Consider the following 72,089-nt stretch of genomic DNA (forward strand, 5'->3'; position numbering starts at 1 on the left):
TCATTGAAAGAGGTTAATAAAAAAAGGGGTGGGCTGCCATTTTCTTTGTCCCCTCTTTTCTCCTGTTTATTAAGTATGTAGGGAGGTTAGCCTTTCTGTATTTGGCTTCTCTTTCTTTCTTTAGTTAGTTCTTAAGGCGAGCTAGTTGGAGTTTGGTTTATTATTTTGGCCTGGGCCCACCCTGAAGCCTTTGCTGCCCACCGGTTAAGTTGTTTTGTTTATTTCATTTACTGATTCATAAATGTTTTTGTTGAAAACCGCCAACTGCCGTGAGAAATTAATGAGGGTTGGGAGTGGGGGAAGGTGTCCCACACGTTGCGTCTCGGTCCCCCTCGACGGGACGTAAAACAGAGTTTTCACCGTGACAGCAGGTTGAGCTCCTACCGTTTTACAAGTGACGTCGTCACGTTAGCCTGTCCCATCCCTGCTAAATTCTTTAAAGAACTACCGTTAGTAAACTTTTAAATTATAATACACTCTACCCTAATTGTAATTTCCTGCCCGTGGTTCTATATTGCAACAGTTGACGGCTCATATCAGCAGATAAGCAGCAACAATCTGGGCATTGCGGGTGATTCCTAAATATGTCATTTCTTATTAATTAGCCCATAAGTGTTGTACACCAGTGTGACACCAAATGCTTGTTGCTGACAGCAGTGAAGAAATGACACTCTAGTGGTTCTGCACATTAGTATAAATAGAGTGATTCTCTATCATTACATGACAGGACGGCGGCACTCTGACAGATTCCATGAACCTGGAGACTGATGATCCAGACTCCGGTCCAGATGAGCCAAGAGGCCACAGTGGAAACGGGTCAGAACATGGACTGGCTGCTGAAAGGATCCAGGTAGGTGGCGCTGTCATCCCAAGTTGTGTGGTGTGGAGGATCAGGGCCAAAGTTCCAGATGCTCACAGATGTGACTGTGGATTCAGGAGGAGTGTTTGAAGGCTGGACTCCCAACAGTGATTGGCTGCTGAGGACCTCTCAATCACAATCAGGTTTTTTAGTGGCTGTGAGATTGAAAGTGAGATTGCATTGTCCAGGTAGGAGGACAGCAGTCAGCCATGTTTCACCTCCAGTCAACACGCAGTGGTTCACATGAAGGTCCAAGAGGCCTACAGACCTACACTGAGTCTGGAAGTGGCAGATCATTGTCTTTGTTGTGTTGTTTGGTCATTGTGATCCAATGTAATGTGAGAGAAGGACGAGTGCAGTTATATTGGAGTGAGTTATTTAGAGTGTAATAGAAGTTATAATGCAGGGTCTGTTTTTATGAAATGTTCTATCACCTGGCATCCATCCATACATCCATCCATCCATCTTCTACTGCCGTATCTGGAGTCAGGTCTCGGGGGCAGCAGCCTCAGCAGAGACCTCCAGACTTCCCTGGACCCAGTCACCTCCTCCAGCTCCTCCAGTGGGACCCCAAGGCTTCCCAGTCCAGCCCAGAGACCTGGTCCCTCCAGCAGGGTCTCCTCCTGGTGGGACATGCCTGGAACACCTCCCCAGGGAGGCGTCCCAAACAAGACCCCGAGATGCTGGAACTCCTCCCCCTGAGGCAGGGCCTCCCCACCGAACCAGAGAGGACAAACCACCTCATATCCAGCATTGATTTATCTGTTGGTGATTAATTATAATGTATCATTTATTTTATTTAAATTATATTTGAACTGAATTGGATTTGTTTGTAAAAGTGAGATTTATTTTCATTGATTCATGTGGTTTATGTTGAGACCTAGTGGAGAAGTGGGTATGGCCTACAGAAGGTTTGAGTACACAAGTTATTCAGATATGGAGAATCCCCATGGTAGGACTTCAGGAGATATATAACCAAAGTGTTAAAGCAGCAGAAATGAAACGTCAGTTGAGGTCAAGGTCACACAGGTCAGAGGTTGTGATGGCTTTTATTGTCAGAATATTGAATCATTGAAATATAATGTTTGAGCTTGTAACAAAGTTAGGATGATATAACATAATCACATAAAATAAATGATCTGGTTTCCTTCTGATTCATTGACGTCCTTCTGAAATCTCCACACAAACATCTGGCAAGCATCAAAACCATGAATTATTTTGAGGGAAACTTCTTTTGTCTTACTTATGATTCAATAATGATTTGAGTTCCCATCACAGGTGTTGTGAATCACTTTATCTTTTCCACATGATTTCCTCATTTAAGATCATGAAGCAGAAATAAAGTCTCTTGAAAAGTATTTTTCACCTCCAAAATGAAGATGTTATAGAAGTCTGAAGTGAGAGCAGAGCAGTGTGTTGTTGATGTGTGGAACCTTCATGCTGAGATGTTCCAGCCGTGGATGATGAGAGCAGAAGCAGTGGTTGTGTTGCTGCTGCCTTCACTGAGCAGCTGCTCCAAGTCCTGCTTCTTCCACTGAGGATTCAGCTCCACCAGTGGCTTCTGGGACGTCTCTCCCAGTAACCACAGCAGCTTGTAGGGAGAAGCAGTCCGCCAGCCACCAGGCTGCAATGGGGTTAAAGGTCGTGACACGCCCACACAGCGTTGGCACGTGCAGCTTGCTGTTTGGCTCCACTGGTTGTAGTTCTGTCAGCCACCACTAGATGGAGCGCTCCTCTTCACTCTCCTCATCCTCACCACCACCTGCAAAGATAAGAAGAGACAGCAGGAGTCAGGACTCACGGTCCTTGAACGCATCATCACAGAGACGTTGACTGTTGATGGAGATGATGGAGTGACTGGTGAGAAGAAGCAGACTCTCAGTCACATGTCAAGTGTGGAACATGTGAAGGTCATGTGACCATGGAGTGTTGGACTGATACTGAGGCCTGATGAAGATGAACTGATCAATAATTGAGTGGTGAACTGAGAGAAGAAGCAGTTTGGCATACAGATGTTGGATGAATGAGGAGCAGCTGGACGTCACCATCCTCCTCTCACACTGTGACTGGGAACACTGGACCTCTGCTGTGGGATCAACTGGCTTTGGTGCTGGAACCATCATCCAATGGTTCCAAACCAGTACTGACCTCACACTCTCCAGTTGATGGTCACTGCTGTAGACAAGATCCATCAGTGGCTCCTTCACTGATGACTCCTTCAGGGGGTTCATATTCAGGTCCAGCTCTCTGAGGTGGGAGGGGTTGGACTTCAGAGCTGAGAGCAGCCAATCACAGCTGAGCTCTGACAAATTGCAGCCCCACAACCTGAACAGAGAATAAATGATGGAGTTTATAAAGATAGAGAGTTTTTCCTGGGTGTCATCACTCTGAAAATCAAAGTGAAATGTCCACTTCAGCATCTGCAATCTGCAAGCTGACCACTAGATGGGAGGATTTTACCCACTGTACCTTCAAGCACAGTTTCATTCATTACTATCACAAACCAGTGTCTGCAAATTGAATTTCCAACAGCAGTAAAGTGAAAATCATGACGACAACAACAAGAGTGATAGAAGTTGTAGAGTGAAGAGGGTGAACTGACCTCAGAGTCTCCAGTTTACAGTCTGGACTCTGCAGAAAACCACTCAGCTCCTTAACTGATGAATCCTGAAGATAGTTCTCAGCCAGGTCCAGCTCTCTGAGGTGGGAGGGGTTGGACTTCAGAGCTGAGAGCAGCCAACCACAGCTGATCTATGACAACCTGCACCTCTCCAACCTGAATACGGAATAAATGATGGAGAGTGTCATTCACAGTTAGGTGTGTGCGCGCGCGTGTGTGTGTGTGTGCGTGCGTGCGTATGTGCGCATATATGTGTGTGTGTGTGTGTGTGTGTGTGTGTGTGTGTAATTTAAAACCAGTTTTACACATTTCTAATGGAATCAAAGTGAATTCCAACAAACTCAATCCAAAGTCATGACAACAATAACTGCAGCAGTTGTAGAGTGAAGAGGGTGAACTGACCTCAGAGCCTCCAGTTTACAGTCTGGACTCTGCAGAAAACCACTCAGCACCTTCACTGTTGAATCCAGAAGGCAGTTCCAACTCAGCTCCAGGTGTCTGAGTTGGGAGGGGTTGGACTTCAGAGCTGAGAGCAGCCAATCACAGCTGAGCTCTAACAAACTACATCTCCACAACCTGAATAGAGAAGAAATGATGGAGAGTTTTTCCAGGGTGTCATCACTCTGAAAATCAAAGTGAAATGTTGATTTCAGAATCTGACACTAAAGCAATCTGAAATCTGACCACTAGATGGTAGGATTTTACACACTGTACCTTTCCACCCAATTTCATACGCTTCAAACGCAAAGCAGTGACTGCAAACTGAATTTCTAACAGCAGTGAAGTGAAAATCATGACAACAATAACAAGAGTGATAGAAGTTGTAGAGTGAAGAGGGTGGACTGACCTCAGAGTCTCCAGTTTACAGTCTGGACCCTGCAGAAAACCACTCAGCTCCTTCACTGATGAATCCTGCAGTTGGTTCTGACCCAGGTCCAGGTGTCTGAGGTGGGAGAGTCGTTGGACTTCAGAGCTGAGAGCAGCCAATCACAGCTGAGCTCTGACAACCTGCAGCCCTCCAACCTGAATAGAGAAGAAATGATGGAGAGTTTAGAATCAAAGTCAAATGTCGACTTTAGAATCTGACACTCAACAAAGGAGAGAGGGTGAGTGAATGAGCGCTGCAATCTGAAATCTGACCACCAGATGGCAGGATTTTACACTCTGTACCTTTAAACCAGGGGTGCTCACACTTTTTCAACATGCGAGCTACTTTTAAAATGACCAAGTCAAAAAGATCTACCTACTATACAATCGGTGTGTGTGTGTGTGTGTGTGTGTGTGTGTGTGTGTGTGTGTGTGTGTGTGTGGAACGCAGATGTTTTGCTAGCAGCATCTCCCAGGATCTCCGGTGCTTCTGCTGTCCGTGACTTTGAAGCGTATTTTGCGAGCGAGGCGTCAAAACAAAATTCAGCACATCGGACATTATGACCAAGGGCCAATTCCAATTCCTCTCTTAACTCCTCAATCTCAACCCTCGCCCTTAACCCTCAATCTTTGGCCCTCAATCTTGGCCCTCAAAAATAAGTGTAAGGGCTTAGAAATGGGACACCCCTTAAGTGCAGTTACGTCTTCAGACTGTGGGGGGCTGCCTTACGCCAAAGCTAAGTCCAGTCTGTCAAGAAGACGACAACGACGCAGAAGAAGGAGAAGAAGAAAAAGACGATGAAAAAGAAGAAGTCCTCCGTCGCTACACAACGAGGTACACAAGTAACGTGAAGCCGGGACCGCCGGTCCGGCTGACAAACATCGTAAAGTAAAAAAAATAAAAATGTTACGCAACAACGATGTCAATAATCCATAAAAAACTCTTAAACTAAGACAATAAAATGGTTTTGTAATATTTATATCTTTATTAACTAAGAAAATACTTCCATTTGTAGCTCGCTTTTTCGTCGCCATCTTTTTCGAAGATGTCTTGGCGAAAATACACAATGCCTTCTGGGTAGCCCTCACTGCCAAGGGTGGTGCCGGAGAATCTCAATATTGAGGGCGATACAGCCCTTAATCTCCTCCCTCAACTGGACGTTCTTAGAATCGGGACAGCATTTGCACCTAGCAGGGAGCGCGCATTTTTGAGATTGAGGGTTGAGATTGAGGGTTAAGGGAGGAATTGGAATTCACCCCAAGATCAACCACAACCACCGTGTTTTCTAATCATTGACTTCCTGCCTGAACCATTCTACCTGCTGTAAGTGACGAGGACTCCACTCTTAAAGCTCTCTCTCTCTCTCTCTCTCTCTCCCTCTCTCTCTCTCTCTCTCTCCGACCTAATGGGCACCCCTGTTTCAAACCCAGTTTCACTCATTTCAAACACAAACCAGTGACTGCAAACTGAATTTCTAACAGCAGTGAAGTGAAAATCATGACGACAACAACAAGAGTGATAGAAGTTGTAGAGTGAAGAGGGTGAACTGACCTCAGAGTCTCCAGTTTACAGTCTGGACTCTGCAGAAAACCACTCAGCTCCTTCACTGATGAATCCTGCAGTTGGTTCTGACCCAGGTCCAGGTGTCTGAGGTGGGAGTCGTTGGACTTCAGAGCTGAGAGCAGCCAATCACAGCTGAGCTCTGACAACCTGCAGCCCTCCAACCTGAATAGAGAAGAAATGATGGAGAGTTTAGAATCAAAGTCAAATGTCGACTTTAGAATCTGACACTCAACAAAGGAGAGAGGGTGAGTGAATGAGCGCTGCAATCTGAAATCTGACCACCAGATGGCAGGATTTTACACTCTGTACCTTTAAACCAGGGGTGCTCACACTTTTTCAACATGCAAGCTACTTTTAAAATGACCAAGTCAAAAAGATCTACCTACTATACAATCGGTGTGTGTGTGTGTGTGTGTGTGTGTGTGTGTGTGTGTGTGTGGAACGCAGATGTTTTGCTAGCAGCATCTCCCAGGATCTCCGGTGCTTCTGCTGTGCGTGACTTTGAAGCGTATTTTGCGAGTGAGGCGTCTCCGTCAGTTTACGCCAGGATTGCAAGCTCACGTGACAAGCACGGTAGTTTGGCGTGTATTTAAAGAAAACAACAGCCAAACTCTTTTTGCTGTCCCTGTCTGCTCTCTTACAGAATGCAGGTATCTGAAGTATACATTGATTTTAACAATTATTATAGTTTCAGATTTAAAATGAAATCTGCTTTATGTCTCCTTTATTTGATCTGAGCGGTGCAGAAGCCGATTCGTCTCATTTACCTTTGACTGTAAAATCCAGCACATATAAAAACAAAATCCAGCACATCGTACATTATGACCAAGATCACTGAGTTCCTGCCTGAACCATTCTACCTGCTGGAAGTGACGAGGACTCCACACGATTGACCTAATGGACACCCCTGCTTCAAACCCAGTTCCACTCATTTCAAACACAAACCAGTGTCTGCAAATTGAATTTCCAACAGCAGTCAAGTGAAAATCATGACGACAACAACAAGAGTGATAGAAGTTGTAGAATGAAGAGGGTGAACTGACCTCAGAGTCTCCAGTTTACAATCTGGACTCTGCAGAAAACCACTCAGAACCTTCACTAATGAATCCTGCAGCTGGTTCTGACTCAGGTCCAGGTGTCTGAGGTGGGAGGGGTTGGATTTCAGAGCTGAGAGCAGCCAATCACAGCTGAGCTTTGACAACCAGCAGTACTCCAACCTGAATAGAGAAGAAATGATGGAGAGTTTATAACGATGGAATTTTACCAGGGTGTCATCACTCTGAACATCAAAGTGAAACGTCGACTTCAGAATCTGCAACAAAAGCAGTCCACTGTACCCACTGTACCTTCAAGCCCAGTTTAGGGCGTGTTTTCATTGCCTTGCCTCACCACGGTTCGCCTCGGTACGATTGCGTTTTCATTGGCTCTGTGATTACGAGACCGTGGGCGGAGTCGACACGGTAAAGCGGGACAATGTTTTCCCCAGCATCACTTCTGTGCGATACACAACAGCGCAGCGATGGACAAAGTAGAAGTTGTTTCATACCTGCTGCTCGGTCTGTGGTTGCTTTTCTGTTCAAGAAAGAACACTTTCCCTCACTGAAGTCACAGTTGATCATTTATGCAGCAACATTTATAATTTATTGTTTTGTTTTCCATGCGAGCAAATGTGTAGTTCAACCTTCATATTTTCACCAAAAGTAAACACGAGACGAATACAACGGGAAATAGCGTTTATTTAAAAACAAACAAACAACAGACAGTAAACACACCTCCTTATTTGAAATAGCTGCCCTAGCGAGCCAAGGACGACTTTGTTATATGCCGCGGTGTTTGAGGCTTCCTCGCGGCCAAGAGCCACGTCCTCTCGACGAATCAGTATTTCTTCTCTCCTCAAGACTCCTGGGGTTCCCTAGCTTACCGCGCCTCACGCAGGAGCAACTCGATTTATTTTCTTTACCGAGCGCTTCGCCATTTGCCGTTTGTCGTTTTCGCGAATATGGTTGAACACACTCGCGACGTCGAGGGCATTCCCGGTTTGCCTGCCTCTCCCCAAAAGACGAAAGTAAACATGTATTGAAAAAGCTGTTTTCAAAAACTGTATACACATAAATGTATTTGTACAACACCAATAGTAGCTACTTGTATTCACGGTAAAATGTACCTGACACGGAAGTTCTGTGTCAAAGGAGTTGGCGTGGATGTCCGCTCTGACAGGGAACATCGATGCGGACACGGAGCCAATCCAGTGCCCTGCTCGTCGCTACGTCACCACTAAACTCGCTTCGTCTTGCTCGGATCCTGGGGGATTGAGGTACCAAAACAGCGCCCCCTACAACTGTGTAGCGGCCAGTGCAAACACCCTAACACCATACCATGAGGCAATGAAAACACGCCCTTTCATTCATTATCAAAAAAAAAGCTCTGACTGCAAATTGAATTTCCAACAGCAGTGAAGTGAAAATCATGACAACAACAACAAGAGTGATAGAAGTTGTAGAGTGAAGAGGGTGAACTGACCCCAGAGTCTCCAGTTTACAGTCTGGACTCTGCAGAAAACCACTCAGCTCCTTCACTGATGAATCCTTAAGGTGGTTCCAACTCAGGTTCAGCTCTCTGAGGTGGGAGGGGTTGGACTTCAGAGCTGAGAGCAGCCAATCACAGCTGAGCTTTGTCAACCAGCAGTTCTCCAGCCTGAATAAAGAATCAATATTTGATTTCTTCCATGGTGTAAATGTCATATTCAGAGTCATTTCTCCCTGTTGATGATCCAGATGTGCAGCTGTTGGGATCACTGAGTCATTCCCTCAAAGGAGTCATTGTGCCAGTGGGTTGTCAACACAATAACAACAGCAGTGTGTCAGTCTGTGTTCAGCCAATCAGCAGTGAAGATGGAAAATAATCAGTGAGTCCTTTGTGTGCTTGTGGCTGTTTTCAGTCATCAGAGACTTGTTACAAGTCAAACACATTCAAAGGACAAGATGAAGAAATACTGCTGCACTATTAATCTGCCTCTAATATTTCTTCACAGGATCTTCTGCTCAGTCATGTGACCTTTATCACCAATCAACAACTTCCATTGAGCTCCAAAGTGACTGGAGACATTTTCCACACTTTCTTCCACCATCCAAAGTCTTTTCTGGCTGCAGATTGTTGACATGAAAATATCAACAACATCCACTTTGTCTAGATGAGTCTTTAATATCTGCTTCAAAGTCTTCACACTGAGCAGCGTTACACACCAGTTGTCATCTGCTGACACACACTGTCCACCAGTAGAAAGCAGGAACTGACCTGAGAACTTCCAGTCTGCAGTTTGGACTCTGCAGTCCAGCACAGAGCAGCTTCACTCCAGGATCCCTCAGGAAGTTCTCACTCAGGTCCAGCAGTGGGAGGTGGGAGGGGCTGGACTGCAGAGCTGAAGACACCACTGCACACTCAAGCTCTGAGAGTTCACTGGATGAAGGAGAGCAGAGAGAGAAGTTGTGGTCGACATGTGAGATTCTAAAGACAGTGAAAGTGAATCAAGACTCATTAATGTCTGATCATCATCATCATCATCATCATCGTCATCATGTAAACGGAGGGAAGTCCCGCGGTGGTGCAGCATGTGTTTACATCTGTGGTGCGTGGTGCCGGGACACTGCAGTGGTATGCAAACACTGTTCACCACTGGTACAGTTGATGATCATAAAGTGCCGTCCATTCTATCTGCCCTGGCAGTTTACTGCCATTTTGCTAGTTGCAGTTTACATCCCTCCCACCAACAACAGCAGTGAGAGGAACGCTGCACTCAATGAACTGTACCAGGCCATCAGTGATCAACAGACAGCAAACCCAAAAGCTTTACCATCCTCACTGGAGATTTTAGTCATGCTGACTTCAAGACTGTCCTTCCAAAAGTCCACCAGCATGTTGGATTTCCAACAAGGGGGGACAACGCTTTGTATGTGGAGATGTTCCGAGGGAGGAGCAGGGCTCGTGCTCATGTGCGATCAATTCCACGAGGATTGGGACTCTCAAAGGAAATGGGTGTGCGTTTGTGCGTTCGCAACATTTTGAACATCCAGATTTTTTTGTTTCAGGATGAAATCCATGTACGTTTTTGTAAATGAAGCCCCAGGTCCTCAGTGTCTCCACTACAGTGTCCTCAGTGCAGCTTCACACTCCAGTGTGTTCCAGCCACTGAGTGTCAACACGTCCTGTTGTGACTGACAGTGTTGCTCTGATCTGCTGCTTCAACTCAACATGATGCTCAGTTGTGTGTAAAGTCACTGCAGCTTGGAGCTCCACTGGATCAGAGATCCTTCACTGGCGTCTCTTCGGACTCCACTGCATCTCTTTGATCCAACTGCTGTTTTATTGTCTGCTGCCAAATGAAGGAAGGATGTGATGTGTTTGTGTGTTCAATGTGTTGAATGTGTTGATTGACTGTGTAGTTCCACAGTTTTCATTCATGTAGCCGCTCTTTACCTTTGACGCTCAGGTGTCTTCAATGTCCGTCCGTCATACCAGCACCACTACATCATTCATAAATTGATGAGACGTGGGTTCCATTTAACTCGTTTATTTTCCTTCTTGAGTTTTTGGGTCGAGGCAACACAGACAACGTGAGGTCAAAAGAATTTTTGGCTCACCAACCACTCCGGCTTGACCCGCTTTCCATCAAACAAACATTTCGGCCATTTTTTTTTCTCGACCTAAAATAGCTGCGAGTCACCTTTCAAAATAAAATAAGGGCTTCAGCATCAGAATCGGATGGTCTTGGTTCCCTTTCTTGAAGAACTTGGCAGTTGTCAGCCGGAAGGCATCTTGCACTGTACCCCTGACGACGCCATTAACTTCGTCCAGCAGTGCAACGTAGGGCTCTTTCATCAGACGTTGACTGATACATGACTGAACGAATGGCTCGCGGCTTAGCGCATCAGCGACAACGTTCTTAACGCCAGGGACGTTGGAGCCAAAATAGTTATTTTCTTTCCTTATTTCTGATTTATTTGCACTGTGGCTTAATGTGTTAATTATGGACACAAAAGTAATTGTTTTATTTATTTAGTATTTTCTTAGTATTGGTTGCGCTAAGGGCCACGCCCCCACATCACCATAGGCAGGTGACTGCAGCACCTGAACTATATTAGGGTGGTTAACGGGGCCGGCAGGTCTCTTGAGTTGAATGCAGCCAAACAGTTTTAGACCGCTTTTCAAGCACTTTTTGGATTTCTCATTTTTTGACGATTGTTGGATTACTTTGTCGATCTGTGAGTTTGCAAGCAACCTGTGCCGCATTGTCCGCTGTCGCGGTAAGACCGTTTTTGTTTTTTGTTTTTTGTTTTTGGATTGCAAATAAACAATCTGAACAGTGGATCGCCGCATCCTCCAGAATTTTTGTTTATCACAAGCACGCTTGGGCGCGTCGAACTGAAACTCAACAATTCACCAAGAGCAAAGCCCGACATTTCACAGGGAAATAGCCGCGCTTTTATTGTCTAAAACTGGCGCATGACGATCGTTCGAACGCTGTTGTGCAAACAAATGGAACGCACGCAGCGTCAATGAACATTAATCTGTCACGCCCACTCAATGAAGCGTCATTCATTGGGAATGTCGCACTCGCACATCCGAAGGATTGAAGTCTGTAAATGTAACGCCAAAGTTGAATATAAGCAATGGATGAAAACGTCACGTCTAACATTGATCCTGTTGTTCAGCGACAAGCTGGTGATGCTGAAAAGCAAAATGTCGCAATGGAAAATGTGACGGGCCCTGTAAAGGAAAAAAGGGTTATCAAACTAACTGCCAAGGGTTGGGAGATGTTTTTATTCAACACCCAAAAAACAAGAAACTTGAAGTGCAAACAGGCAAAAAAAACAATGGAAATAATGAAAGAGCTCATGCAATCAAATGAAAATGCTAATAAAGTAAAAGGCCATTTGCATGAACTAAACAGACTTTGTGACGAAGCAAATGCATGTCAGAATTCACTTGAAGGTTTGCTACCTGACAATGAATATGCTAAACAAGTGCAGTGGCTTAAATATAAGATTGCTGAATTGAGTGCTTTTGGACAGGATGTGCAAATATGGTTGTGTGAAGTCAAACAGTCAAGTATTGGAGATAGACAGCAGATGACTTCATTCACTATGGTGGATAACGACAAGCAACCAGGTGATGTAAACTGTGATGACATTGGACCAGATGACAGCGTTTCTAATGCCCCAAAATCAAAGGCTACGTCATGGTCAGGTTCATCCGGAACATCATCGCATATTCGTATTCGTGCCGAAAGAGCAGCCATCATGGAGAGAGTTGCGGCCTTGGATAAAAAACACGAGCTTGAAGCGCAACAGGAGCTATTGAAGAGGAGACAGGAACAATTGGAGCTGGAAACTGAACTCGCCGCAGCAAATGCAAAAATCAGTGTGTTGGAGTCTATGCAAGCCAGAGACGGCTCCAAAAAATCTCTTCAATCTGATGGAATGAGCTCGTACTACAGAAAGGGCGCTGCTCAAAATCCACACAAGGAAGTTTCCACTGAAAAGGTACAACATCCACAAGTGGTGAGACCAAAAACTAGAGAAACCTCTGTCAAAGGTTATGACCTGCCGCACACAGTGAAACAAAGCATGCAAACTCACGTGAGCGCTCAGCAGCATGACCACAAATCAACCACCATGCAGAGGTTCAACTCTGCACCAAGGCAAGAGCATACCAGCGTTGACAAGTTAGCGGAAATAATGGAAAAGCAAAACAAAATTACAGAAGCTCTGGTAAAGCAGCACAATATGTCATCATTACCTTCACTTTCCATACCAGTTTTCAAAGGCGAACCATTGGACTATCTGTTTTTCATCAGAGCGTTTGAATATGGAATTGAGAAGAGAACGGACAACAGCAGGGACAGACTTCACTTTTTGGAGCAGTTTACAGCCGGCCAGCCACAGGAGCTTGTGCGCAGCTGCCAGTATATGCCAGCAGACAGAGGATATCTGGAGGCAAAAAGACTGCTGAAAAAACATTTTGGAGATGACTACACAATTGCCACAGCTTACCTGGATAAGGCAATCTGTTGGCCATCTATAAAAGTGGAGGATGTTGAATCTTTGAAGGGCTTCTCATTGTTTTTAAACAGCTGCCTCAACGCAATGAACACAGTGGATTATCTGGAGGAACTGGATCATCCAACGAATATGAAAGCCATCATTTCCAAGCTTCCTTATAAATTGAAAGAAAAATGGAGGTTCAAAGCTTGTGACCTGCAAGAGCAGAGTGGAAGAAGAGCCAGGTTTGCAGATTTGGTGAATTTTGTGGATAATCAAGCTAAAGTCTTATCCCACCCAGTATTCGGCAGCTTAAAAGACGTTGCACCAATTTTAAAAGGAAACTTCCAGGTACCACAGCTGCCAAAAGGCAGCATGGTGAGAAGGAGCAAGAGTGGTTTAGTTACCAGCGTGTCCCCATTGACAAGACCAGCAGGGGGCAGTGTTTCCCATGTCCAATCTATTAAAGATAATAGAAAGCCTTGTTTATTTTGCAGTGGCGCTCATACGCTTGATACCTGCTCTCAATTTTACAGGAAAGCTCACAATGAAAAACTGGATTTTTTGAAAAGGAAAGGAGTGTGCTTTGGATGTTTGGAGTCAGGGCACATGAGCAAAGGATGCTCACAAAGGCTGACATGTCAAGTTTGTTCTCTCAAGCACCCTACTGTTTTGCACATCACCAATAAAGGAGGAGCCAAAACTTATAAAGACCAAGAAAAGTCTGTCACAAGTGGTCTAGTTGAAGTTGACCAAGAAACTGGATCAAGTGATAACAACACTGGAGAAGTGGAACCGGTCTTAGCTATAGTGCCTGTAAAGGCAAGAAACAAGAAGAACAACAAAACAGTCACCACATATGCCTTTTTAGATCCAGGCAGCACTGATTGTTTTTGCAGCTAGGCACTTCTCCAGCAGCTTCAACTCACTGGAAGGACCACAGATATACTTTTACGAACAATGGTTCAAGTTCAAGTTGTCAAGACAGCATCTGTATGTGATCTAGAGATGTGCAGTGTCGACAGTAACGATTACTTTGATCTTCCGACTACATACATGCAAGATGAAATCCCTGTTAAGAAGGAAAATATTCCCACGCATGAGGATCTGAAGCAATGGCCATATCTAAAGGAGGTAAAACTCAATCCAATCAATTCTGATATCGGCTTGCTTATCGGCAGCAACGTTCCAATGGCACTGGAACCTTGGAAGGTAATTAACAGCAGGCAAAATGGACCTTATGCCATTAAGACAGCCTTAGGATGGACTGTAAATGGTCCCTTTCGAAAAACAAGTGTCTCCAAAAATGGTAAACGGGTTGTCATGGCTCACAGGATCTCTGTTGTCAAGCTGGAGAACTTGATACGACAGCAAATCAAGCAAGACTTCCCGGAGCGTGAGAAAGAAGAGCGTCTTGAAATGTCGCAGGAGGATAAATTGTTCATGGAAAGTGTTTCTGCATCCATCAAAATGGTAGATGGACATTACAGCATTGCTTTGCCATTAAAGAAAAAGGACACACAATTTCCAAACAATCGTTGTGTAGCTGAAACAGTGGACTCTGTCAATGAAGAACGCATCAAAAAACTGGAGGAACAAGTTTACCAGCTCATCAAGTTGACCCCTGCTGATAAAACAACCAGTAGCTCCTCTGCTGTCGTGACACAACAAATCTTCAAGAGGGACACGGATCACACGTCAGAGAGCGAGTGTGACAGTGGGAAGGAAAACCGGAGGCGGTCCAAGATCCCCAGACATCGCAACAGCCTTACGAAGAAGGGGCCTGCCAAGGAGATCAGAAGCAGGAAATCAGACAGTGATCCACAGTGTCGCGTCGAGACGAGTTCAGAGGCCACAGTGAGAACCCGGAAAAAAGTAAACATTGCACGCGGCGCGAAAGCAGTCGAGCCAGTGAGAAAGTTCCTGCAAAGAGCCATTGGAGCCTCTGTTGACGTGACAAGTAAACCCAAAGATGAGGCAGAAACCTACAGGACTATCTTGGAAGAGCGTGACCAGGAGAGAGAGCGACGCTGGAAGGCAGAGCAGGCCGTTAGGAAGCTCACAGACGAACTCAAGTGCTGGCAGACCAAGGCCAGCAAAGAAAAAGATCTTCAGAGTTTGGCCCTTCACACCACTGACAGATTGAAAGAACTGTTGCTGAGGGAGCGGTCAGGGCGCTGTGAACTGAAAAATCGTGTTGAGGAGCTGGAGGCGAGGTGTCGATCCCTCACCCAGCAGGTGGAGCAAGCCCGCACCAGCGAAGAGCAACACAAGGCTGCATTGCACAGGCTGGAGGAAAACATCTCCCAGGGGGAGTCACTGAGGGCGCAACAGCAAGCCGAGGAGGAGAAGCGACAGCGGGAGCTGGGGAACAAAGCAGCAGTTCTGAGGAGAGAGCTGGACATCCAGAGAGCAGCGGTGCGCCAGCAGAAAGACAAACTTCAAAAGCTGCACAAGCTCTTGGTTTCCAGGGAACAGGAGCACAGGAAACAACTGGACTTGCGGCTGCAGCCTGATGGGTCAGATTTCCGCCAAGCAGTTGCCAAAGAAGTTGCATTCATGGAGCAGAAACACGGCCAAAGGGAGTCTAAGCTGCAGGAGAAACTGGCAAGAGGGCAAGAAACAGTACGCTGCCCTGGAGGACGAGTTCCGCATGGCGCTCACCATTGAGGCTGCTCGCTTCTCTGAGGTCAAAGACGTTTGTGACCAGATGACCGAGGAGCTTGTGGGTCACAAGGCGGCATTCACTCAGTTCCAGGAGAAGGAGAAGAAATCTGCCTCTCTGGTGCAGCAGCTGACAGCAATGGTCAAAGAACAGAACAGCCGCATCTCTCAGTTGAACAAAGCCAAAAATGACGCTGTGACAGATCTGAAGAGCCGCTTCCGTTCCTTGGAAGAAGAATTGCAGCAGGACAGACGTGCGAGTCTGCAGCTGGAGCTGCTGAAGAAAGAGAAGGCACAACTGATGTCTCAGCTCACAGCCCACGAGTCTGTGATAGACGGCCTCAGGGCAGAGAGGAAGATCTGGGGCCAGGAACTCGCTCATCAAGGAGTGTCCTTGGCTCAGGATCGAGGACGTTTGGAAGCCAGGATAGAGGTGTTGGGTGCTGAGCTGGAGAGTCGGAAGAAGCAGAGTGAGAGGGACGGCGATGCCCTCAAAATTAAAGCCAAAATAGTCGATGACCAGACTGAATCCATCCGCAAACTTAAAGAGGCCTTGCAGGAGCGTGACGACCAGCTACGGAGGATGCGTGAAGAGGCAACGCAGGCCCAGAAGAGGTTCCAGCAGCAGCGGGAGGAGGACCGCGCTCAGCAGGCAGAAGCCAGAGAGCAGTTGGAGCACTTGAGCCTCCGCAAGGAGGAGCTCAAACAGCAGCTGGTGGACAAGGATGTTGAGTTGGAAGAGGCCAAAAGAGTTCACGGTGAGACAATCAAGAAGTGGCAGGAGAAGACAGACTTCTTGACTCAACTGGAGAGCCAGGTGAAGCGCATGAAGGAGAAGTTTGAAGCCAAGGAACTTGTGTTGCTGGAAGAAAGGAATAAAGCAACCGATGCACAAAGGGCTGCAGTAGCGAAGTTGCACAATACTGGACGACTGTTACAGCAAAAGGAGGTGGCGTCAAGTTCAGTACATGGCAGATGTATTTTGGAGAAGATGGATAAAAGAATATCTGCCAGAACTGCAACAAAGACAAAAATGGACAAGGAAGATACGAAACTTCAAAAAAGGAGACATCGTTTTAATTGTGGACGAAATGGCACCAAGAGGATCATGGCTTATGGGCCAAGTGACTCAACCCGTGCCTGATTCCAAGGGAGCCGTAAGACAAGTACAAGTTCGGACCAAGACCAGCACTCTTTGCTGGCCTATCACCAAACTCGTGCTTCTTCTGGAGGCATCAGAAGGAGACTAACGCACATACATGCCCAACACACACGCACACCCTTCCCCACGCACACACACTTCCCTTTCCCACCACACACACCTACAAGCAGCACCTGAAGATTCACTCACACATATGCACACATCTTGGACTCATCAAAACTGTTGCAGATCTTCAAAAGAGACTGAAAAGTTTGCAATATTGTTAAAAAAAGAAAAAAAAAGACGATAATATTGTACAAGATGTGAAAGAACTTTGGCTCCTCTGTTTTGTTTTGATAATTGACATTTGTTTCCTGCATGCCAATTAGGGGCCGGAATGTTGGAGCCAAAATAGTTATTTTCTTTCCTTATTTCTGATTTATTTGCACTGTGGCTTAATGTGTTAATTATGGACACAAAAGTAATTGTTTTATTTATTTAGTATTTTCTTAGTATTGGTTGAGCTAAGGGCCACGCCCCCACATCACCATAGGCAGGTGACTGCAGCACCTGAACTATATTAGGGTGGTTAACGGGGCCGGCAGGTCTCTTGAGTTGAATGCAGCCAAACGGTTTTAGACCGCTTTTAAAGCACTTTTTGGATTTCTCATTTTTTGACAATTGTTGGATTACTTTGTCGATCTGTGAGTTTGCAAGCAACCTGTGCCGCATTGTCCGCTGTCGTGGTAAGACCGTTTTTGTTTTTTGTTTTTTGTTTTTGGATTGCAAATAAACAATCTGAACAGTGGATCGCCGCATCCTCCAGAATTTTTGTTTATCACAAGCACGCTTGGGCGCGTCGAACTGAAACTCAACAATTCACCAAGAGCAAAGCCCGACATTTCACAGGGAAATAGCTGTGCTTTTAAGGGACATACTTCAGATCGAAATCGAATGCGGCAAGCTTAGCAACCCATCTTTGGTCACATGCGTCCAAACATGGCTTTGTTAAGATGTAGGACAATGGGCAATGACAATGACCAAACTTGTCACAAATGGCCCATTTTAACGCCAGGAATTCCAACCTGTGCGCTGGATAGTTAATTTGTGATCGGGACAGTGTCTTGCTGGCGAAAGCGACAGGTCGAGCAACAGTCTCACCTGGTGGCACTTGAGACAGGACTGCGCCAATGCCATCAAACGACGCATCAACAGCGAGAACGAAGGGCTCACTGAAGTTGGGGTGGGATAAGGTGACATTGCAAGCTAATTCATTCTTCAGGGTCTGGAAAGATTCTTTGCATGCAGCAGTGCAGTCGCTCGCCATAAGCGCTGGTGGAGCAGATGATCGCTTTTTCACCTTCCTGCCTCTCATGGCCTTATGCTGCACCTGCCTTCCAGAGAGGAGTCTGAACAAGGGTTTTGCTTTAGCAGAGCAGTCAGCTATGAAGTGCTGATAGTAGAAGATTAGGCCCAGGAAAGAATTAATCTTCCTCCAGGAAGGGCTCACACCATCACTCTCCATCAGGTCAGCCTCTCCCACATCCATGATGGCTTTCATCTTGTCAGGGTCCTTCATCACCCCGTCCCCACAAATGACATGTCCCAGGAACCTTACTGACCTCCGCAAGAGATGACACTTCTTGGGGGCCAGTTTGAGTTTGTGACTTTTCAGACGGGAGAACACCATCTCTAGACGCTCAAGCGCCTGCTGTTCAGTTGGGGCAAAGACCATCAGGTCATCAAGATAGCAGAGCAGACTAGTGAAGATTTCATCCCCGAAGATTGACATCATCATTCGCATGAATGTTGCAGGACTGTTGGACAGACCTTGTGGCATTCTGTTGTACTAGTGGAGGCCAAAAGGTGAAGAGAAAGCTGTGTATTTTTTGTGCTCTTCATGGAGTGGCACATTGTAGAAGCCAGACGTCAAGTCCATGGTGGAGAAGAAGACATTTCCTCCAAGTGCAACCCACCGATCCTGGGGTGCCTTGGGCCAGGCCGTCGAGTCGGACCATGAACAGGACTGTTTGAAGCTGGGGAAGATCTTTGCAGGAGCACCTTCTCCAGCATGTTAATAAGGCGGTTCAGGGCATCAGGGTCAGTGGCCTGTGGCTGCAGTGGGCTCTGTTCTTCAGCAGGTGGTGCAGGTGGCGAGACAGCAGCAAGAGCATTCACTGACACCCTTTCTCTGGAAGTTCTGTTCACTGACATCATTTCAGAATGATATTCGTTCAGAATGTCTTGGACTTCACGAGCAGTCCACTTGTCTATCGTCTTCGACCTGAAGGTCATGGCGAGCTCAGTAGAAGGGCAGTTCTTTATGAACATTCGAGTCACCTCAGTGCTCGGGCTGTCCAGTGACTTTCCTTGCTCCTTCAGATGTTCAATGGCCAAGTCAACAGCGCGGTTCAGTCTAAGCCAGTAGTCAAAGGCATCCTCACCCTTCCCAGGAAGAGTGGTGTAAAAGTCTGCTAATGGGAGTGGTGAACACGGAACAGAATCAAAGTGCTTCCGCAAGAGACCATAAATGGCATCGGGGTTACAGGTGATGTTAATACCACTGTTCCTGGTCCCAAACCTGACAACATCCTTTGCTTTGCCACCAAGATGAACAAGGATCTCCTCCGCTTGTTCCTCAGGTTGCAGATTCCCCCTCTTAATGAAACTCCTCATGAGCTCCTCCCACTCCTGGACAGAAACAGAGTCTGAGTTGTCTCCTCTGAAGCAGGGGGGCTCCTTCAGCTTTCGATGAGGGACATATTGCAAATGGGACACGTCAAAAGCATTTGTGGCAGACACATTTGCATGGCTAGGTCGAGGGGTAGCACTATGTAAAGGGGAACTGGCTAGCATATCAGCATGGGCAGGTGAAGGGGCAGCACTGAGTAAAGGGGTAGTGACAGATGCACTGAGGTGAGAGATAATGTCCTGTGCCACCCGCTGGCTGACCTGTTGAATCAATGCATCACCCATCTGACCTACAATACTAGCAGCAATAACATCAGGGGTAGGTGCAGGGGAACACATGCTGTGCCTGTCCGGGACAGGGGAATGCGTGCCCTGGCTAGCAAGGGCATGAGGGTTTGCATCTGAGTTGGGGGGAGGGATAACACCAGTACTGAGCAAGGGGCGCCCAGGTGTACACTGATTACCCAACACTACACCACCCCCCTGAACAGGACTCTCAAACAGTAAACTTGAAGGATGCATAAAACCCCTCCCTCTGCCAGCACCAAAAGGAGTTACAAAAACATTACCCTGAGGATTACTCATCTTTCCAAAAAGTTAACAAAACACAATACCACAAAACAAAAGGATGAAACCACAAAAGGCCTAGACTGGAAACTGAAAAAAAAAAAAAAAAAAAAAATCAAATAAAAGTACATAAACCCTCTATCTGATGTCTAACACTGCACAAAAGCAACACATCTGACCGACTTCAGTGACCGCAGATGAACAGCAGCAGCAGAACAGTCCCCGGGTCGCTCTGCAGCATCGGTAGCACAACAAAAGAGTCTCGAGTCACGGCACCAATGTGACCTCTCCTATTCTGTCCTGCTTGCTGTATAATGAAGACTTGCAGAAGTCAGGTGTGGAGCAGCAGTTTATTCTCTGAAACAGAATGGGACACAACCATAACTTGCTCCGTGAAACTTGGTCACCTCCTGCTTCATGGGCTTCCTCTGTACTGAAGTAGTGATCGTATAGTTGTTGTTTCTACAATACAAATAATATTAAAAATAAAATACATTTTTCTACAAAATACAAAAAAATGACATTCGCAATTTCAATAATTCGCTCCCTAAAGCTCCATTTTTATACACTGTAACATTCTTCCAGTTACACACACATACCTGAAACAGAATGGGACACAACCATAACTTGCTCCGTGAAACTTGGTCACCTCCTGCAGAGACAACGTGCTCCGTATGAGAGCTGTGTGCTGCTAATAGACATGCTAGCATGCTAATCGTTTTTAATAGCAATAAAAAAAAAAACGAACTTTGCTAAAAAAAAAAAAAAAAAAAAAAAAAAAAAAAATTAAATGAAAGACACCAGCACACATTTAAACACTGAAACACAGTTAGATGAAGCATAGCTCAACTTATTGCATTAATTTCTGTCTCAGCAGGGAGGAGACCGTCTCACCTGCTTCATGGGCTTCCTCTGTACTGAGGATCGCCCAGAATGCAAAGCGCTAACTTCAAAATAAAATACAAAATAAAATAAAAATAAAATATAAAGAGCCATGGCTGTGCCCCAACCAAGTTTGACATGATTGAACACAATTTATTTTGTGTGTGTGTGTGTGTGTGAGAGAGAGAGAGAGTGGATGACGCCTTGCAGGTGCGGTCCTGGATGTCGGCTGCTGATTGGACGCGTCACGGCTGAGAAGGAGGAGCAGTCGAGCCAGCCTGACTGTCATCCCTCCTCCGCTCCCAAATCTGCAGTTAGTCACTTCTGAAATGGTGTTAGAGCACGCAGCCGTAGGTAGTAATGGCCGATGGAGGCTTTGTTGAAGCTTCGACACTTGTTTCAAAAAATGGTTCATTACTCGAGGCTTCAATGACACAGTGCTCGAGGAGGTCATCTAGTGCTCAATAAAATGAAGTGCAATAGAAACGTGTTCATTGTTTCATAGGTTGTTTGGGATTTGATTCGCCATGCATTCTTGTTGGACAACACTACATGGTTGTACGGTTCAATGCTGACACAATAAAATAAAAATGAAAAATAAAGACAATGTCTCTTTTTTGGCGTGACTGATTGTAGTAGACTATAGCTCTTATACTTAGCCTGACAGTTTGTGCAATGAATTATATTATATCCTAAAACAAGACTAAATAGCCCATAGTTTAAAAATATGTTCAATAGTAAGTGTACAGTGGGTCAGATGTCAAATGTGATCTATTTAAAATGTAGAATAGATGAGCTAAATAACACATATATAATACACATTGATGGGAATTGAACCGTCGCCTCAGTCTTGCAAGTCCAAGATTGTCATAATGTACCACAAACCCAAATCACACTCCCTTTTTTCATCGAAGCTGTTTGAGTAGCGTTAGCACACCGTGATTCCTCATCAACTACAGGCCTACACTTCAAATAATTATGAGAAAAACCCAACGTAAAGAGAGCACTTCCATTAGGAAATAGTCAACATGAAATTTCGTCTTCTACTGACACCTGCTGGTCAAATTGAATAGTTGCAAATATTGTGAAGAAGTTGTCATCTAATTCTAATCCTAAACAATATGGCCATTCCAAGTGAAGTATTAAGACAATTAATCAGGTTTGTACTGCTTGATTGAACACATTCATCCCGTTCCAGTGCACTAAAACCCACGTCCCTTCAGGACCGTGTCAGCGAAAACTTCCTTGAGTGACGCTGTTTCCCAGCATGCAATGCGAGCTAGCGATTCACAATACTATTTCATCACAAACATGGATGTAAAAAATAAAAAGGGACGAAAAATGAAACTTCAGGAACACCAACCAATCCATTGCAATACAAGCAGAACTGGGCCGAAGTTTTATATTATGTACACCATAATACAGCCTTCTGGTGGACAAGCCATTTAATCCGTGTCCTCCTATGGCAATTCCGTGGGTGGAAGCTCGTCGTAAAGGTCACGTACTGGTTGCACGTCACTCCACCGATCACCTTGGGGAAGGTCGTTGCCCTTGCAGGGTACCTGATTCAGGTGAGTATATGGAAAATATGGGTCAATGTGGTCAGTCGTAACAAGAGAAGCTTGCTGGCAAAAATAATGCACTACAAGTGGACGTGACACTTTTTTTTTGTTTTGTATGAGCATTTAAAAAAAAAACAACAACATAATAATAATATGGATTTTCACCATGTATGTTTTGGAGTTCATTGAAAGAGGTTAATATATATATATATATATATATATATATATATATATATATATATATATATATATATATATATATATATATACATATATATATATATATATATACATATATATATATATATATATATGTGCGTGTGTGTAACTTTAACTAACTTATCTATTTCTATCCATCTATCAAACTTACTATCTAGGGATCTATCTACTACTAACTCTCAAAAAACTAACGGACAACCAAGAGCAACAAAACCAACCAACTGCAATTCGTATATTTTAGTGTGTGTGTGTGTGTGTGTGGGGGGGGGGGTTAAAATGAGCACAGTGATGGTTCTGCAGCATAAAGTGTATCTTCAGTCGTCGATTGTATGTGTGGGAGTCCCTCAGGTTCAGCCCAGCTGATTTAGTGTGTTCGCTGAGAGGACCCTTGCGTCTGTTAAGGGGTAAGTGGCTTTCCGATGTTAAACGAGTAGAGAATAATGTGTTAGATTACGTAATTTTTTTTCCGTGAACGCTTGCATCGTGCTTGTGAAACTGCTCACCAAACTCTTGTCGCCAGCCAGTCTAAAATGAAGCGGCAGTTTGACAAGAAAGCTGTGGCTCGAGTTTTTGAGACAGGCGTTGTGTGTTGGTATTGTTGCCGTTACCCGGTTCCGGTTTGCAGGCTGGTTTTTCTGGTCCGTATGTCGTGGAGCGCAAACTTTCCGATACAGATTATGTAGTGCACACTCCTGATAGAAAACGATCATCCCGCGTCTGCCACGACAAAATGTTGAAAAGTTACGCCCGGTTCACACAGGACGCGGAAGCGCCGCGAAGCGAAGCGCCCGCGCTGCGAAGCGCCAAACGCTTCCATTCAGCGCCCATGTTAATCAATCAGTGCGTTTACATGCAGAGCTTAATCGGACTAAGCAATCATTCGGTTTTCTCGTCCAATCGGAGTTCTCACCTTGGTCCCCGTATACATGCAGCTGAGAAATTCAAATTATTGACGGGTCCTCCTCCCAACACTAGGGGGTGGAGTGAGTCTTTTCAGCCAGTCAGCTGCTTTCGGTTGACATATTAAATCTATTATGATATGGAACGATAGTTCATAATGTACGTGTTACTTGCTTTGCAGATAAGGTGTACCCTATTTCTTGTGCTCCTGGTTATTTTAAAAGGCAGACAAGAACGTTGTTTGCTGTTGGAGGGCTACAACAACACTTCGATGCTACGCTTTGTGCCGTCGCTACGGACCCCAAACTCTCGTTCTTGTTGGATTCGGGTTCGGAGCAGACTGGTGGGAGAGTTTGTGTACAGGTTTTGCAAAGGAACGGTGTCTTCAGTTATACACACGCTCATTAAAGTGCCGACCGTGGAGGAAGCTGGTGCCGCTGCACGCCGTTTCCAGCAGAATAACAGCGAAATTACCCAAATAAAAACAAATCAGGAAAACATCTCTTTTCTGTGCTTTTATTTACAAAGTTAAAATTCTTCTAATTTACAAAAAATGTGAACGAAAAGGTAGAAATATAAATACGAAGGAATACGTATTTGTTCAGGGGTGCGCAAAGCCGGAGCCCTGCATTTGCTGCGCTACCCTTTTTAAAAAGGTCTCCGTTGCGCGTTATTTTAATATGTCCATCTCTTTTAGAAGAGAAAGCATCGCCCCGGTCTCATCCTCTCTCCAAATGTCAACATTCTTATTCACGTTTGCCAGGTTGTTTCGCGCCGTCTGTTTTGTTAGACGACGTAGTTGTGCGGTCATGAGTCGCGAGAGCGAGGCGTGGCGCATGCGCACTCGCATTGTCCAGTTAATAGTCCGATTAAGGCGTATACATGGCAGAGAAATTTGAATTCCAATCGCATTATCTGGGTGTCTGAATCGGAGTTCTCCGATTCCAATCGGAGTTCTCAAACTCCAATCATAATCGGAGTAAGGTGTTTACATGCACGTGAGTTCTCCGATCATAATCGGACTAAGGCAATAATTCGATTTTCTCTAGTGCCATGTAAACGCACTGAATGTAGTGGTTCAGACCAGACGCGAACAGGCGAACGGCTCGTGCCATTCATTTCAATGGAAGCGGAAGCGCCGCGCCAACGAATTTCGCGAGCGAGGCTCCAACTGGTTCACACCAGACGCGAACAGCTCCGCGACGGTCGACAAGCGCTTCTGCTCTCTTTTTTTCACTCCCACTTTTTCACTTCTTTTTTTTTCTTTAAAAAAAATAAATAAAATAAATCATTTTCGTCATCGCCCCCCCTCGCCCCGTAGCCAGCCCGCTCCATAGCTCACTTTTGTGCGTGTGTGTGTAAATAAATAGAAACACGCACTCAGGTGTCCATCTCAAGACAAAGACCTCTTTCATAATGATCATTGACCGGCATCTCTAGGATCAAACAGACGTATTTTGATCAAGTCTTTCTCTGTGTGTGTGTGTGTGTTTAATCTCTCTCGCACTCTGATACAATGTACTGACAAATATAACATACAAATATGATATATGATCAAATTTGTCATTGGGTTTTTATTTTGAAATTAGTTTATTTTGAAAATTCACCGGATTTTCTCGTTTTTATTGAGCGACTTCCTGTACTATTGACGAGGACCGCTCGCGGCTCGCGCACGAAATAGAGCAGACGCCGAAACAACAAATGCATGCCGCGAGCCGCGCAATCACCACATTGATTAACATCGGCGCCGAATGGAAGCGCTCGGCGGCGCTTCGCTTCCACGTCCAGTGAACTGACGTTAAATGCATGGCGCGATCCGCGAGGGGAGCCGCACGCCTGTTCACGTCTGGTGTGAACTACTACATTGATTAATATGGGCGCCGAATGGAAGAGCTCAGCGCTTCGCGGCGCTTCGTGGCGCTTCCGCGTCCAGTGTGAACCGGGCGTTACGTCGCTTGGAAAAATATGTCGCCTGAGCCTCCGCCCCCTCCATGCCCATTGGCGGAGGGAGGGCTCATTGAAAAAAAGAAATCGGTGTTCCTTCGGCGAGCCTGGGAAACTCTGAAATTATGAATAACTTAAGCTCGTTTTTGTCCCATTTGCCTGCATCAGCCCGTCATGATATTGTTAAATTAATTGAGAGCCACCCACTATTGTTTTCTGACCACCCCCGCCGTACGTCAGTTTTGCACCATGACATAGAAGTAGAGGGACATGCCACAAGTAAGCAGCACGCACACAGAGTCCATGTTGGGAAGTTAAGAAAGAAGCTTTGGCTCTCCTTCTGACAATGCCCATCTTGATGTTAATTTGGGGTCAGGTTTTTACAGACTATAATGCCCTCGTGGTCCTGGATAGGATGCGCAATCAAACCAGCCGTAGATGCGGTGGTCTCTGCTCCTGCAAGACTTCAATCTCCAGATTTGCCACAGGAAGGGGGGTTGATAATGTGTTGGCAGATGCGTTATCACGTGTACATGTGGACTAGCTGCGGAATTCTTATTTCAGGGGAACTGAGGTTTTTCTTGTTTAGTTTTGTTTGTAGGTATGTTAATAGGGTTTAGTTCTTAAGAGAGGGGGTGTTATGACCCACAGGTGGGTCTAGGTGCCTCTATCTAAATAACTATTACCAATTTTAAACGTTTAGTTTTTTACTACTACACAAATGTAAAGTCAAACAACATACGCTTACAGAAACTAACACAACAAAATATGAATTAAAATGTGTGTAAGACAGTCAAATCCACATCCTGAAGTGTTTTCTCTAACAATGGAAGTTCTTCAAAGACAGGGGTTACAACTGTATCAATCTCACCTATTGTAATTAACTTACATGATTTACATGTCGCGGGAAAGGAACCCCCGAGGGCCAAAAGGTATCTCCTTGTGTTTGTTGGATTTGCATTCAGGGACTGTCTCTGCCTTTTGTTTAGAACTTTCCTTTGAAATGTTGTGAGTGTCAGTGCGAGAGGTATGAAGGTCTTGGTGATCTATTGTTGCTGTGGAAAATTACCCCTGATGACCAAAAGGTTCCCGAGTAGGAAGAGTAGATTTGATTTGAATCTTTTAAATATGCATTTTAGCAGTATCTCTGTTCTGGGAGGATATTTAAGGGAAGGAACAAGAATCTGAAGGCGCTTCTTTCTTCTCTCTCCTTTTCTGGGACCCACTCTCTCTCTCCCTCTCTCTTTTTAACTCTCTCTCTCTCTCTCTCTCTCTCTCTCTCTCTCTCTCTCTCTTCTTCTTCTTTTTCTTTGACTTCTTGATTTGTTTTACCATCATTTTTACACAACCGGTCTGTTACATTTTTGCTGCATTTTTACTCTGGACATCGCAATAAACTGGTATGTTATCCATTCCCCTTCAATATTAACTTGTTGAGACTTTTGTTTCTATGTGGAGAGCAATCTGACATCAGATATTGATTTAGTCTTCAGTTATATGGTAAATTCATTTGAGTAATGCTTGTACTCTTTACCTCTGAGTTGAAAAGAAAAGATTGAGTGTCATGTTTTTCTAACTATTGAGTTGGAAGATATAAACCTCTGAACATCTCAACCTAGATGTCTGGGCTGTTCTTCTATGTTAAGAAGGTCACTGAATGCTTTGTCTATATCTGCCATCACTGAACTAAGATAGGGATTAATCAGAATCCCAAAGACCTTAGTTATATGGTAAGTTTCACTGGACATTATTCAAACCCTTAACCTCTGAGTTGGTCAGATAAGATTGAGTATCATGTTCAATAACCTCTGAATACTCCAACCCAGACATCAGGCTATTCTTCCATGTTTAATGAACAAACTGAATAGTTTTGTTAATTTATAGAAGCCATCCCTGAACTGAAGACTAATGTCAGATCACAAGAAGTTTATTATTATTGAGTCTATATTCTTAATTGTTAATCAAGTCTTTCTCTCAATCAATGTATAAAAGTAAAGTTATTATTATCAAATGGAGTCAGATTAAATTAATTATTATGTATTTTACTTTGAAATCCTCACCTTGACACCGGAACGACGGAATACGTATTGGGGAGATATTACTATTTGTGTCTAGATATTTCCTCCCCTACAGTTGTAAAACAAAAAGAAAAAAAAATCAGCATTCAGATAACAGTTTTGTCCTTTAGTGAAGATTGACAATGAGAAAAACCAAGAGCCTCATCTTTGTGCGGCTGATCCTGTTTCTTCTCTCTGTAAATATCTGCCCTGTTTTGGAGAAGATTCTCTCTGAGGGGACTGATGTTGCACAATGCACAGTCTCCATGCCATCACATGTGTAAGGCGTCGGTAAATTGAAGCCTGCAGTTTGCAGTTGCAGCTGTTGCACGACAAAACGGGTCAACCAACCCGACAATCGACCCGGGTGATAATCGGCTCCGATCGGCTTGCGATGGAATTGGGACACCCGGGACAACACCACCTTGTTTTTTTACCTGCCGCACGGAATGACGTTGAGCGTAACGTATGCTAAATCATAATATCGCGCCAGTCAAGGGCATATCGCGGGCCTGTCCCGCTCACCAGATATCCAAGAAGGTTGGTGAGGGCTGAGCGGGCAAAACCTTTGGTGACTAAGTACCGAAGGGGTGAATTTTTTCTCTACCTTTTTGCGCCTGAGTAAAAAAAGGGGGCACAGGGACGCCTGTGCAGCTACAAGTAATAAGTCTAGACAGGGATGGGGAAGAACCAGAGCAAAGTGGCTGCTGCAGTTCCCCAGGGGGGACAAATTGTGGACGACATGCGGAAAAAATATGGTCCAGATTGTCTTGATATGTTGGATGTTTGGGTTGAAAAGTATGGTTTCCCAGAGGGAGGATCACTGAGTATGGAGGAATTGAGAAACCTCCGGGATAAACTGAATATAGCCGAGGGAAAGGTTACAAAAAAGAAAAACCCAAACCGGTGGGAGATTCAAATCATCAAAGATCATGAAAGGTGTTTTTCATTCTGGAAACCTGAAGCAGAGGTCAGGGACAGGAAACAAGTAAAGAAACGTGTGAACAGCGCTGGGCGCTGGAGCACAGGGGTGACAGAGATAACGGCAGAGGGTGCACACGCTCACACACACTCCCCAGAGGAGGGAGAAAAGGAGCCACTCACACACGAGCATTCAAATGCACCAAATCGTCTGTATCCTTCTCTTACAGGCCTGAGGGACCCTCTCCTGGACATGCCTGTCTTCCCTCCTCCCGCCTGCCCTCATCCAACGCTACCACCGTACAACCCTGCGCACTCCAGCACCGACGCCGCAGCGTCGCCACGTTCATCAGGACTGCCGTCAACCAAACGGCCAGCCTCATCACTGCTTTCAGACAAGGGCTGCTCCCCCAGATCGCCAAAGCAGTTAACAGAAGCTGCTGCGTGGGGATTGAAGATGCCCGGCTGACAGAGGTCCGACGTCATGCAGTGCACGCTGAGAGGCTTCTGCAGGAGGCCAGCGATGCAGAGGACAAGAAGATAAAGCGTGCCTCCCTCACCATGATGAAGCACCTCAGTGACACGGAGAGACGGCCCTACAGGAACAACGACAACCGACGAAGGGCGACTAGCGGAGACAGAGGCGAAAAGGGGGCGTGCCACATCTGCGGCCGAATGGGTCACTGGGCCAGAGAATGCCCTGACAAAGGAAGACACCGCGGGCAGAACCATGCCCACCGCAGCCAAGAGAGTGATCGCGAGGACCGGAAAAGAGGATCCAGAGGGGACCAGGACGTGTTTATGTAGCATAATTGTGGCAAAGCACTGTTCCTGCTTTTGTTGTGGTTTGTGGCGTGTGTGAGAGTGATCAGTGAGCAGGGTGCAGTTACCCACTTCTACCAGTGGAGGTCGTGTTCGCCCCGGGGAATAAGAGATGAGAGAGGTCTCTCAAGTGGCTCGTGAGACCTTTGTGGAGCGAACCGTCGTAGCGGACGTTAACGTGTGTTATCTGTTGTGCTTCCACAGGTGAGAAGGGGAAAGGGTTGAAAATAAGAGCAAATGTATGTGTGGCTGTTTCGTAATTGAAGTCTGAGATCGAGGGTATGTGAGTTAAATTTACGTTTTGAATGTATCGTCTCTGAGTGATTACCTAGCGAAGAGGAAACAACGGCTAGCCCGTTGCTAGGTTACCAGGAGGCGGGGTTGACGCTCGGTTACGTTAGTGTTCGTTTAACGTTATGGGATGTTTATTCAGTAGAAATGTGAATATTTAAATGTATACGAGTAAGATTGAATGTGGGAAACGACATGATGAATAAGTTCAAGTCGAAGTCGGGTATGGATCTGTGTTTTGAAATGTAAAAAGTAGATAACGCTCGAGAGGAAGTCTCTCAAGTGGCTCGTGAGACCTATGCGGAGCGAACCGTAGTAGCGGACGTTAACATGTGTGTTGTCTGTTGTGCTTCCACAGAAAACCAAAATAAAAGCTTCTAAAGAAACAAAGAAAAACAAAAATAAATGTGTCTTCGCAACATTACCATGCTACATTTACGTTTGACTATCTGCTTTAATATAAAACCACAACAAATGTGTTTTATGATTGTCTTTATATAATCTACAAACGTATTTGTATGATCCAGGGGAAAATTCCATGTTTGTTTGCGAAACTCATTGGAAGAATGAAGAAAATCTGTTTGATTGTTATTGTCATGAACATGAATCACAAAACATATATATTATTATTATTATTATTATTATTATTATTATTATTATTATCATTTTTCCATGTGTCACTTTAACAGAGACAACGCCATCTGTAATTACTATGTTTGGTTGCATTTCCCTGGCAGGCAAAGATAGATGGAAGAGACATCCTTCTGGGTGGAAAATGGGACTGGCTTGTCTGTGGATGGTGGAGGCTCGCTGGGCTCATCAATCCGTCCATCCATTCACCTTGTTCGTCTCATCCTGACTGCAGCACGCCACTGTGGAGGCTTGACATAACACACATTAGATTAATAACAGAAAAGCAAAATGTGACTGATGGTGTATTATTTAGTGTGCTTCAGTTATAATTCTCATAATGACTATTTTGCTGGCTTCACACAATATATATAATTGTCCTGTCTTAGTTAAAAGCCCACTCACCACGACAAGATGCAGGCCAAGAGTGGGAACACAAACACAGACCAGAAACGAACAGGACAAATCCAGACAAGACTACAAAAAACACAAACACAAATAACACTAATATCACTTTGACCACTATCTTTTTTCACAAGAACTTTTATTTCTTTACAAATTGAACCTTAGATTGTGTCACAACAAACTAAACAAACCCTTGAAACAGCCAACAAAACATGAAATAACACTTCATCAATATTATAATGAGTATCCTCATAAATGATTTCAAGATAACTTTCAACACTTTCTTACAAATTTTTTTTTACGTCTGCCGTAACGATTTTCAAGTTTTTTTCATGTGAATATTTTAACATTGAACATGTTAACTGAACAGTCAATGTAAAATCCCTTCATTGTTGCTCTGACCTCTTCATCATTTGTGACCTCTTCATCATTGGTGAGCTCTACATCATTTGTGAACTCTACATGTACATCAGACACAGTATGGCTGTCACATGGTTCCTGAATCACGAGAAAACTGTCTTCTTCAAAGATCTCTGACACCTCTTTACATTTTTTAGAATATGTGTGGTCAAAGATTTGATCAAAATCACGTGTGTGTGTGTGGGTGTGTGTGTGACTCACTTACCTTTTGTTTGGTAGCCATGCTCTTACCTGATTTGAAGAAACTAAAAATGGTTGGGACAGCTGTTGAAGTTAGGCACTTTCTCTCACCGCGCAAAATGAAAGATTTCTCCTCAAAGTGAAGAGCACACAGCCTGGAGTTGTCATTGGGTGTCCAGTTTTTTCTTCTCACATTTTCCACCCATTTGTGCAACCTTTTTCTGTCCCCAAAAGGAAAGCTGTAAAAAGCAAAACATTCCAAAACTTTTTTTGTGTAATTTTACTTAAAATTGGGTATGCAAACATATTTAACTCATTTAAGCTTGAACACAATGCAGACAGTTGTGCAGAAAGTTTAGTGTTAGCTAAAATATCGGGCACACAGACGTACTTATTATGTATACATTTCTTTCCATTGTAACAGGTCACTACAAGATCTGCAATCCATTACCTAGAATTGGTTTTCCTTAAACTGATGTACAGGATTAATAATCTGACTTTGATGGGCAAATTTGACAACAGAATAAAATTATGAAGCACTAAAACACAGGACCACAAAACAATTAAATGCATGATGAAATAATGATATGCTTTGTTAAATGAAATAAAATGGCATTTTCAACTGCCCGGACCTGGGACCTTTCTGTGTGGAGTTTGCATGTTCTCCCTGTGTCTGCGTGGGTTCTCTCTGGGTTCTCCGGCTTCCTCCCACACTCCAAAAACATGCACGTGAGGTCAACTGAACGTTCTAAATTGTCCGTAGGTGTGCATGTGAGTGTGAATGGTTGTTTGTCTCTATGTGGCCCTGCGATGAACTGGCGACTTGTCCAGGGTGTCACCCTGCCTTCGCCCTAAGACAGCTGGGATAGGCTCCAGCAGACCCCCGTGACCCTGAATAGGAATAAGCGGGTATAGAAGATCAATGAATGAAATCTTTATTGAATGAATGACACATTTTATTTCACTCGTGGTTTATGAAATTATTATTTTTTGCTCCATAGCTTTCATGATTCAGCATTACATGTTAAGCGTGATGAATTGCATGAAAAGAGAGAGCACTCACTGATAAATTAACATGGTGTGCTGTTTAATTCCATGAGGACGACAAAATATTTGCAAATTTGTGTTAGCCACACACACACGGACGTAAGTACGTAAAAACGTCAGCGGCATAAAAGTTCCTTACAGTCATTTCATTAATCATTCTTACCGAAATAACGTGGGTCCTTTGCACCCTTTGCCTGTTGATCGGGTGACACAGTTAATTGCAGCACAGGTCGGCATTTTCTCGAACACTGCAGATAAGCCAAAAGTTGACCGGTCGACAGGTGCAAGAGAAAGGGAGGAACTTTCAAGATCGTTGAGTTTTTATTTTTTATTTTTTAGTTCTGATGAAATAAATAGACCAATCATCAAAATTTCCAAACAACAATCGTCAGTTGTTCCGTAAAAAATACATTCATTTCCAGGTTGAATTTCGTACGGTTCGTGACGGTCTCCACACTGACACAACTGCGCATGCTCTATTATCCCATCAATGCGGAAGTCAAAAAGTTTTTGGGAGCCATGCGCTGGGTGAGCAACTTCATTGAAAGGAATGGGACGCCATCTTGGACTCTGGGGGCTTGCCGCACTGTCACGCAGGTTGTGACGTGGAGGGCCGGCGACGCCGACAGGTATGATGTGAATGATTGACAGCTACCATTCGTTCCCGTTAGCGAGAGGATTAAAAACAAACAGACACCATAATGGCATCAGAAAGGAGTTATCCCAGCGGTGCGGAAAAACGGAAGGAAAAGAAAACTGATCAAGAAAAACTTGCAAAGGGGAAAGGTAAGTTATTTGTTTGTGATGTGGGCTGGAGAGGTGGAGGTGAAACGCTGTTGTCCCCTCCCAAGTTTGTTTATTTGTCCTGCTAGCCAGCTAGCTAGCGTCGGATAAATGTTAGCTGGCTGGCTAATATTTGTTCGTCATGAATCAGCGTTTTTGTTTGTTTTATGAAAGTTGACCATGTCCTGTCAAGTTGGCCTATCCTGCCATGGGAATGAGTGATTGACTCCACACCCGTTTATTCACATTCTAACAGGGAGGGAGGGAGGGAGGGAGGGCATGTTGTAGTTGTTGTTGTAGTCAGTCCCCTGTTATTGTTCAGTGGAAGTTGTCTGTCACATATTTGACTCTTAATGTTATTTTAGCCTTAACTTAGGATGAATTTACTAAGCTTAGTTTGTATTTTGTAGGCCCTTCATTAGAAATGTGCTACTGTTTTAGAATTCAAAGAAATATTTTATGGAAATACTTTATTTGGCATGGTGTTGACTATTTTAGACTATTGTGGTAGTGGGTCATTTATCTTAGTTTTATTACTTTAACTAAGTACAGTGTGTAAAGTAATGCCAAAAACTCTTAAAAGTGACAGTTTTGTAATTGGGTAAAAGCTTTAAAGGGACACTGCAATCATAATGTTTAATTTAAAAACAAATAAATTTTTAATTTTCCTATATTACTGCAACATCACTGTAATAATAAAATAGGAAAATGCGCTTCTGATCCGTTTTGCTAGATGATCTAATGAGCTTTGTCTCTGCAGGAGCAATTCTAAAATATGTTGGCGCTCCAGACATTGAGCCAGAGGGATCTCCCGAACATCCTGACCAGGAAGCTCCAGGACCAACACGTTCCTCAGAACCTCCTTCTGTCCAGGTGAATAATGTGTGTTATTCTTAGTAGCTAAGCTGATAAGTGTGGGACGAAACTAAGGCAATTAAGCATTATTTTGATTGTTGGTTTGCTCTTCAGTGTTGCACTTGTTGGTTTGTTGGATTTTCTTATTTAAAGTAAGCATTTTTTTTTATGAGTACTCAATCTGTTGTATTTATTCACATATAGAGGATTCTTTTCCTAGTATTATAATGTTTGTTTGTTTTTAAATCAGTTTAACCTGCCTGAGTTGCTCAACTGAAGATGTTTAATTTTACCTGTAGCCTGTTTTGCTCACGAGGTGTAATAGATTGTGGAATCTTAGTAGACCTTAGTAGACGCACGCTGCTGAGAGTGTCAGCAATCAGCTCCGATGACCGTGGTGCTTGTAAATCAGGCAAATGCGCCATCTAGTGGGATGCAACATGTTTATTCGTGTTGGCGCAATGGCAAGTACTACTAACAAAACAAAAGATGCACAGGGTAAGAAAAATAATCATAAAGTCAAGCCCAACAAAGATAACAGATGGGCATAACTGTAACATTACAAAGTAATGATTACTAGTACTACCAAAATTTCTATATTTTACTTTTCAACTCGAACTTGAACTATTCATCCCCTTTTTTCAGCAGCCATTAAGACAAAAGGATGACACTTATGCATTGCATCAAACTGTGATGCACAAAATAAATTAAATTAAATCAAAACAATAAATAAAGTGTGCATTAAACAGGGGGCAGTGCAATACAGTACAGGACTCAACTGATATAGTGCAGTTAGGCAGTATAGCCTATAACAGCTGTTCAGCATCCATAGTAATCCACAGTCAGTGCCATAATCATCCAGTCAGTGTCATATTCATCCATAGTCAGTATAATATATATGATATCGCTCAGACCCTCGTCCTCCACCACATTAATTGGCCTGCAAGCCGTAGCCACCAATTTAGCCACCGCTGTTGAAAGTTGGCGTGTGGTGGACGCGGCCAGCGGTCTCCGTGCCACACCATCCAACGTGGTTTGCTTTACCTTAGAAGGGGGCGGAGGGCTCTCCGCGTCAGCTGTATGCTTCGCAGACAAGTGATACGTAAGACTGCTCGTACTCCGGTGGAAACTAAATACAGCTTTACAGTAAATGCATATCACTTTTGTCCTGTCAAGACTGCCATCTGGCAGGGTTTTGAAGTGGAACTTTCCATTTACAATTGAAGCCTTATCCATGTTAGTCCTTCCTAGTGCTCATCTACGCTCAGTGTCTTTTTCTTTTTTTTGTTGTGCTTACAAGCCGGCTGCAAGCGTATGACTGTGTGCTGTGAGTCAATTCATTTCCCGTTTCCACAATCTACGGAGCGGCCAAAGGTTCAAAACGCACCGTGTGCGTTAATCGCGCGATAAAAAAATTTGAATTATTGCCTTCGGCGCGAAACAACCAGCAAACGCGAATAAGAATGTTGACATTTGGAGAGAGGATGAGACCGGGGCGTTGCTTTCTCTTCTAAAAGAGATGGACATATTAAAATAACGCGCAACGGAGACCTTTTCAAAAAGGGTAGCGCAGCAAATGCAGGGCTCCGGCTTTGCGCAGCCCTGAACAAATACGTATTCCTTCGTATTTATATTTCTACCTTTTCGTTCACATTTTTTATAAGTTAGAAGAATTTTAACTTTGTAAATAAAAGCACAGCAAAGAGATGTTTTTCTGATTTGTTTTTATTTCGATAATTTCGCTGTTATTCTGCTGGAAACGGCACAAGCTTCCTCCACGGTCGGCTCTTTAATGAGCGTGTGTATAACTGAAGACACCGTTCCTTTGCAAAACCTGTACACAAACTCTCCCACCAGTCTGCGCAGAACCCGCATCCAACAAGAACGAGAGTTTCGGGTCCGTGGCGACGGCACAAAGCGTAGCATCGAAGACATTGTGTTGTTGTAGCCCTCCAACAGTAAACAATGTTCTTGTCTCATGGTTATCTTTTAAGATAACCATGAGCACAAGAAATAGGGTACAGCTTATCTGCAAAGTAAGTAACACGTACATTATGAACTATCATTCTATATCATAATGATGTAATATGTCAACCGAAAGCAGCTGACCAGCTGAAAAGGCTCACTCCACCCCCTACTGTTGGGAGGAGGACACGTTCCTGTCAGTAATTCAAATTTCTCAGCTGCATGTATAGGGGGACAAGGTGAGAACTCCGATTGGACGAGAAAACCGAATTATTGCTTAGTCCGATTAAGCTCTGCATGTAAACGCACTGATTACACCTGCGCCAGAGTGCAGAGTGAAAGCAGCTCTTTTAAAAAGAAGCGCAGGCTGGAGTCAGCACTCTGTCCTCTGGCGTGTCCACGCTGAGAACTCTGTCCTTCGCAGTTCTTAGCATTTCGGCTAGCAATCCCAGAGCGGGCTGGGCCATAAGCACAGCCGGAGGAGGAACCCTGGCGGGTGCCCGTTCATCGGGAGGTGGTGCTGTGTGTGCGTGATCGTTGTGCATTCACCGCTTGGCTGTTAAAGCCGAAGCCCCCCCCCGCCTCCTCCTCTGGCGCTCGGCGGGGAGGCTGCCTTGCAGTTGAACACCGGTGCGCCGAGACGGGTACTGGAAGGACGCTGGTCTCAACCCCCTGCCTGGGTGCAGTCGCTCCGTCTTCCTCTGTTTTCTCCATTCCCCTCTGTTACTGTTGCGGCGGCGATGTCCTCGCAATCAATTGCCGCACCCGTCTAGCCGGGTAACAGCGGTGTCACCACCACAACGCGGACACTTTTCCTTTGATTTTGGTTTATTTGGTTTAGACAATTCAGTTTGTCTGTTTCTTTTGTTAGCGTAACCACTTTCTTTGGTTGGTTTTCTTTTCTTTGTTTTGTTGTGAAATTTTGGTGAAACTTTGGGTTTTCTATTGAGTAGCGATTTTGTTATAGTTTGATTTCCTTTTTCAGTTCATTAATATCTTGTTCCCCAGTGATCGTTACCTTTTTGTTTTGGGTTTTGGTCGTGTGTGTGTGTGTGTGTGTGTGTGTGTGTGTGTGTGTGTGTGTGTGTGCGCGCGCGCGCGAAGAATAAATAAAAGTTTTCCTTTCGTTCTAACTGTTTAACGCTTGCCTGGGTGTCTCAAGGTATTAGTATGTTAATTTTGTTCTCTTTTCTTTAAGACAGGAGTTGGCGTAGCGTGAATTTTGGTTTGTAGTGATTCCCTTAGCTTTGTTTATTCCCTTTTTTGAGTTTTCTTTGGTTTCTTTGGCCCTGTTCCCCTTATTTTCTTATGTTGAACAGTCTTTTTGGTATGGTTCTTATTTCTTTGACACTCAGGCAGCTAAACTTGGTCTATTTTAAATTGTTGTCAAATAAAGCTGTTTCATTGGAAGTCCGTCTCGTCCTCTTAAATTTCAAAGCGTAACGAACCTGTGTAGCCCGAGGAATTTTATTATAGTTTATTTCCTGGGGTGCAACTCCCCAGGTGGCATTGTCAGGCACCCCCCCACCCCCCACAATTTTCCTTTATACCCACCATCTGAATTGTCTCCACCTCCGCCAGACCCTCCCCCTCGCCACATCTAGTCTTTTTTTGATAGGCTGCCCTCGCTATTAACCTCCCTCTCATCACAGCTTTAATTGTGTCCCACAGTATGGTAGTGTCTACTGGACTATCTATGTTCTCCTCCATAGAGCATTTAATCTCTTTCTTAACCTCCTCCAGTGTTTTTGGATTATTTAGCATACCCACATTTAATCTCCAAAGTGTGTTTTTCTTCCTCTTATTTAGACAAATAATAAGGTAATTAATACTGTGTCAGTACAAGTCAGTCATTCCTATTTTACATTCCTCTATTCTGTATCTGTCTGTAATGTTAATTAAAAAAAATAGTCCTCTGTAACGGGTGGAGGTCCCTCCAAACATCAAACATCCCGAGTTCGGCTAGAGAGACGTTGACAAGTTTCGACAGGCGGGTCTGACTTCTGTTGCCATTAGTTGTGTCGAGTTTAGCTTTTAAATCATGTTGAAATCCCCTGCACATATTAGGATTCCTTCACTTTCCACAGCTATGATCTCAAACAGTGATTTCAAAAAGCACTTGTCCAACCCTGGACCAAAGTAACTGAGTTATCATCCAATTTCCCTTTGACTATTACATATCTCCCTTCTTTGTCATTTATTTTTTTAACAACTTCAAAACTGATAGAATTAGAGATTAATATTGTGACACCTCTCTTTGGGCCTTTCCTGAACAAGCTAAAAAAAACATTTCTATATCCAAATCTTTTCAGTGTGTCGTGCTCTTGTTGAGAGAGATGTGTTTCCTGTAGATCAGGCATGGCCAAACTACGGCGTGTCTCTCTCCGGCCCGCGTGAAGGCAGTCAAAAATCTGACCTAACTTAGAAATGACACTTGAACCTGCAATGAGTATTTCAGTCGTTCTAAATGAGTCCAACGTTAGAAAAAAAGGAGCGACCCGGACTTCCCACAGTCTCTTTTCTATTAACATGGGAATTCAATTTTAATAATTTGTCAACTAAAAACACCCGTCATACTAGAACATCCCTACCAGCTTTCTTCCCTTTATTCTCTGAATTTAATCAAAGAATCTTTGAAACTCTTGTAGCTTTTCTCTGGCTCGTGTCGCTGCTGATGCGTAGCCCCTCCAAGATCCATCCTTGCACTGCCACTCCGTCGTAGTGCGGGGCACCGAGTGCCGCAGGCCCCTCCGCACCCGTCCCCACCGCCGTCTTCTCCGCCAGGCCGCGTCTCGCCAATTCCTCCTTTACCTCCTCTGCGCTGTTGTAGGTTCGAGTTCCCGTATCCCAGTGTGTCCTCATCTTGGTGAATGGCGTCTGGAAGCGGATGCCCTTCTCCTTCAGGATTCTTCTTGTTTTTCCATATTGTCTGTTACCGTGTTTCTGTTTTGGTTGAATCGAGTTTTCCTTCCCATTCCAACGTTCCCCTGATCACTTTGTATTGTAATATGATATCTGACAATAGTCATTCAAGTTTTCGGGGAGTTTTTACCCTAGACGGTCGAGAGCCCTGGTGTCGCGCAGTCTACCGCTTTATGGCCAAACCAGAAGTCCCTTCCCTCTAGCCTTTTCAAGGGGGAGGTGGCTAGACTTGGCTCTTGTGGGACGAGAAGCAGAAGGCGTGTCCGATCGGGGGGGAAGATGAGATCACATTTTTGTGGGTCAACACAAACTCATCTGCGAGGACAGCAGCCTTGGACAATGACGACACTTTCTGTTCATTCAAGAACATTACCACCTTCTCTGGCAATGTACGTAGAGTCACTAAGTCTTAAACTCACCAGGTTTGTATCGCTTATCGATAGCCCTAATGCCACACAAGTCTATGAGGGTCCAAGGTCAACTTTGTCCGAGAGACATGGGGCCACTTTCAGGTTCATCAGGATCCTCCAGGACACACCCACGCCAAATTTGGGGCTTCTAGTTCTTTAGGAACCCCGAAACCCTAACCCTAATTTCAGCTAACCCTAGTTTCAGCCTTATCGTTAACCCTAATTCAATGCAAGTCTATGGAGGTCAAAGGTCAAATTTGTCCTAAGGGACATGGGGCCACTTTCAGGTTCATCAGGATCCTCCTGGACACACCCACACCAAATTTGGGGCTTCTAGCCCATGAGGAACCCCAAAACCCTCACTCTAATTCCAGCCTTATCGCTAAACCCTAATGCAGTGCAAGTCTATGAAGGTCAAAGCTCAACTTTGTCCGAGAGACATCAAGTATCTTTTTCATGAATCATTCATAAATGTTTAAGAGTTTGCTTAGTGGAGAATTCACAATAAAAATACATTGACACTGTTAAAGATGGACTCAAGCACTATTATTGAACTATACTGTATTTTTAGAGTGATGTGAAGCTTTTGACAAGCGCTGCGCAAAGGAGGCCCATTTGTTTTTGTTTTTTTTCAGGGGGCCCAAAATTCCTGGCGGCGCCCCTCAGCGGGCATCTCCAGCACTAAGGCAGTGGAGCTGCCGGCCACGAGAGAAGAATTAACCAGTCCATTGAAACCATTTGTTTGGTCTAGTGAGTGGCAACAGTCCTTTCTCAGCTGTAACCCTGTTGTGTCTGCTCCAAATTTTTCCTCATTGGCTAGAAGCCCCAAATCTAGCGTGGGCGCTTCTTGGGGGCTCCTGATGAAAAAGCAAGTGGCCCCATGTCTCTAGGACAAAGTTGAAATTTCACCTCATAGACTTGCATTGAATTAGGGTTAACGATAAGGCTGAAACTAGGGTTAGGGTTAGGGTTAGGGTTAGCTGAAATTAGGGTTAGGGTTTCGGGGTTCCTCAAGTACTAGAAGCCCCAAATTTGGCGTGGGTGCTTCTTGGGGGCTCCTGATGAAAAAGCAAGTGGCCCCATATCTGTAGGACAAAGTTGAAATTTCACCCCATAGACTTGTATGGCATTAGGGTTAGGGTCCAAGAGTACACATACACATTTTCTTTTGCTTTATTGATTTAAGCTCATCGTCTCCAGCTGCAAAGGTATAGAAACCTTTCTGTGTTTTGATGTCGTGTGTGAGAAAACATCACTTTTTTCTGTAAACTTGTGTTATCATTGTCCTTCATTGAAAATGACACAATCTTTCATTTCATTGTTCAGATGCCGAACACCAAGGCATTCCGTTGCTCTCTGGCCATGAAACGATGCCTGGAGCAAAAACGGGATTGGACACCTTTTCCACCTCGGAAGGACTTTGAACGTCGTGAGTACTTCCACGTTCATGATTTCATGTTCTGCCTGTGTTGTTATGTTGTATTCCAAATAAATCTTACAAAAACATATTTAGATTTTTCTTTTTTGTCAATTTACACAGGGCGCGGTACTGGTCAGCGACCTGGGTGCGAAGATGGCCCGTTTTGCTCCTGACTGACAAAACAGTGCAAGTTCGTTCTTAAGGCCCAGCAACCAGACAAGAAGGTATGGGTCGTGATTTTGTCAAGCCACGAGTTTCTTTATGTTTTTGTTCTGGTGGTGGGAGACTCACATCTCTGTCCACTTGTGGATGGTTTTGTGTTCTCTCCCCGGGCAACAACCTTGAACACGGGCTTGTAACAGACTCCGCCCAGGATTTTGCTGCGCTACTGGCAACTGTGTTGGACCGCTGGCCCAAGGTTTGTTTATCTGCTGTGACAAACAAATTTGAACACATGAATGTCATCGCCACTTTGTTTTATCAATATCAAGTAATTCCATGATCCATAGTTCAATAACAAGAATATTCATGAATTTATTTTGCATTTTTATGTTTGTTTGGGTTTTTTTTTTTATACAACTATTTTGTAGGTGTTTGTGCTTGACTTTCCACCTCGCCTGACTGTCAAGCCAGAACTACAAACAGCGCTACGTCAAGTATATCATCGTGTTGCTGCACGCATGGGTGTGTAAAATACATATTTTTGTTGTATTTTTTTCTCTTCAGTGACACTGTGCTAACAGATATTTCTTAGAATTGTGTGATTACATAATTGATTATGTGACACTTCTTCCAGGTTTAACATTTGTGTATATGGCCGATCACCTCCCCCTTCGTCAGCTGTACATGGTGGTGTTATGACGGTGTAAGTTTTGCCTTCTTCAGCCTTACTTGCTCTTCATTTGATATGACAAATATGTGTTAACATGTTGTTTTCTGTTTAGGTGCACCTCAGGACTGATTTTGGTGGAGCGTCTGCATGCTGCATGCTCCATCAGCTCGCACCCCCTTCACCTAGGCCAGGGGTGTTGTGCCACAACCAATCATCGCCCAGGGTGTCTCCCAGAGTGGTTGTGACAGGTCCCGTCCACATGCCAGTGTATGGACCTGCTCCTGAATGGACTCTTGTTGGACAGGAGGTTGAGGTAACCTGTTCATGAACACTTATCCTAAGTTGACTCTGATTTCCTCTCCTCTTTTTTTTATAGACAGTACCAACAGCTGTTGAGACTGCATTTCACACAGACATCCCGTCCAATCCCGTGTGGTTCAGTGAGGCTGTGCTGCTGGACCACATGGAGACCGTCGTGGAGTCATCTGGCAGGGTTTCCCCAGCTGCCACGGTAACATTCACACAATTATTCATACACTTATCAACTAGGGGTGGGTGAAAAAAAAAATCAATATTGCAATATATTGTTGTGCTTTCTGTCGCAATAAATAATCGATACACTGACGGCAAATATCAATATTTTTTTCCAAACACCACCTGTCCACCTGTCCCGGGAAAGATAAAATCTCTCCCGGGACACAATTTGTCCCGTTCTTTAGGGAAAATGACAAAACCTCATTTAATTTCCGTCTGTGGTCTAGATAGGGTTGCCAACCCTCCCGTAAAATACGCGATTGTCCCATATTTGGCAACTAAAAAGCCTGTCCCGTAATGAACTGATGGGGGACGCACTTCACTTTGTCCCGTATATTTTGGGGACGCGGTTATTTATTTCTTTATTTTGTCTGCATCATTTTTTTTTATTGATTTTCAGAATCGGGGCAGTGAAAGGATTTTTTTCCCTCTTTCATCTTCCCGTCGGTTTGTATATCCCAAGTCCCCAAGTTGCGATAAGACAAGTTGCTACTGACTTTACATTACCAGAAAGCACTGTCCTTGTTTACATGAAAGTTATTAATGTTCATGCACTTTAATATGTTTGCTTGTGCAGTGCACGTTTGTTTGTACATTATACAAAGTTTTGGAATAAATGCAAGATCACAGGCATTTTCCTTTTTATGGGTATTTTTTTCTTTTTCAGTCACATATTGTGACGACCCTGTCTCTATATAACTTGTTGTGGCTCCCAGCTGTTTTCCCATTTCTAGGTAGCGGTGGATGTGGGAGTGGCATCTTCCGATTAGGACACCTGTGCCGATGCCCCCCGCAGGATAAAAGGCCGACTGCGTGTGCCGCTCGGTCTCTTCCCCATTCTCCATCCAGCAGCCATGGGCGTCTGGCCGACTCTCAGCTTCTTCTGTTCTGTTTTGCACCTGACAACACCCCACATCCTATTCTTCACTCATCCACACTTACATTACTGATGAATACTGACAAACACACACCATATATTTCATTATTTTGCTTACAATTATCTATTTTGTTATCATAAACCTTTTGATTAATCGCAATCCGCAGTGTCCCTTCCGTTATTGTCATAACTCTTGAGCCGGGTTATGACAATATCGTCTGCAAAATTTCAAAGATATCGTGTGTCGTGATGTTGTCATTATCGTGGGCCAAATATCGTCACAGTATCGAATCGTGGGTTAGCCGTATCGCCCCAGCCCTATTATCAACACAAGATCACATATGTACAGTACATGTACAGTTTAATTAGTGTGTTACTTTGTTTATGAATTAATTTCTTTATGTTCTTCCAGATGTCCAGCCTGAGACGTCGATCAGCACACGTTGCCTCAAAAACCAAAACAAACCAGTGACATGTTGGTATTTGGGATATGTGTATTTCATTGTGTGCATCTTTGTGATAGGACAATAAATGCAGTTCTTTAAACGTTACTTTGTGTCCTTGTATTTGCAGGTGTGGGCAACACGTTCAACTGTCCACATGACTGAGTCTGCCTCCAGCAATGTCACAGCAGTGCAGCAGGTTTGTACGTATTCATTTCCACTTCATCACCTGTGTGTGTTTTCTAGGCTTTACACCGATCTTATCGGCTGTATCGGATCGGCCGATATTTGGCATTTTTTGAAACGTTCGTGATCGGGCGTCATGTCATGAATCACCGATCAATGACGTCATGGTCGTGTTGAAACTTTTTTAATCTGTCTCATTTCCTCCAAAGTAGTTTCACAGCATTGACATGTTTATTTGTTTGTATCCGAGAGCTAATGATTCATGATTCAAAGGCCTTCATTTTCGTCTTCGTGCCTCTTCCTGTTTTGAGTACTGTCGCTATGTGACGGACAATAAAGTTTCTTTGAATCTTCACGACAGCAACATCCATGGGCGACACAAACAAACGTGTCGGGAGTGTGGAAGTTTTTCAAAGTGAGAGAAACAGACATAACACAAGCTATCTGCAATATATGCAACGCTACAGTACTTCGCGGGGGAACTTTGGTAAAAAAATTTCAACACCACAAATTTAATCAGGCACTTGGAAAAGATACACACAGAGGAGCATGTCGAGTTTAAGAAACGCAGCGCGGAGAAAGAAAAAGAAAAGCAAACTCTGAAACGGATGCTAAAGCAAACAACTTTAGACGGTGCTCCTGAGAAGGCAAGGGGTGTACAGAAACAAGTATTTATTGCCCCTAACGTGATCGGATCGGTGATCGGTTTATTTAAACTCACTGATTGGTGATCGGCACAAAAATCGTGACCGTGTAAAGCCTAGTGCTTTCCTTTCTATGTTTATTGGCATAAAATCACATCTTTCTTATTTTAATCAGGTGGAGGCGACGCCACAGATGACCAGAGCTGTGCCCGTGGTTCCTGTGGCTCCCGTGGTTGCCAGCACCAAGCCAGAGGAGGCCAGCACCGTCCAGGAGGCAACACAGAAGATCAACTAAGCTAAGGAGGCTTTTCTTTCTTCTTCTGTTGCCTCTGACTGCTCCGCTCGTTCTACGCCTCGCACATGTGATTTGTGATCCATCATCAGTTAGTACTAGTGAAGATGCAGTGGCAGATCATGGCACTGGTATTAGATTAGCCAAGGTTCTGCATGGTTCTTTTCATCAAGGCGAAACCGGTCACGGTTTAAAATTCCAGCACCAGCTGGCAACAGTGAGTCACTTCAGAAGAGCAAAACTCCTCACTTTGACGTGGATAATTCTGACGTAGAGTTTGTCAGTGCTGTGACCAATGAAGAGTGTAACTTCTCTCCCCTTGATGTTGATGTTTGTTTAGACCTTAGCAAAAACTTGAAGATTCATTTGGACCGTGCGAGTTTTCCAATTTCTGATTGCAATGGCCCATTAGGTTCGCCGTGTACAAATGAGAATTTAGAGGCTGATGGAAACTGCTTCTTCAGAGCCATCAGTCAAGCTGTGACTGGTTTATAGACACAGAAGTGGAAATTCAGGTTGCAGCAGATTGTTTACGATTAGATGTGTACACTTTTATCGATGGTCATGGGTTGAAGTGCAGCTCTTGCAAGAAACAATTCTCACATTGTATATATTTATGGATGTATTTGTTTTATATGGAAGCAGTTACCATAATCCAAATTAAAATAAGAATATAATAACAGAAATGCTTTTTCATTTTAAGAACGAAGCTGCATTATTTGACTCATAATTAAAATGGTTAATAAGTCATTCAATCTGCATTTTCATTTTCTTCTTCAAGACTGCTCATTCTTGTACTCAATTCAAATGAAGGAAAACACATTTGAGATTTAATTTTCAAAACATGCACCAGCAAAGAGTTACCAAAATTCAATATGAAAAGTAAAATTCAAAAATGAAAAAGCAATAGCAGAATGCTTTTTCATTTTAAGAACGAAGCTGCATTATTTGACTCATAATTAAAATCATTAATAAATATTCCTATATGCATTTTCATTTTCTTATTTGTGTCGCACCTTTTATGACACAATCAAAAAGAAAACTGAGGGCATTGCTTTTTAATTTTCGTGGTCCTGCCCTGCATAAGAGTTACCACAACTCGAAAACGAAATCGCAATCTCAAAGTAAGCGCGCGGCGCAGGAAAGTGACGTCAGCAGCTCTCCACCTCCGCTGTGGGTATGGCGGTATGACGCCAAGTGTCATTTGCCTCCTGTTATGTGTAAATTCTGTTTGTGAATTTAATAGATGTATATATATACTGTATATTTAAAAAAACAAACAAAACAAAAAAAAGGTATAGCGGTATGACACCACTTTGCCATCGTTACTTTTCACGTCATTGAAGTTGCCGGTAAACGAGATTTAAATCGCCGAAAAACGTGGACCACTGACGGATCTCGTTGGTCGGACAGATTTAAGCATGGCGCACATTGACACATTGTTCAAACCCTGCTGGATTTAGCTTCCCAGGTGGAGTTGAATAGTGTATCTGAATCTGATGCTCGGGACCGAGTTGAGCAGGTATTCTGCCGTCCCAGATACGGACGCAAACAAGGTTGCCCTAGCCAACCTGTTGTCAGTTATGGAACACCTTGATGCACCAGCACAACATCAAAGCTAAAGCTATTTGTTACATGGGTGGAGTAACAGCTGTTCGGCGTCGGCCACCAGTCCATCCGACGAAGGATGCGAAGCAACAGATCAATCCGTCGACTGGTGGCAGATGCTGGTGCGAGATCTGTCAGTGGTCCACGTTTTTCGCCGATTTAAATCTCGATTACCGGCAACTTCAATGACGTGAAAGAAGTAACGATGGCAAAGTGGTGTCATACCGCCATACCTTTTTTTTCTTTTCTTTTCTTTTTAAATAAATAAAATATATATATATATATATATATATATATATATATATATATATATATATATATATATATATATATCTTTATTAAATTCACAAACATTAGAATTTACACATAACAGGAGGCAAATGACACTTGGCGTCATACCGCCATACCCACAGCGGAGGTGGAGAGCTGCTGACGTCACTTTCCTGCGCCGCGCGCTTACTTTGAGATTGCGATTTCGTTTTCGAGTTGTGGTAACTCTTGTGCAGAGCAGGACCACGAAAATTAAAAAGCAATGCCCTCAGTTTTCTTTTTGATTGTGTCATAAAAGGTGCGACACAAATAAGAAAATGAAAATGCATATAGCAATATTTATTAATGATTTTAATTATGAGTCAAATAATGCAGCTTCGTTCTTAAAATGAAAAAGCATTCTGCTATTGCTTTTTCATTTTTGAATTTTACATTTCATATTGAATTTTGGTAATTCTTTGTTGGTGTATGTTTTGAAAATTAAATCTCAAATGTGTTTTCCTTCATTTGAATTAAGTACAAGAATGAGCAGTCATGAATAAGAAAATGGAAATGCAGTTTGGATTATTTATTAACGATTTTTTTTTATGAGTCAAATAATGCAGCTTCGTTCTTAAAATGAAAAAGCATTTCTGCGGTCATGTTTCACCTCCAGTCAACACGCAGTGGTTCACATGAAGGTCCAAGAGGCCTACAGACCTACACAGAGTCTGGATGTGGCAGCACAGTGGCATCATTGTCTTTGTTGTGTTGTTTGGTCATTGTGATCCAATGTAATGTGAGAGAAGGACGAGTGCAGTTCTATTGGAGTGAGTTGCTTACAAATACAGATCGCACGATTTCTATCCCAATTGTTAAGTGGGAAAGAGACCTGTCTCTCCAGCCTCACTCTAATTTCTGGAGAACAATCTGCCTGAACACCTTTTCACTGATAAAACAACCTATTCTACAATTAGTTCATTTTAAAGTACTCCACAGGATCCACTACACTGGACAGCGGATGTTTCAGATGGGCATGACCGCCACTCAGACCTGCTCACACTGCACAGTTAATGTCCCAGATAATTACCTACACGCTGTATGGCATTGCCCACCAGTAAATAAATTCTGGCACGTAGTATGCAATGATCTATCAGCACAGGTTGGTTACAACATCACAGCCACTCCTTCTTTTTGTCTCTTAGGGGACCTCAGTGATATCACATCAGATAAGGCAGAATCTCGCATGCTGATCACCTCCTTATCTATCGCTAAGAAAACAATCCTCACAAACTGGAAAACAAAACAACACCTGCACATTGCACAATATAGGAACTTACTGTTAGACCACACCTCCTTGGTAGGAATGTCTGCTTCATCCTATAACTAACTAGTAATCAATCAATAGCTGAGGCTGCTGGTTGATGTGGGCAGCCGTGGTGGGGGGTCGGGGGTTGGGTGGGTGGTGCTCCAGGGGTGGTGCTCCGGGAGGGGGGGGGGGCGTCCCTGGCTCTGGTCTGGGGGCCCCCTTGTTGGTGGGAGGGCTGGTCCGTCCCTGTGTCTGGGGACTGGCGCTGGATCGTACGCGGTGGGGTCGCATGCCTGGGGTGGGGCTGCGCGTTCGCTGGCTACCGCTCCTGTGTGCCCGGGTGGTGCGGTGCGGTGGGGGGCGGGCCCCCTTTGGTTCCTGGATCCCTGTGGTGTCCCCGGCCCCGATGTCGCTGAGGGGGCGCCCTGACCGGGAGTCCCCCCTGGTCACATAATAGGTGTTTTTCTTTTTTGTTTTTTTTTCCCTAAATTTTTAATTAATTAATTTATTTTCTTCTGTTTCGGGGGATTTGTGTCTTGGGTGGTCGCTGCCCGGCCTTCTGGCCTTAAGACCCTCTCCAATCTTAATAGCATTATAGACACTTAGGGCCTGGGGGGGTGGTTCGTGCACTGCGGCCGCCGCCCTGCTCAGCAGCAGTGTGGTTGTCCCAGGGCCTTACCACCCTTCCATTTTAAACGCACCATAGTTCAACACACCAGCAAGTGCACATATACACACACTGACACCCCTACACACAGTGGGGTTGGCCTGCTAGCGGGGGCGGGATCCGGCATCTTTCCCACTCTGGATGGGCCCTGTGCAGTCCGGTGCCCCTGGGGTGCGAGACCGGCTGGGCCTATGGGGACCTCGCCACTTGCGGCGATGCGCCATACTGGGTCCGTAGGGGGGGGGCATCTGGGTGCCCGGGCCTGCCTTGGGTACCGATCCTCCCGGTGGGTGAAGGGGATGGGTCCTGTCATGGGGATGAGTCCGGTCTCGCTTGCCCTGGGGGGCCCCGTCCGGGGGCCGGGCTCTGCTGTCTGTTCGCCCCGGGTGGTGTCCCTTCTCCTTGGGGTATCTGCCTCCCTGTCATCTTGCCCTGGCTCCTCGTGGGGCGGGTGCCCTCCGGTCCGGGGGCCTGCTGCTCCGGGCCTCTTCCTGGCCGGCATTGCAGCGGGTGTGCCGTGTCCGGGCCCCCCCGCCCTGGACTCGTCGCTGGCGTGGGGCGGTTGCGGCCTCGGAGGCCGCACTAATTGGCAGCCTACTTCCAGTGACGTACTTAAACACACCCACTCCCACATTCAGGTACACACACCACCACATCCACACACACACACACACACACACACACACACACACACACACACACACACACACACACACACAGGAGCAGCAGCTCTAATTGGCTGAGAGCTAAATATCTTCTTATCTTACTGGGTGTAAATGAATCTGTCCATTTTTTAAATGTCGAAATTTAACATTTGGTTTCTATTTTTTCAGATATTATTTCTGTCAAATTCATTTGAATCAACAGAAGAAGAAAATCAGTGTGTAGTTCAAACTTTGTGCGTCTTTTTGTTCAGTTTTTCTGCTGTAGTTGTGCTTTTCTTTTCATTCCAGATGAATTCCACTCAATTTCCTTTTCAAACCTTGTAGGTGTTGAGTGAGCTGCAGCGCCCCCTGGCTACAAGTTTCATACTGTGACTCTGCCGACCGAGGTAAAAAACCAACAAACTGACACTTTGCTGAGGTCCTCCTGGAGGAGCTGAAGGTGCAGAACCTTCTCAGGCCTCTCTGAGGAGGAACTTGCGGCTGTCGGTCCTCTGCTGCCCCCTGCTGGTCACACAGGCCTCTTACACCTCCGTTTGTCTGTTCAGCACATATTACATTTTTTAATGGCTCTATAAACGTCACTGATGAGACGATTTTATGATTCCTGCAGTTAAATTTTTTTAATTCCAAATCTGCAATAACCTTCTGATCAATGAAGACAGAGTTGATTAAAATGATTTCAAAATTGACCCGTTTGAGAAAAGCTGCACTGTGGCATTGTTTGCATGTTGTTTTAGCTCTCAGTGGCTTCATTTCGCATTTTTCTTAAAAGCTTCGTTTAGTGGTCCATTGTGGTCAATGGGACACTGAACATCCGATTTGTGTGCCCGAGTTTTAAGAGGATCAGGTGCGGACATTTTAGCATTTAAATTATTATGGCTTATTAGCATAGGTACGTAGTACCTCACCTGTCCGTTCTTTTTACAGCGCTTCCTGAACACCTCACCGGCACACTACAGCCACCTGCGAGCACAAAGCTGCGCAGAGCCTCCTCGTTGTTCTCCTCACCTGGAGGACGCTTGGTGATCAAGACCTGTGGCCCAAAACTCGGTCCTATAAGATAAGTGCAGGAACACTGCCGCTTTGCCCGCACTTGATTGTGCTAGTCGCCCCGTACAGACGGTGGACGGTGCATGTTGCTTCCGTCCCGCCTTGGTTTTACTTGTTGTTTTTCCTCGTTTGCTTACGTCGCCACTGCTGACCCTCAGACAGCAGACGTTACACTATCAAGTCGCCGGTCCAGCTACAGTGGTGTGCGTGCGTGTGTGCGTGGTTGGTGGGAACTTGGTTGGTGTGTGTGTGTGTGTGTGTGTGTGTGTGTGTGTGTGTGTGTGTGTGTGTGTGTGTGTGTGTGTGTGTGTGTGTGTGTGTGTCATTGCATTGTTTGTTTGTTTTTCTTGCTATTTCAGTACATGTGACAGATTTTAGGGAACTTTTAGTAACCAACTGTTTATCTTTTCTTTTGTAGTCGCTGAGAGCTGCTTCGAGTGCTATGACCCGGGATTGTGGTTGTTTTCTTCTTTTTTTTTGCACTTCACTTTCTTTCCAGGTGTGTCACGTGTGAGTGGGGTGTTCCTTGTTTTCTTTGGTTCCTACCCCGTTTGGCCCCCTCATCGGTAAGCCTCAGTTTCTACACCAAGAATAAGGAGCTCAGTAGCTCCTTTTTAAGTGTTGGTCTGTTTGTTCCTTTTTTTTTTTAAATGTTGAATAAAAGTTGGTTTGATATTTTAAACATTCTGAACCACGTCTCCTACTCCTTCCTCGTAGAACTTACCTGTGTGCCTAATTATTACTTTTGTGTTTAGTAGAACTCCCTGGGTGAAATTCCCAGGGTGGCGTTGTCGGTTCCTTTTCATTTTGTTAAATTCCCAATATTAAATCTTGCTTTATCAGATAGCCATAACCACTCTCATCGCCACAGGATATTTGAGTCATACTGTCGTGTCTACTTCCCAGTCTCAATAAACATGTTCACCACTGCTGCTTCTTAAATGGAGGTTTGTCGGGGTTTTTCCCTTTTTAGAAGCAAGCCACATATTTTGTGTCTTTCCACCACAAGACATTGGCTTTTGTCACTCTCTTCGTCGTATTGGGAAAAAGTGGCATATCGGACTTTCCCGCCGCGAGTCGCTCGTCAACATACTACTGTGAAAGAGGGGTGACGTCACAGAACGCGAGGTGCATTTAGGTGCTGCTGCGTAAAACGCAAACATTTTCCTGGGCAAATATTCATTTGACAGACGTAAACAAAGTGAAATATGACTTCAATTTAAGTTTGTTTTAGTTTGTTTTTATAAACACACAAAAAAGTTTGAGTTAGTTATCGTTTTTGAAAAAAGTTCTTGACTTCTACTTTAGAGATATTGATGACGAGTTGTTGTATATAAACGGTGTGACTATGTGGTTCGGCAAGCGGTGGTGCTGTCTGTACATAGCTTAGCAAACGGCTAGTGCTAGCACCCCCTTTCAATGCCAGAGTGAAAAGATCCACACGGAGTGTTATGACCCACGGGTGGGTCTAGGTGCCTCTATCTTTGTGTCTGTGTGTGTGTCTGGATGTCGGCTGCTGATTGGACGCGCCACGGCTGAGAAGGAGGAGCAGTCGAGCCAGCCTGACGGTCGTCCCTCCTCCGCTCCCAACTCTGCAGTTAGTCCCTTCTGAAATGGTGTTAGAGCACGCAGCCGTAGGTAGTGATGGCCGATCGAGGCTTTGTTGAAGCTTCGACACTTGTTTCAAAAAATGGTTCATTACTCGAGGCTTCAATGACACAGTGCTCGAGGAGGTCATCTAGTGCTCAATAAAATGAAGTGCAATGGAAACGTGTTCATTGTTTCATAGGTTGTTTGGGATTTGATTCGCCATGCATTCTTGTTGGACAACACTACATGCTTGTATGGTTCAATGCTGACACAATAAAATAAAAATGAAAAATAAAGACAATGTCTCTTTTTTGGCACGACTGATTGTAGTAGACTCTTATACTTAGCCTGACAGTTTGTGCAATGAATTATATTATATCCTAAAACAAGACTAAATAGCCCATAGTTTAAAAATATGTTCAATAGTAAGTGTTCAGTGGGTCAGATGTCAAATGTGATCTATTTAAAATGTAGAATAGATGAGCTAAATAACACATATATAATACACATTGATGGGAATTGAACCATCGCCTCAGTCTTGCAAGTCCAAGATTGTCATAATGTACCACAAACCCAAATCACACTCCCTTTTTTCATCTAAGCTGTTTGAGTAGCGTTAGCACACCGTGATTCCTCATCAACTACAGGCCTACACTTCAAATAATTACGAGAAAAATCCAACGTAAAGAGAGCACTTCCATTAGGAAATAGTCAACATGAAATTTCGTCCTCTACTGCCACCTGCTGGTCAAATTGAATAGTTGCAAATATTGTGAAGAAGTTGTCATCTAATTCTAATCCTAAACAATATGGCCATTCGAAGTCAAGTATTAAGACAATTAATCAGGTTTGTACTGCTTGATTGAACACATTCATCCCGTTCCAGTGCACTAAAACCCACTTCCCTTCAGGACCGTGTCAGCGAAGCCAAAACTTCCTTGAGTGACGCTGTTTCCCAGCATGCAATGCGAGCTAGCGATTCATAATACTATTTCATCACAAACATGGATGTAAAAAATAAAAAGGGAAAAAGGGAAAAATGAAACTTCAGGAACAGCAACCATTGCAATACAAGCAGAACTGGGCCGAAGTTTTATATTATGTACACCATAATACAGCCTTCTGGTGGACAAGCCATACTATTTAAGCCGTGTCCTCCTATGGCACTTCCGTGGGTGGAAGCTCATTGTAGAGGTCACGTGCTGGTTGTGCGTCACTCCTCGGGGCCCTTGTAAGGGGGTCTGCAGGGCAACTGATTCATGTGAGTATATGGAAAATATGGGTCAATGTAGTCAGTTGTAACATGAGAAGCTTGCTGGCGAAAATAATAAACTAGAAGTGAATGTCACACTTTTTTTTTTGTTTTGTATGAGCATTTAAAAAAAACAACAACATACTAATAATATGGATTTTGACCATGTATGTTTTGGAGTTCAATGAAAGAGGTTAATATACATATATATATATATATATATATATATATATATATATATATATATATATATATATATATATATATATATATAGAGTCAGCTGCTTTCAGTTGACATATTAAATCTATTATGATATGGAACGATAGTTCATAATGTACGTGTTACTTGCTTTGCAGATAAGGTGTATCCTATTTCTTGTGCTCATGGTTATTTTAAAAGGCAGACAAGAACGTTGTTTGCTGTTGGAGGGCTACAACAACACTTCGATGCTACGCTTTGTGCCGTCGCTACGGACCCCAAAATCTGGTTCTTGTTGGATTCGGGTTCTGCGCAGACTGGTGGGAGAGTTTGTGTACAGGTTTTGCAAAGGAACGGTGTCTTCAGTTATACACACGCTCATTAAAGTGCCGACCGTGGAGGAAGCTGGTGCCGCTGCACGCCGTTTCCAGCAGAATAACAGCGAAATTACCAAAATAAAAACAAATCAGGAAAACATGTCTTTGCTGTGCTTTTATTTACAAAGTTAAAATTCTTCTAACTTATAAAAAATGTGAACGAAAAGGTAGAAATATAAATACGAAGGAATACGTATTTGTTCAGGGGTGCGCAAAGCCGGAGCCCTGCATTTGCTGCGCTACCCTTTTTAAAAAGGTCTCCGTTGCGCGTTATTTTAATATGTCCATCTCTTTTAGAAGAGAAAGCATCGCCCCGGTCTCATCCTCTCTCCAAATGTCAACATTCTTATTCGCGTTTGCCAGGTTGTTTCGCGCCGTCTGTTTTGTTAGACGACGTAGTTGTGCGGTCATGAGTCGCGAGAGCGAGGCGTGGCGCATGCTCACTCGCATTGTCCAGTTAATAGTCCGATTAAGGCGTATACATGGCAGAGAAATTCGAATTCCAATCGCATTATCTGGGTGTCTCAGTCGGGGTTCTCCGATTCCAATCGGAGTTCTCAAACTCCAATCATAATTGGAGTAAGGTGTTTACACGCACGTGAGTTCTCCGATCATAATCGGACTAAGGCAATAATTCGATTTTCTCTAGTGCCATGTAAAGGCACTGAATGTAGTGGTTCAGACCAGACGCGAACAGGCGCGCGGCTCGTGCCATTCATTTCAATGGAAGCGGAAGCGCCGCGAAGCGGAGCGCCGACGAATTTCGCGAGCGAGGCTCCAACTGGTTCACACCAGACGCGAACAGCTCCGCGACGGTCGACAAGCGCTTCTGCTCAGCTGCAGTCTTTTTTTCACTCCCACTTGAGCTTCTTTTTTTTTTCTTTAAAAAAAATTAGATAAAAAAAATCATTTTCATCATCGCCCCCCCTCGCCCCGTAGCCAGCCTGCTCCGTAGCTTACTTTTGTGTGTGTGTGTGTGTGTGTGTGTGTGTGTGTGTGTGTGTGTGTAAATAAATAGAAACACGCACTCAGGTGTCCATCTCAAGACAAGACCTCTTTCATAATGATCATTGACCGGCATCTCTAGGATCAAACAGACGTATTTTGATCAAGTCTTCCTCTGTGTGTGTGTGTGTGTGTGTGTGTGTGTGTGTGTGTGTGTGTGTTTAATCTCTCTCGCACTCTGATACAATGTACTGACAAATATAACATACAAATATGATATATGATCGAATTTATCATTCGGTTTTTATTTTTGAAATTAGTTTATTTTGAAAATTCACCGGATTTTCTCGTTTTTATTGAGCGACTTCCTGTACTATTGACGAGGATCGCTCGCGGCTCGCGCACGGAATAGAGCAGACGCCGAAACAACAAATGCATGCCGCGAGCCGCGCAACCACCACATTGATTAACGTGGGCGCCGAATGGAAGCGCTCGGCGGCGCTTCGTGGCGCTTCCGCGTCCAGTGTGAACCGGGCGTTACGTCGCTCGGAAAAATGTGTCGCCTGAGCCTCCGCCCCCTCCGTGCCCATTGGCGGAGGGAGGGCTCATTGAAAAAAAAAAAAAAAAAAATCGGTGTTCCTTCGGCGCGCCTGGGAAACTCTGAAATTATGAATAACTTAAGCTCGTTTTTGTCCCATTTGCCTGCATCAGCCCGTCATGATATTGTTAAATTAATTGAGAGCCACCCACTATTGTTTTCTGACCACCCCCGCTGTAGAATAGCATAGAAGTAGAGGGACATGCCACAACTAAGCAGCATGCACACAGAGTCATTATTGGGAAGTTAAGAAAGAAGCTTTGGCTCTCCTTCTGACAGTGCTCATCTTGATGTTTGGGGTCAGGTTTTTACAGACTATAATGCCCTCGTAGATGCGGTGGTCTCTGCCCCTGCAAGACTTCAATCTCCAGATTTGCCACAGGAAAGGGGGTTGATAATGTGTTGGTAGATGCATTACGATGTGGACTAGCTGCGGAATTCTTATTTTGGGGGAACTGAGCTGTTTTTCTTGTTTAGTTTTGTTTGTCGGTATGTTAATAGGGTTTAGTTCTTAAGGGAGGGGGTGATATGACCCACAGGTGGGTCTAGATGCCTCTATGTTTGTGTGTGTGTGTGTGTGTGTGTGTGTGTGTGTGTGTGTGTGTGTGTGTGTGTGTGAGAGTGGATGACGCCTTGCAGGTGCGGTCCTGGATGTCGGCTGCTGATTGGACGCGCCACGGCTGAGAAGGAGGAGCAGTCGAGCCAGCCTGACGGTCATCCCTCCTCCGCTCCCAACTCTGCAGTTAGTCACTTCTGAAATGGTGTTAGAGCACGCAGCCGTAGGGGTGGGCTGCCATTTTCTTTGTCCCCTCTTTTCTCCTGTTTAATAAGTATGTAGGGAGGTTAGCCTTTCTGTATTTGGGTTCTCTTTCTTTCTTTAGTTAGTTCTTAAGGCGAGCTAGTTGGACTTTGGTTTATTATTTTGGCCTGGGCCCACCCTGAAGCCTTTGCTGCCCACCGGTTAAGTTGTTTTGTTTATTTCATTTACTGATTAATAAAATGTTTTTTGTTGAAACTGCCAACTGCAGTGAAAAATTAATGAGGCTTGGGAGTGGGGGAAGGTGTCCCACACGTTGCGTCTCGGTCCCCCTAGACGGGACGTAACACAGAGTTTTCGCCGTGACAGCAGGTTGAGCTCCTACCGTGTTAGAGGTGACGTCGTCACGTTAGCCTGTTCCATCCCTGCTAAATTCTTTAAAGAACTACCATTAGTAAACTTTTAAATTATAATACGCTCTACACTAATTGTAATTTCCTGCCCGTGGTTCTATATTGCAACAGTTGACGGCTCATATCAGCAGATAAGCAGCAACAATCTGGGCATTGCGGGTGATTCCTAAATATGTCATTTCTTATTAATTAGCCCATAAGTGTTGTACACCAGTGTGACACCAAATGCTTGTTGCTGACAGCAGTGAAGAAATGACACTCTAGTGGTTCTGCACATTAGTATAAATAGAGTGATTCTCTATCATTACATCACAGGACGGCGGCACTCTGACAGATTCCATGAACCTGGACACTGATGATCCAGACTCCGGTCCAGATGACACAACAGGCCACAGTGGAAACGGGTCAGAGCATGGACTGGCTGCTGAAAGGATCCAGGTAGGTGGCGCTGTCATCCCAAGTTGTGTGGTGTGGAGGATCAGGGCCAAAGTTCCAGATGCTCACAGATGTGACTGTGGATTCAGGAGGAGTGTTTGAAGGCTGGACTCCCAACAGTGATTGGCTGCTGAGGACCTCTCAATCACAATCAGTTTTTTTAGTGGCTGTGAGATTGAAAGTGAGTGAACATCATTAAATAAAGAGATCCTGCAGGGTCCCAATTTGACAAGTACACTGCTAGGTGTGCTGCTTCGTTTTCGCCAAGGCCCTGTAGCATTCATGACTGACATTGAGGGAACGTTTCATCAAGTAAGAGTTTCCAACCAGGATGTAAACTTCTTACGCTTCCTCTGGTGGCCAGATGGGGACATTACAAAGGACCTACAAGAGCACAGGATGCTGGTCCACATCTTTGGGGCAGTGTCATCCCCAAGCTGTGCTTCATTCGACGACAATCAGCATGACTTCCCAGCCGAGGTTATAAACACTGTTGGTCAAAATTTCTACGTGGATGATTGTCTAAAGGCCGTCAGCACGGTGGAACAAGCAATACATCTGTACCAGCAGCTAACAGACCTGTGCAGTAGAGGTGGATTTAAGCTCAATAAGTGGGTGAGCAATCATCGCTCGGTGCTGGCCGCCATTCCTGAAGAGCAGAGAGCTAAAGAGGTAAAAACACTTAACCTTGACAGAGACCAGCTCCCTATGGAGAGGGCCCTTGGAGCTCAGTGGGATGTACAGCAAGATACATTCACATTCAGCATCAGAACCAAGCTGGGATGGGATGAGGAAATCCCTCAGGTCATGGTACATCCCATATATAGTTTGTCAAGCGCCAAACTACAACAAAGGAACTCATCTATAACAAATCTACAACCTTGTTTTAATTCTGATTAATAAACTAAAGCTTATTCGATTATCATTATGTTGTTTTTTTTAAACGCTCATACAAAACAAAAAAAGTGGAGGGAGAGTAGTCTGAATCGGGTTCTGGAGCATTGCTCTACCTCATCCATCGCACTCATGAGCGTCACATCCACTTGTAGTGCATCATTTCCGCCAGCAAGCTTCTCCTGTTAGACCTTCCCCGAGGTGGTTGGTGGGGTGACGAGCACCCAGCACGTGACCTCTACGACGAGTTTCTACCCACGGAAGTGCCATAGGAAGACACGGATTAAATAGTATGGCTTGTCCACCAGAAGGCTGTATTATGGTGTACATAATATAAAACTTCGGCCCAGTTCTGCTTGTATTGCAATGGTTGCTGTTCCTGAAGTTTCATTTTTCGTCCCTTTTTATTTTTTACATCCATGTTTGTGATGAAATAGTATTGTGAATCGCTAGCTCGCATTGCATGCTGGGAAACAGCGTCACTCAAGGAAGTTTTGGCTTCGCTGACACGGTCCTGAAGGGAAGTGGGTTTTAGTGCACTGGAACGGGATGAATGTGTTCAATCAAGCAGTACAAACCTGATTAATTGTCTTAATACTTCACTTGGAATGGCCATATTGTTTAGGATTAGAATTAGATGACAACTTGTTCACAATATTTGCAACTATTCAATTTGACCAGCAGGTGTCAGTAGAAGACGAAATTTCATGTTGACTATTTCCTAATGGAAGTGCTCTCTTTACGTTGGATTTTTCTCATAATTATTTGAAGTGTAGGCCTGTACCTGCACACAATTTGGAATTCGTCCCAGCGCCCTGAGCTGTGAATTTGGACGGTGTAAAATGAAAATGGCCATCTGCAGCAGAATGAAAGTGAGATTGCATTGTCCAGGTAGGAGGACAGCAGTCAGTCATGTTTCACCTCCAGTCAACACGCAGTGGTTCACATGAAGGTCCAAGAGGTCTACAGACCTACACTGAGTCTGGACGTGGCAGTACAGTTGGATCATTGTCTTTGTTGTGTTGTTTGGTCATTGTGATCCAATGTAATGTGAGAGAAGGACGAGTGCAGTTATATTGGAGTGAGTTTTTTAGAGTGTAATAGAAGTTATAATGCAGAGTCTGTTTTTATGAAATGTTCTATCACCTGGCATCCATCCATCCATCCATCCATCCATCTTCTACTGCCGTATCCGGAGTCAGGTCTCGGGGGCAGCAGCCTCAGCAGAGACCCCCAGACTTCCCTGGACCCAGTCACCTCCTCCAGCTCCTCCAGTGGGACCCCAAGGCTTCCCGGTCCAGCCCAGAGACCTGGTCAGCACCACTCTGACTCCCTGAGTTCCTGCTGCTCAGGTGAGGCTTCAAAGATCTGGCTGCACCTGATTGGACGGTCGTGGAGGATCTCCTTGGTCTTCTTGGTCTTCTTGGTCTCCAGCTGTCTGACCTCATGCTCTCTGTTGACCTCCTCACTCAGTCCCTCAGTGATGTAGAGCTCAGTGTAGATGCTGTTGAGGAGAGTTTGACTTCCTGCTTCTTCACCTTCAGTCACACGTTCACATCTCCTCTCCAGACTGATCTTCTGCTGCTGTAGAAGCTCCTGCAGACCACCAACCTCTGGAGCTGAGAGAAGGTTGGAGAAGAAAACGTTAGTGTGACAGTGTGAGCATCATTTTCTGTCCACGACTTGAAGCTGAAAGCATCCAAACTCCATTTTTCAGCTGATGTGGTGAAGCTGCTGTTGTCTGACTGTTTGCTCTATATGTCCTCCAGTGGATCTTCTCACTGGAGGTCCTGACCACGGTTATAATAGTTAACGAAAACGAACAAAATAACGAAAACTTCAATTGAAAAAAACAATTGTCACGTTCCCAGGGGTTAGGATTTTGGTACCTGCCCCATTGGGCTTCGAAGCGAGCAGAGCTGAGACCATAAGGGTGACGTAGCAACGTTCAGGACACTGATTGGCCAAAGGCAGTCTTTCACGAAAGACCAAAACCGCCATTTTTAAATGCCTCGCGTGTGGATTTTTACATTAACACGTATTAAAAACTGAAAAGCTTATGAAACTGTACCATGGGTGAACAAAGAACTACAGACGTTTCTGTTCTCTGTGGCCGAAGAAAAAGCACAATGCAGACAGTTGTGCAGAAAGTTTAGTGTTAGCTAAAATATCGGGCACACAGACGTACTTATTATGTATACATTTCTTTCCATTGTAACAGGTCACTACAAGATCTGCAATCCATTACCTAGAATTGGTTTTCCTTAAACTGATGTACAGGATTACTAATCTGACTTTGATTGGCAAATTTGACAACAGAATACAATTATGAAGCACTAAAACACAGGACCACAAAACAATTAAATGCATGATGAAATAATGATATGCTTTGTTAAATGAAATAAAATGGCATTTTCAACTAAGTAATAAAATAGTCCGTGGTGCAGTGGTTAGCGCTGCCTCCTCACAGCAAGAAGGTCGTGGGTTCGATTCTGGGGCCTGGACCTGGGACCTTTCTGTGTGGAGTTTGCATGTTCTCCCTGTGTCTGCGTGGGTTCTCTCCGGGTTCTCCGGCTTCCTCCCACACTCCAAAAACATGCACGTGAGGTCAATTGAACGTTCTAAATTGTCTGTAGGTGTGCATGTGAGTGTGAATGGTTGTTTGTCTCTATGTGGCCCTGCGATGAACTGGCGACTTGTCCAGGGTGTCACCCTGCCTTCGCCCTAAGACAGCTGGGATAGGCTCCAGCAGACCCCCGTGACCCTGAATAGGAATAAGCGGGTATAGAAGATGAATGAATGAAATCTTTATTGAATGAATGACACATTTTATTTCACTCGTGGTTTATGTAATTGTTATTTTTTGCTCCATAGCTTTCATGATTCAGCATTACATGTTAAGCGTGATGAATTGCATGAAAAGAGAGAGCACTCGCTGATAAATTAACATGGTGTGCTGTTTAATTCCATGAGGACGACAAAATATTTGCAAATTTGTGTTAGCTACACACATCGACAGGTGCAAGAGAAAGGGAGGAACTTTAAAGATCGTTGAGTTTTTATTTTTTATTTTTCTTAGTTCTGATGAAATAAATAGACCAATCATTTCATTACTTTGTCTGCTTTCCAAAGAGAGTTGCTTCAAAGAATTATCATTTATTATTCAGTGGCACATTGCTCACTTGTTTAATACACAAATAATAGTATATTATTATAATAATACTATTTTATTAATATAATAATAATAATAATAATAATAATAATAATAATAATAATCATCATCATCATCATCATCATCATCATCATCATCATCATCATCATCATTATTATTTCTAAAATTTCGAAACAACAATCGTCAGTTGTTCCGTAAAAAATACATTGATTTCCATGTTGAATTTTGTACGTTTCGTGAGCGCGCACGTCTGTCAGTGACGGTCTCCACACTGACACAACTGCGCATACTCTATTATCCCATCAATGCGGAAGTCAAAAAGTTTTTGGGAGCCATGCGCTGGGTGAGCAACTTCATTGAAAGGAATGGGACGCCATCTTGGACTCTGGGGGCTTGCCACACTGTCACGCAGGTTGTGACGTAGCGGGCCGGCGACGCACAGGTATGACGTGAATGATTGACAGCTACCATTCGTTCCCGTTAGCGAGGGGATTAAAAACAAACAGACACCATTATGGCATCAAAAAGGAGTTATCCCAGCGGTGCGGAAAAACGGAAGGAAAAGAAAACTGATCAAGAAAAACTTGCAAAGGGGAAAGGTAAGTTATTTGTTTGTGATGTGGGCTGGAGAGGTGGAGGGGAAACGCTGTTGTCCCCCCCCAGTTTGTTTATTTGTCCTGCTAGCCAGCGTCGGATAAATGTTAGCTGGCTGGCTAATATTTGTTCGTCATGAATCAGCGTTTTTGTTTGTTTTATGAAAGGTGACCATGTCCTGCCACGTTGGCCTATCCTGCCATGGCAATGACTGATTGACTCCACACCCGTTTATTCACATTCTAACAGGGAGGGCATGTTGTAGTTGTTGTTGTAGTCAGTCCCCTGTTATTGTTCAGTGGAAGTTGTCTCTCACATATTTGACTCTTAATGTTATTTTAGCCTTAACTTAGGATGAATTTACTAAGCTTAGTTTGTATTTTGTAGGCCCTTAATTAGAAATGTGCTACTGTTTTATAATTCAAAGAAATAGTTTATGGAAATACTTTATTTGGCATGGTGTTGACTATTTTAGACTATTGTGGTAGTGGGTCATTTATCTTAGTTTTATTACTTTAACTAAGTACAGTGTGTAAAGTAATGCCAAGAACTCTTGAAAATGACAGTTTTGTAATTGGGTAAAAGCTTTAAAGGGACACTGCAACCATAATGTTTAATTTAAAAACAAATGAATTTTTAATTTTCCTATATTACTGCAACATCACTGTAATAATAAAATAGGAAAATGCGCTTCTGATCTGTTTTGCTTGATGATCTAATGAGCTTTGTCTCTGCAGGAGCAATTCTAAAATATGTTGGCGCTCCAGACATTGAGCCAGAGGGATCTCCCGAACATCCTGACCAGGAAGCTCCAGGACCAACACGTTCCTCAGAACCTCCTTCTGTCCAGGTGAATAATGTGTGTTATTCTTAGTAGCTAAGCTGATAAGTGTGGGACAAAACTAAGGCAATTAAGCATTATTTTGATTGTTGGTTTGCGTTTTAGTGTTGCACTTGTTGGTTTGTTGGATTTTCTTATTTAAAGTAAGCATTTTCTTTTATGAATACTCAATCTGTTGTATTTATTGACATATAGAGGATTCTTTTCCTAGTATTATAGTGTTTGTTTGTTTTTAAATCAGTTTAACTTGCCTGAGTTGCTCAACTGAAGATGTTTAATTTTACCTGTAGCCTGTTTTGCTCACGAGGTGTAATAGATTGTGGAATCTTAGTAGACCTTGCTGAGAGTGGCAGCAATCAGCTCTGATGACCGTGGTGCTTGTAAATAAGGCAAATGCGCCATCTAGTGGGATGCAGCATGTTTATTCGTGTTGGAGCAATGACAAGTACTACTAACAAAACAAAAGATGCACAGGGTAAAAAAAAAATCATAAACTCTTCTTAGATCTCTTATAGATTATTGATAATAGCATTCTAATTGATTTCAAACCTTTTCAAAAGATCTTTTGCCAATAGCACACCCAAATATTTGATAACCTTGGAATTCCATTTGATTTTATATTTTCCTCTAATTTCTCGGCCTGGATGATAATTCAGCGTGAGAACTTGAGTGTTTGCTATGTTTAACTTGTTGCCTGTGTATTTACCATAGGTTTCTATTATCAACATCAAATGAGGTAAGGTTCTGTCCGGGTCTTGGAGAACCAAAATAATATCATCAGCAAAAAGCCCTGTTAGATATCCCTGCTGTCCTATATGTATTCCTTTTAGATTGTTACTTTGTCTGATCATTTGTGCCAGCGGCTCAATGAACATAGCAAACAATGTAGCGCTTAGGCAACATCCTTGACGAGTACCATTAATCTTTATCCTTGCCATAGGTTCTTGGTAGAGACCCCCCCCCCATTTTCCTTTATACCCACCATCAGAATTGTCTCCACCTCCGCCAGACCCTCCCCCTTGCCGTAGGTTCTTGGTAGAGACCTTGAATACACTGTATTAACTTTTCTTGGAACCCTAGTTTCCCAAGAACTTGATAAAGAAATCTCCAATTCACACAGTCAAGGCTCACCAGTAACAACTTTTGGAGCTGATCTATTATGTATAGGACAGTCCTAGGGCTGGACGATATAGAAAAAAAGCATATCGATATAAAAAAAAGTCATATTGATCGATATCGATAATTATCAAAAAAATTGAAAACATATTTTAATTGCAGCGCTGGATGTTTTATACTATTACTTCATGACAGACTTTTAATAAAGAACACACAAGCACTGAATTCAAATTCAAACTTTTATTCAACCACCTTTTTTAAACACAACTGAATTGTTTTTTTGTTTTTTTTAATATTATTATTATTATTATCATTAATTTAGTCATTTATTTAAAAAAAAATAGGCTGAGATAGGGCTCGAACGTGCGACTCGACCAGAGGTCTGAAGTTGTGGCGGTTAACAGCTCGTTTTGCACTGATTCCCTGCACTCGTTGTACAGACGAGGAAGAGCTGTGTTTGAAAAATACTTGCAGTCTGGAACTTCATATCGCGGGTCAAGAGTGGCGAGAAGCTGTTTGAAGCCAAGCTTTTCAACGGTGGTTATTGGCAGCATATCCCTCGCTATGAAGCATGTTACTACATGGGTGATGTCCTTATGGCGCTTGGACGCTTTGTCGTATTTACTGCAAGAAGTCCAGTTTGGTCTGCTTTACTTGCTTGGTGCTGGCGCTGGCAGCGGATTCCTCCGACGACGTGGAGCCGCTGGGTCTGCGTTTGCGATTGGTTGGAGGAAGAAATGACCGTAATATTAAGCTACATGATTGGCTATGATGAAAAAGGAAGTGAAACTTTTTCTATCAAACTTTTTATCCACCCCTTTTTTTCCTATCGCAGCACACGTCTATCGATCGATATATATCGTTATCGAATTATCGTCCAGCCCTCGACGGTCCCGTCTAATGTTATCTTGAGTCTGCCTACCTGTTATAAAACCTGACTGATCCTCATCTATCAAGTCCGGCATAAAACTTTCAAGTCTTTTTGAGATGATTGAAGTAAAGATCTTCTAGTCAACATTTAAGATTGAAATGGGCCTATACGAATCACAAAGTTCCTTATTTTTCCCTTCTTTTGGAATAACTGGAATGACAGCCTCTTTCCATGAGGGAGGCCGTTTGCCCTCTGTCAGAGTCAGATTAAAAGAATTTAGGAGTATCGGGGTTAATTCTTCTCCAAATGTTTTATACCACTCACTAGGAAACCCATCACTACCTGGCGCTTTGGTTGATTTTAAGCCTGCTAATGGCAGCATCTATTTCTTTTTTGGTTATACTGGAAATTAGTTTTCTATTTTGCTCATCTCCAATGGCTGGTAGGTCCAATGAGTCAAGGAATTCTTTCATCTCACAATCTTCTTTAGCCGTGAGTTGGGTATATAGATTTTCATAGTAATCTTTAAAAACCCTCTCTATTTCTTCAGGTTCAAGTAGTAGCTGTTTCGTTAATGGGTCTCTAATTTTACATATTGCATGAGAAGCTTGCTGGGCCTTTATTCCTCTTGCTTAATATTTGGTTGATTTACAGCCTGATTCATAGTGGGTCTGTTTAATGAATTTCAGCTTTTTCTCAACATCTAGCCTCAAGACATCGTCTATTTCCCTTCTGACACCGATTATTTGTTGTGACACTGTATCGTCCTCATTGCTTTTGTGTTGCTGTTCCAGAGTTGTTCATTGGTTTACCAGCTTCTTGTAACCTTCTTCTCTATGTGGCAGGTGGGTTTGCCCCCACCTTCGCGTCATCAATCACACCTGCGCCGGAGTGCAATCTTTGCGTCCCTCAGTGCGTTTACATGGTACTTGAGAAATGATTGCCTTCGTCCGATTATGATCGGAGTTTGAGAACTCCGATTGGAATTGGAGAACTCCGATTGAGACACCCAGATAATGCGATTGGAATTCGAATTTCTAGGCCATGTATACGCCTTAGTCGGACTATTAACTGGACAACGTAAGTGCGCACGCACCACCGCACAACTACGTCGTCTAACAAAACAGACGGCGCGAAACAACCAGCAAACGCGAATAAGAATGTTGACATTTGGAGAGAGGATGAGACCGGGGCGATGCTTTCTCTTCTAAAAGAGATGGACATATTAAAATAACACACAACAGAGACCTTTTTTAAAAGGGTAGCGCAGCAAATGCAGGGCTCTGGCTTTGCGTAGCCCTGAACAAATACGTATTCCTTCGTATTTATATTTCTACCTTTTCGTTCACATTTTTTGTAAGTTGCTGAGAGAGATGTGTTTCCTGTAGATCAGGCATGGCCAAACTACGGCGTGTCTCTCTCCGGCCCGCGTGAAGGCAGTCAAAAATCTAACCTAACTTAGAAATGACACTTGAACCTGCAATGAGTATTTTAGTCGTTCTAAATGAGTCCAACGTTAGAAAAAAAGGAGCGACCCGGACTTCCCACAGTCTCTTTTCTATTAACATGGGAATTCAATTTTAATAATTTGTCAACTAAAAACACCGGTCATACTAGAACATCCCTACCAGCTTTCTTCCCTGTATTCTCTGAATTTAATCAAAGAATCTTTGAAACTCTTGTAGCTTTTCTCTGGCTCGTGTCGCTGCTGATGCGTAGCCCCTCCAGGATCCCTCCTTGCACTGCCACTCCGTCGTAGTGCAGGGCACCGAGTGCCGCAGGCCCCTCCGCACCCGTCGCCACCGCCGTCTTCTCCGCCAGGCCGCGTCTCGCCAATTCCTCCTTTACCTCCTCTGCGCTGTTGTAGGTTCGAGTTCCCGTATCCCAGTGGGTCCTCATCTTGGTGAATGGCGTCTGGAAGCGGATGCCCTTCTCCTTCAGGATTCTTTTAGCAGTGTTGTACTCCTTTCTCTTTTGGACCATCTCTGTCGCGTAATCGTGATGGAATGACGGTACTTTATTCCCCAGTTCTATTTGCTTTGTCCATAGCTCTCTCAGGACCCTCTCTTTGGTAGTAAATTCCAGAAAGTTAACAATGATGGGTTTCGGTTGGGCACCGTCCGCTGGCTTCTGTGCAAATGAGCGGTGTGCTCTCTGAATTTGGAAATTAAAATCTGCTGGCAGGTGCAGTTTGCTTTTCAGCAGGTCTTCCACAAACTTTGCCACAGATTCTCCCTCCTCTCCTTCAGTGACTCCATAGATACGTAGGTTGTTTCTCCTCGGCCTGGACTCCAGGTCGGTTAACTTGTCCTGAAGAGCTTTTTGTTCTCTCAGTGATATGACCAGAGCGTTAGCTTCCTGTGCCCAACGTTCTAGCTTTTCAATCCGCGACTCAGCCTCGTTGATCTTGCCGGTCTGGAGCTCCTGTTCGGTGATGACTTTCGCAAGTTGTTGATTTATTTCGTCTTTGAAGTCGTCCAAGTCTTTTTCCACGTCGTTCCTCAGTGTTTCTCCAAACGTGCGAAGGACTTCTTTTGATTCCATTTTTAAATCCCGTATCTCCTTGCTAATAATTTCTATGTCCGAGCCCTTTTTCGCGTCGTCAGTCACGAGGAGTTCGTTTCGCCATCTCTCTCTGTTTCAGAGCAAGCTGGTAGTTCCGCCATATTGTCTGTTACCGTGTTTCTGTTTTGGTTGAATCGAGTTTTCCTTCCCATTCCAACGTTCCCCTGATCACTTTGTAGTTAATATGATATCTGACAATAGTTATTCATTTGCATTGGAGAAGGACAGGCCACATGTCTCTTGGCCAGTTGAGTGGCGAAGCTATTCGCTCCAAGGCACTGAAGTATGAATCAACTTCTGCCTCACGAAATGCTGGCACCAGAAAAATGTTTTTACTGGGGCTGGGCAACGATTAAAAATTTTAATCACAATTAATCGCATGATTTACCTGATCAATCATGATTAATCACGTTGTATACGCAAAAGCCAATAATGAATTTAAAAGAAGTCTTTCATACACTTTAATTTAAATGTTCTGCCATATAAACGAAAGCACCATTACATTTATCGTGCAAACACTTAACATCAGCACTTTACACAGAAACATTTTTAATGTAAATCTAAAGTTAAAAAAAATGCAAATACAAAATTAAAGCTTATTGCCAATGCCAGGGCATTACTGTTATCCTGTTCCTTATGAAAAATAAAAAAAATCTACCTACAAAATCCTGAGCCACAATAATAACAGGCAATTTCTGAGGTAACAGCAGAAACATTTTTCTTTTATCAGGGAGCAGCATAACCAGTCTGCGTTCCCTTGCAAATGTCCCAGTTAGAAAGGGTGAGGCACAAAAACGTTCACTTTTGGGTTTTTCTTCACATGGGACTAGAATGTAAAGTCCACATTTATACTGGAGTTCCTTTGGAGAATCTCACTCAACTCAGTGCAGTTTGTCATTTCCTGGAACTTGACGGCCAGTTATTTTAAATGTACTGCCATATGAATTAAAGTGCCATAACATTGACTGTGCAAAAACACTTTTAGCAGCTAAGAAAAAAAAATAGTGTAAATTTAAACTCAACTTAAACAATGTTATCAAAGCAATACAAAATTAAAGCTGTAAGCAGCGTTTGCGGGACTGAGCCCACCTGGCCACTGCCTGCCGTGATGTCCGCCACCTGGCCACGAGCCCCCGACACCCGCCAACGCTTCCCAACGCCTGGCGATTCCGCCCGAAACCCGCCGATGCCCCATTCCTGACGCCGACGCCTGCTGATGACACATCAAGCACTGACTTGACATTACTGACTTGACATTTAGAAACATTTGATTTCTAAATGTGATTGATTACTGTATCATTTTGTAGATAATAAGCCTTAAAGTTGGCTTTTTGTTTTGTTTTGCGACAGCTCCAATATTCCATTTTTACTGTACAATAACATCAAATTGCTCCATAAGCTCTGTCAATGGTTGGTACAGTTGACCTCAGGACAACCTTGAATATATCTTCAATCATTATAAGGCATATTTAATGTACCAGTTTGGAGATATTAAGCCTCAAAGTTGTTGTTTTCCTTTTTTTTTTAGCTTTTCAAACAGGCAAAAAGGGCCCAGTACTCAATTTTTTACTGGACAGTAACATTGCTTTGCTCCATAATTTCTGTCAGTGGTTGGTACAGTTGACCTAAGGAACACCCTGACTATATCCTCAGTCATTATCAAGCATATGTACAGTATCATTTTGGAGATATTAAGCCTTAAAGTTGGCTTTTTTTTTCTTCTTCTTCTTCTTTTTTTTTTGCAACAGCTCCAATATTCCATTTTTACTGTACAATAACATCAAATTGCTCCATAAGCTCTGGCAATGGTTGGTACAGTTGACCTCAGGACAACCTTGAATATATCTTCTCTTAATATTCTTGAATATTCTCACTTAATGTACCAGCTCCTTCCTGTAGACATGATATGTACAGTTAGTTATTCTTTGTTTGACGCAAGTGTTATATTAAGTTCCTCCTATCTGTACCGGTACTTCTTGTTAATTTGAAATAAACACTAACAGCATAATGTCAAAACAAAAACCGAACAAGTCAAACAGGAGCAGATCATAAAACAAGGAGGCTTTGTACTAAAATATGGTTAAAATATAAACAGGGAGTTGTCTAATGTCGTCAAGGAAGCCAACATTACGTTACCTGATGATCAGCATGTTGACTCAGAAAATCCTCAGGCTCCTGCTGCGACATTTCATGTGGGGCGACGGTTGTGACTTCACTGCTGGTCCCGTGAGAAACTCAAATCGGTCCCTCACGTTTGTGTTGCGTGGCATGGGTTAGGACATTGAGAGGCATTATAGTGTGGTTGTGTGCACCAAATCGGACTCGGCTTCTAGCTCGATAGCCGTGCATAATTTATGCAAACGCAATGCTCTGTTTATGTGAACTCACTCCTTGCACATGCTCATCTCGACTCGATGGATTTATGAGCTTGATGACAAGTGTCACAAGTGTGTATTTTGTATTGGATTGATGTACTGCAATTCTAGTCATGTGAACAAGCAATTAGCATTCCTAGTTATATGTGGCATGACGAAATACTGTACTACCAAGTTTGTATTGCAGTATCTTCAGTTTATGGGGTAGAGGGTGCTCAAATTGGATTGATTGAAGATGTAGTTTAGGTACAATTTGCTTGTTTTTATCAAAATTTAAGTTGATTGCAGTTCAAGGTGGCACAATCCTATCAGATGTTGTCATTTGGTCACAAAGAACACTGGTATTTGATAATTATTACCATAAGTACCACCATGTTGCAGGCATTGTGGTTACAAGTTTCACTCCAATTTTGATTGTTGTCTGTATGACTAGCAATCCGTTGAGCTGTCTAGGGTTATCATTCAGATAAGGTGTCACAACTTTTAATTGCATGGGAACTTTGGGATCCATGGCAGATGGGTATTGTAAAAAAACGGATCTTGAGTCGGAAGGCTAGCTTGTCCTAATTGTGACCCTTAATATGATGATTTTTTTTTCCCTGCCAGATTGAGGAGAAATGAAATGGACATCCAAACCGGGGCCAATAATGGATGAGCTGGATGATGTCACAGTATCAATTTTAAATGGTATGTCATGTGTAGGTATGAAAAAATTTCCATTACTGTGATTTGTCCGCTAAGTAATTAAAATAACTGTATGCTGACACTGATTTCAAAAAGAAGTATTTTACAAATTTGAGACAAAATGTCTAAACTGAATTGCATTTACAATTAATTCTGATAACAGAAATTTGCACAAAACAAACTTGGTTTGACTTGTCAAGTTGAATTAAATTCATTAGTCAAAAAAATGTATGAGTTGTTAAGTTTAAAAGGTTTGTTAATGATTGGACTGTCTTTATAGCTGCCAACATCGATGAAGTCTTGCTCCACACCCTCCGTCGTGATGATTTGAGAGACCTTTTTCCTGGACCAGAACACTTTCTCAGGAGGAAAAAGATTTGGGCCCTTATTAGTGTAGATGTGATTGGTTACCTACTTTGCTCTGAAAACATCTAGCATAACACTTTTTTTTTCTTTTTTCCTAATTGTGTCTATTGTTTCTCTCTTGTTCATAATGTTTTGGATCTGGTTTCCTCTCGGCTGAGAATTCCACCGTACCAGACAAGGCTGCCCCGAATGAAGCCAGGAACTGTGTCTTCACCAGGAGGAACATCTCCAATCTGTCCTCAGACATCCACTCTTTTGGTGAAAAGCAGCCCAAAGAGGACCCTACAGCTTCCTGCTCCTCCACAATATGTTGTCTATACTAGACATGGGCAAACCCCGGCCCGCTGCGTGTCTCTGTCCGGCCCGCGTGAGGCCAGTCATAACCCCCCAACACCGCACCCCCCGAAATTCTCTCTCTCTCTCTCTCTCTCTCTCTCTCTCTCTTCACATATATATATATATATATATATATATATATATATGTATATATATGTATATATATGTATATATATGTATATATATGTATATATGTATATATACATATATATATATATACATATATATATATATATACATACATATATATACATATATACATATATACATATATATATATGTATATATATATATACATATATATATATACATATATATATATACATATATACAGATATACATATATATACGAATGTATGTATTCAACACACACTATCTATCTATCTATATATCTATCTATCACCCGCGAAATAGCGTTTTGACCGTGATCTATCCATATATCACGTTCGACCGCGATGTAGAGGTATGTCCCAATGGAGTTACCGTATCGGGCAGTCACTACGCCCAGAACGATTCTGCACCCGGACTAATTCTGTACCTACCTACAACCCCCCCTTCCGTGGCCCGCCGACTCGATGCAGGTCTGTCATGTGGCCCGTTGCTAAAAAAGTTTGCCCACCCTCTATACAGACAGTGAGTTGGAGCAAGCTCGTAAGCACTACTTCCAGATGGCCCGCACTGCCAGTGAGGGGAAATGTGTCATGTTCAAAGAGCTGAGATGCAGGCTGGTGAGAAACACTGTCACCAGCATGATTTCTATCTTGAGAGCCAGTCAGCAAGGAGAGGTGGTCTTGTACCCTTCTAAGCATGAAGTCACTGCAATGGCTAAAAGACTAGTGTATTATTATCCCATGCTGAAGGATTAAGACAAAACAATGTAACATGTAAGTGATTATATTATTTTGCGCACTTAGATTTTGAAGCGTGTGGTTATTTTTGGCTGATACTTTTTTTTATCTGTGTATGTTCACTTTCCATCTTTATTTGTTCTTTCAATGAGTGAAATTTTATTTACCAAGCGAGCACTTACAAGAATCTTCACAAGAGATTCACCAGAGAGGGGCCACAAGAAGAAAAGGCATCGCATTGACTTCTCAGCAAGTGACCAAGAAGAAGATCATGATGCAGACTCAATTGGTGGATCAACAATTATTTTGTGTCACACACCAGGGCACAGTTCTGATAATGGCCACACTTCCCGTAAGTAGAAACATGTCCATTTTAATAATAATGATAATGTATGAAAGCCAGGCAATGTTATGATAGTTTTGGATATCATGATATATCACAGGCATTTTTACATTTGAATTGTCATTTGATATATTTTGATGCTCCAAACAATTTCATCCATTTGACTGATTTACTGATTTGTCTCCTCCATTTCATCAGCCAAAGATGGTCTGACAGCACAGGCCAGACATTATCAGACCCTGCAGGAGCTGTACAAGAAACCAAAACCCAACCAAGATGCTGTCTCCCAAATTCTTGACCTGCAGTTTCAAGCAAGAAGATCCTTCATTGATAGTGATGTTCTGAAAGAACAGGACAAGGCCAACAAAGATCCTGGATGCATATCCATGTGTCAAGGATCTTTATCTTGTAAGTGATTAACTTGTTTTGGTTTATGATGAAAAGCAAGCATTTTTGCAGATTTTAACATTGACTTGCATTATAGGCGATGAATGAGCTGCGGCGCATTCTGGATAAG

At 43.7% G+C, this 72,089-nt stretch overlaps 1 pseudogene; it reads left to right on the plus strand.

Moving 5' to 3' along the window:
• The first annotated feature begins 14,032 nt into the window (after nucleotides 1-14,032).
• LOC142895008 (leucine-rich repeat and coiled-coil domain-containing protein 1 pseudogene) lies at nucleotides 14,033-16,861 on the plus strand (annotated as a pseudogene).
• The last annotated feature ends 55,228 nt before the right edge of the window (nucleotides 16,862-72,089 follow it).

This window comes from Nelusetta ayraudi, unplaced genomic scaffold, assembly GCF_046127955.1.
Source record: "Nelusetta ayraudi isolate G7.1 ecotype Tasmania unplaced genomic scaffold, CSIRO-AGI_Nayr_v1 ptg000048l, whole genome shotgun sequence".
NCBI classification, from domain to species: Eukaryota; Metazoa; Chordata; class Actinopteri; order Tetraodontiformes; family Monacanthidae; genus Nelusetta; species Nelusetta ayraudi.